The sequence below is a fragment of the Canis lupus genome, chromosome 7 (genome assembly GCF_003254725.2).
Source record: "Canis lupus dingo isolate Sandy chromosome 7, ASM325472v2, whole genome shotgun sequence".
NCBI classification, from domain to species: Eukaryota; Metazoa; Chordata; class Mammalia; order Carnivora; family Canidae; genus Canis; species Canis lupus.
The window spans coordinates 11,254,493-11,326,581 of NC_064249.1; positions in this window are offsets into that span (position 1 = coordinate 11,254,493).

Below are 72,089 nucleotides of genomic sequence, written 5' to 3' on the forward strand. Positions count from 1 at the left end.
CCAAACTTTTCAGGTGAGAGTACTTCTAAATTCCTGAAAGTCAATTGTTGGAGCGGCAGGCCTAGGGGAGTCAAGATTGCATATTCAATATCCTTGGAGATCAGATCCTTTCTTTCTTCTGGGGCCACTGATTTAATTTTTAAAAGGGGATGTATTATCCATTTTACAAGTATACTTTTAACATCGTCAAAGTTTTTTTGTCATTAATTTCTAACTTACTTGTATAATGATCAAGGCATTTGATCTGTATATCATTTAAAAAAATTTTTTTTAAAGATTTTTATTTATTTATTTGGAGAGACAGAGAACAAGTGGTAGGGAGGGTCAGGGGGCAGAAAGAGAGAAAGAGAAAGAGAAGCAGGGACCCCAGTGCCAGGATTGATTCTAGAATCTGGATATCATGACCTGAGCTGAAGGCAGATGCTTAACTGACTAAGTCACCCAGGCACCCCTGTATGATACCAATCCTTTGGTTTTTATTGAAACTTGCTTAGTAGCCTAGCATATGACAAGTTTTGTTAATGCTTTCTGTGTGCTTGAAAAGGATATATTCCATAAAATTGCCTGAAACATTCTTTATATGACTTTAGGTAAAGTTTGTTAATTATGTTGGTGAATCTTCTGTGTCATTATTAAGTTTTCTATCTGCTTGATTTACTAATTTGAAAGAAGTATATTATCATCTCTTGTGAGGATGGATTTGTCAATTTCTTCTTGAAAGTATATTAATTTTTGTTTTGTTTATTTCAAAGCTTATGTCAATAGAAGTTTGTAATTATCTGATTTTTCTGATGAGTTGTTCTTTTTATCATTAGAAAGTACCTTTCTCTATCTCTAATAATTCTTGAAATCTATTTCATATGGAATTAACATGGTGACACTGGATTTCTATTAGATACCATTTATCTAATATGTTTTTTCCATCCTTTCATTTATAATATTTATATGCTTTTAAGTTTTAGCTATGTCTTTTATATAGTATAAATAGCTGCCTTTTTAAAAATCACAGTAAGAAAATCTCTGTCTTTTACTGGGGAAGTTTATTTCATTCATAGTTATTGGAATCACAGGTATATTTAAATTTATTTCTCCAAAAGATTTAGTGCTTTCATTTGTTGTGATTTAAGCTTTTCTTCTTTTTTCTCATCATCCCTATTTTATTTTGAGTAGGTAAAAAATATATTTATTCTGTATTTTACTGATTTTAATATTGTTCATCCTATTTTTGTTCTTAAAGGCAACCCTGACATATAGCACACATATTTGACTTAGAATGTATCATCCAGGATTGTGTTGTATACTTCTAGGGAGTATCAATTACATTGTTTTCTGTATTGTTAAGTGGTAAGACCCTGAAGTCTACCTTCTTTCCAGAAATATAAGGAGCTTAAAACATTAAAAAAAAAAATTTTTAATTCATCATTTCTTCCTGTCTCCCAGATTGTTGTCTAACATTTTAATTATCCCTTGCTTTTATACCACAAATTAGCCATTTTAAAATTATCATTGATTTATACTGTTCTTTCTCTCTCTCTCTTTCTTTCTTTTTTAGATTTGATTTATTTATTCATGAGAGACACACAGAGAGAGGCAGAGATATAGGCAGAGGGAGAAGCAGGCTTCCTGTGGGGAGCCTGTCATGGGACTTGATCTTAGGACCCTGGGATCATGACCTGAGCTGAAGGCAGGCACTCAACCATGGAGCTACCAAAGTACCCCATACTGTCCTTTTTATTTATATTTACCCATAACTTTACCAGTTGTTTTGCTCACCATTTTTGCCTCGCATTTTAATTTTCCTTCTGGATTCAATTTTCTCCTTGAGGGGAAACACTTTAGTAGTTCTTGCATTGAGGGCTTGTTAACTTATACACCCTCAGTTTTTGATTGCCTGAAAAAGTCTTAGTTTACCTATATGTTACATATTTTCTCTTGTATGTATTGTATCAAGTGTAACAAAAAATTTTTTTAGCCATTGCTGTGCCTTGAATGATAGGTTAACTGGGTATAGAAATCTAGGTTCATAGGTATTGTTTTTCTTCAGCCCTTGGAAACTATTTGTGCTTGTTATTAATTTATTGCCTCTCAGCTTCAAATCTGCCCTTCTTTGTCATACACTGTGATATCAGACCTGAACTCTCTAGATTACATTTCTCTCTTGCCAGAGGGCTTCATGTTGGACTCTGCCAAGGGAGGGCGCCAGAGGGACATTACAAGGCTGGAAGAGGAAGAAGGAAAAAGGAAATTTTTTTCTTCTGTTCTGTTTTTTGGCTTAACATTGAACAAATCAAAGTATAAGGATCCTTGTTTATCTGTGGCACTCTCTAGCTAGTTTCTTTGTTACCATGTTGGAGAGTGGTTCTTAGATCTTATGGCTTATCAATGCCCAATTTCTTTGTTACCACATCAGTGGGCATCATATTCTTATGGCAACCATGTCCTCTTCTCAGAGGTCTGAATTTCAGCATTCTCAGGTCCTGTCCCCTGATATTTTAAGTTCTTTTCTTGTTCACTTTCCTCTCTTTTATAAGGGTGGCAGTTTTCCTGTGTGTATAGTTTCTATCTCTCACACCTTAGAGTTTGTTTTGGATTATCAGTTAATAATCCATTACATTAAGTTTTCCCTGTTTAAACTGCTGGTTTGGTTTCAGTCTCCTGATTGGACCCTGACTGATAAAATACTATTCTATTGTTTTCTGTTTTATATTGTTGCTATGCAAAACAATGTTCTCAGCAAAAAGGTTTGAATAGATACTTCATAAGAGAAGATATAAATCTGCCAATAAGCCTATGAAAAACTCTTCAACAATTATTAGTCATCAAAAAAAATGCAAGCTAAAATCACAATGAGATACCACTACACACCCACAGGAATGGCTAAAAATAAAAAGATTGACAATAGTAAATGTGACAAAAATGTGTAGCAACTTGTTGGGAATGTAAAATTATACAACCAATTTAGAGAAAAATCTGGTGGTGTCTTATAAGTGTACACCTCCTACCCTATGACCCCAGTTAGTCCACTCTAGGTATTTATCCAAGAGCTATACTGTTCACAAAAAGAGCTTTTCAAGAATTTTCATATTATTTTTTAAGTGACATGTTTCATCTATGGTTTTTTTCCTTTTTTTATGTTCTTTCCTTTTTTTATGTTCTGCACTTTCACTGCAATGTGTTTAGATACGAATTAATTTTTACTGCACTCAGAGTTAATAAGTTTACATCTTTTTTCATTTCTTGAAACTTCTCAACCCATATTTCATTGAATATTATCTTTTTTTCCCCTCTTTTTGCTGGAATTCCTGTTAGATTTGTATTTAAATTTCTTGTCCTATCATCCTCAGATCTTAGCCTCTCTTTTATATATCTTTGTCTCTCTCTGCTGCATTTGGGTGACCCTACCTTGCACCTTCAGGTATGTCATCCTGGTGTCCACTTTTCAGTTTACTCATTCTCTCTTTGGCTGCATCTATTATCCTGGTTACATACAGACTATGTTTTTCATTTCTAGAAATTCCATTTAGCTTTTTCTCAAAAATAATTATTTCATTGTGTTTTTTAAAAGATATTTTTATGTGGTTAAGCTTTTAAAACATATTTGTTTTTTAGCTTAATTCTGATAGTTTATTTCAAGTGGGTCTTCTCAGGGGTCAAAATCTGCTCTTTGCTATCTCTGCTGATTCCCACTCATTGTGGATTGCCTCCTTCATAAATTTGGATTGTGATTATGGTAATGGATATTTATCTGAGGGACTCTTCCAGCTTGAGGAAGTTTTGTCCCTCCAGAGAAATTTTCTTGTTTGTACAAGATGTACCAGAGTCATAGGCTCTAATCACTTTTTATATTAGTCATTCATATCGTGCATCTAGAGCAAAGTTGAACCCAAAACCCACATGAAGGCAAGCCTGTGCTCATGAATTATCAGAGGAGACTATTTCTTTTCTTTATCCAGAGCCTGGTTTAAGACAACTAAGCTTCTTGATCATCTTCCTGAGCCTGAGTATAGATTCTACTAAGATAGCACTTTGAGGCTTCTGGTTTTCTGTGGGGGAAAAGGAAAGAGAGGTGTTTGAATTCCACTTTCTTCATCATGTGGACTCAAGGCCTGTTCTCCTAACCACACAAGGATATTCATACCTAGGCCCTTGCATTACCAAATCTGGCCACCACCCCCCATAGGCAGCTAGGGCATCTGTTCAGGCTTTGCACTCTGGAGTTTAGTTCTCCTTTTATTTTGAGTCTCTGGGAATTTCCCTCATTTTCTTATAAACCTAGCTATTGCTTTTAAAAGAATGTTCATTATAATCTACTCAGCATTTTCTAGGTGTTTCATATTGGGAGGGTCTTTAAGTAATTTGATCTTCCATAATGCCAGAAATGAAAGCTGTGTTAGGCATTTCACATGGATTATTTTGTTAATTCTTCACAACAAACATCTATGTATTATTAGTTCAGGAAATCCAGGCATAGGGGAATTAGGCAGTTTCCCCAGGTCTTACAAGCTGGTTGATGTGGAAAAATTGGGATTCTCCCATTGTCTAAATAATTCTGGTATGCAAGCTTTAGTTCTCTTGTGTTCCAAGGGTAGAGAAACCTACCTTCTGCCCTTGGAACATTGTTTTTCCTGGACCAGCAGTGTTACTCAATTAGTATTGTAACAATCTCCCTTCTGGGTGTGCATTCACTATCTTCTCACTCAGCAACAAGGCCTGAAGAGTGTTCTTCGGACCATGAGAAGCAGGTGGCTTTTGGAATTCTCCCATTACTTGTCATGTCCAGCCTGTGGGTTGTCTTGAAGACTAGCATTTGAGGTCCTTTAGGGGGCACTCTTAAGTGACCCCCTGCTGCTTGACCAGAAGACTCAACCACAGGAGCATGAGACTTCTGTGTCTCCTATAGATTTTGGACTGTTTTATTTGAGTTACCTGCTCTTATTTGCAGACTTGAGAAGCGATGAGCTTTCTGTTTGTCTCTGAAACGGCCTTGCAGACAATTAGGGTGACCAGATGCCCTGGTTTACCGGGGATGTGGTCTTTCCTAGGATGTGGGACTTTCAGTTCCCAAACTGGGTGAGTCCTGGAAAAAACAAAATGTTAGTCACTCTGCAGACCATTCCAGGGGATCATTAACAAGATCAGTCCCAGTTCTTGGCCATGAGAGACCAGAGAGCATCTTCTGGTTTCCAGATTTCCCCAGAGATGAAAGGAAGGGGGTTTAATGGTGAGAAGAGGAGCACAGAGGACAGAAGATTCATTTCAAGGACATCTGGAATGAAGCAAAACATCAACAGGTATTTCACAGCTGTTTCTAGTTACATCCCAGCAAAAGATGGAGCAGCTTGGGGGTGGGGGCAGAAAGTAGGAGCGACAGTGCAAAGAACTGAGATTGACAGAGCATGGTTTTCTGATCCAGATATTTGGTTAGATTCTCAGTCTATATCATATGTTTTAGTCCTGACCAGAACTCTAAGAGGCAGACAATAGTATGCCCATTTTGAAGAGGAGGAAACTGAACCTCTGTACCTCTGCAAGCTTGAGCCCCTTGCCTAATATCATGTTTGTCAATAGTGCCGTTTGGATGCAAACCCAGGTGAGCTGGACCCCAAAGGCAGGCCTTCAAGTTGACCTTTGTGAGGGGATAAGGAAGAGTGCTCATTATCCCAAGCTGTGAGTCAAAAAAGGAGACACCAAAAAGAGGTGGGCTCTGCAAGCTGTCATAGTCTCACCAACAATCCCCACTGTTAGGAAAAACAGATGGTGACCACTGCTCCATCAGGCCTGGGAGATCCAGGGGCATGGACAGGAGAACATGGGGTGCCTCTACCTGTACCCTATCTCCCTCTTCCTTTTCTCCTCCCCGACATGCTGCTACCCACTGTCGGGTTCCATGGAGTGGTCAGGGATGCTGGGCTTGGAAATGAAGATTCTTTTCCACTCAGCTGTGCTGTTTATAGATCACTGTGCAAGCAGTCCCACCCTCTGGTGCCTGGTCTTTGCGCTTTGCTGTTGAGTGCCTTACTGCCTGGTCTGAGGTCATGAGCTTGGTCTATCATGCCCCCACTTGCTTATCTTCAGAAAAACAGCCTTCCTATTGCCTGTCGGCTGCATTGTAAAATGCTGTATCAATATTAACCATTATTAGGGCATCCTTCCCTAACAAACACATCCTAAGGATCCAGTGATCAGGGCTGCTTTTAAATGCCTCTTCTAATATTTACCTACCCTGCTTCCTTCTACACTCTTTGCCATGTTTTTCTGAAACAGCTGTGTAGAGAACAGAAGGCTCTTCTGTGCAAACTCATAAGTCACCTGCACTTATTTTGTGTATCTAGGGCTGTTATGCTCTGCAGCAAGCATTTAAAAAAAATAGGAGTGGATATTTGATATAATAGATTATTACATGTTCAGCATATAAATTACTAGGTCTTAGAAGCAAGAAATGAGTAATTTTGCTCTGAGGTAATATAACAGCTACTGTGGAGTCACTAAAATCAATTAAATAGATCATTTGTGGTCAGGGCAGAAGTGTGGAATTACTACCTGAATAGCATTCGGTAGCTGTTCCCTCATTTAATCATTCAACAACAGGTACTGAGAACCCAAGGTGAGTTTGGGACATTATCTAAGTGTTGGGCAAGACTACAAAGAAATACAAAACATATAGTCTCTAGGAAACCAAAGACTTTAGTCAATTCCTTTCCATAGCAAGTTAATGGAAGTCATTGCTCTGTTTGGTGGATATGAATAAGCAAGAGAAAAGTGGGCCTCTTAGAAAACAGCTGGACATGGAACCAGAAGCATGAGGGGTGACCTATATGGCTTTGTTTAGGATGGCATAGGGTGAATATGGATCAGACACGGAAGGTTCTGCCTCCAGAAGACCAGCTATAAGACAAGACATATTCAGAGCTGGGGGGTCTTGGTACCATGCCCAACTCAATCACTTCTTAGCTGAATGATTTGGGACAAGCTACTTTACCTCAATGCATTCCAGTTTTTTCATCTGCCAAAAGGGATAATCATACTATTTGCCTCAGAGTTATTATAAGAATTAAATGAGATCTCATATGTGAAATGCCTGGCACTCAAAGAAAAGTGTGGTCATGTGCTTTTAATACAGGCCCACATGAAAAGATGGGGTGCCATTCTCACCATGGGGATCATCCCACTCTGCCCAGAAGCCCAGAGCTGTGAAGGTCTAATCTTACCCTGGTTACTGACCTGTGTCACAGTTGAAAAAGAGACTCCAGTTTTCTCATGGCCCCCAAAGAAGAATCCAATTTTGTATGAGTCATGGAGAGTGCAGCATTCTCTGTCCAGGATATAAGACCATTTGCTACTGGATTCTCCTTGGGAAGAGAATTCATTTTTTGCTAGTAAGGAAATTTCATTTGCCTCTCTAATTGAAATAGGACCTCTGGGTCATGGGGTCAATATCATCTGGCCTATGAGTCATTCAGGGCAGTTGTCCACTTTATATCAAGTGAATTAAGAATCTATTGACCCAGGTCAAAGGATGTGGAGGGGTGTGAAATTATGTAATGAATCTGGGTGATCTAGCCCCACCCCTCTTCTGCTTCAGGGGGCATACCAACCTTCAACCCTGATGGCACCCACCCTTCCTTGTCACTGTAAAATCCATCTAACAAGAACGGGTGGGCCAAATTGGACTTCTTTTATTAGAGCACCAGTGAGTGAAAGATACTATAAAATAACTTATGTCAAAAACCAAAGTTAAAATAATGTCATACTCTGATAATTAATACTATCAGGCTTGACAGTGGAATATGCTAAAGAAGTCTTTAAATGCTTATGTTTCTTCCAATTATAGGTTTTGGGTCTAATAATTGCTTCACTGAATAGATGAATCGCCTCAATACTCTGCTTACTTTTGCCTGTAAAGATGTGACCTTTACAAACCAATATTCAGTAGAAATACTGCCCCCCCCCCTTTCCTGGTCTCAATCTGTAAAAGGGAGGACATTTTGAAGATTATTAAAGGGACTCATGAGCATGATTTCAATTAGACGACCAATTTCTATAGGATATTGTCTCAATGTAAGGAGTAGGGCTGGCCACTGAACGGGACTCAGAGACAGGGAAGGAAAGTGGTTGTGAGGACTATGAGGGCAATAGAAGGCAGAAAGGGCCTTGAGGAGTAGGGTCAGCACAAAGCATTTTTAATGTTTTGTCGGTGGCTGGACCTTGGCAGCAGCGAAGAGGGTTGAGGAGAGTCTTTTGGTTTCCAAGACATGGCAAAGACAGGGAAGGACAGAAGGAATTCAGGGCCCTCAGAGATGGCTGTTCTTGGGCTCTTTGAACTTAATTCATGTAGTTCCCTGAATGTTAGGAATCCTGTGTCCCTTTAGCTCATTTCTAACCAGCTTGTAGTTGCTGGCAACTTGTGTCTGTCTGATGCTTTTGAGCATCTCACTACTGGTACTTAGACTTGAGACAGAGCAGATCCACCCAGGGCACTGTTGAGACACAGAATCCAGGATGTCACCCAGGTCTTCCCCAAAACCTCAGGTTGGAGCCTGGGCATGTGTATATTGATAACCTCTGGGGTTGTGCTTCTCAAACCTTATGTGCATAGGTCCCCCGAGGAGCTTGTTAAATGCAGGCCTGGGGCAGGGCCTGAGAGTCTTGCATTTCCTACCAGCATCCAGGGGAGGCTGAAGCTCTTTGTGCTTGGAGACAGGTCTACCCTTAAACAAGCAGGGTTCTGGGTTTCTGAGTCTTGCCCAAAGTTGACAGTCATCACCCTGGTCTATATGGTGTCTTATTTAGGTGTCTGCAAATATGGATACAACCATCCAAAGGGGATAGAGTGGCTCAGAGCTGAGAGGCGGAGGAAACCAGGACGGGGCTGAGCTGTGGAGTTCAAACTAGCAGAGTTTTAAGGCAGAGGGACTGGCAGGCAGATCTGTGTGTTTCAGAGAGGCCTTGATGGCCAAGCTCTATAGAAGGCAGGCTGGAGGTGATTCCATCCCTGCCAGATCCCACACACAAGACCCTCAGAAGGACCCATAGATTAAATAAATGTGTTCTCAATGTAGGAGGAAACTCCAGGTTTAAAACTAATTTCCTTCTGTGGGGCTCTTCCTCCCTTCCCCAGTATTGACACACATAGACATTCTCAGAGGAAATAACTGGGTGCTTTGAAACAAACCCACATGAGGCAGGCACACACACATTTTGATAGAAAGATGGCCTTCCTGATTTTTTCTGGTTCCCAGACTGGGGAAATATTATTATGTTCCAGTTACATTGAAATGAAACACATTTTAAAGTTGTTTTTTTTTTCTTAATAATGGAAAAAACAGGTAATCTGAAGAAGTGAATGTAATTCCTTTAAACCATTTTAAAAATAAATGAATTTTTTTAAAATTTTAAATCAGGAAATAGTTTCATTGTTTGAGTTTAGATATAATTAAACCATTGATTTGGCCTCATTAGAAAGTGAGTGTTTATCAAAGGGACAGGGACACTGTGACAAGGATGTAGGTGAAAGGGGGGGGGACGACACAGACTTTGTCCAAATTCATTCCGTTAATTTCTTTATAAAAAGATAAAAATTAGGATTAGCGAGTGGCCTCAATAGGGAAGTGTAACAAATATCTTCTCGTTTTCCTAAGAGCCCACATCTTGGCAATATTGTGTTGCTTAGGAACTAACAAAACATGTCTGTGTGTGTGTGTGTGTGTGTGTGTGTGTCTTTTTTTTAATGGTCCCTTTGTGCCCTGATATTTTTCCAAGTTGGCAGCTGCGAGGAAAAACAATGTGATTTGGTTAGATGCAGCCTCCTTCTCTCAAGTCTGGAGCAGAATAGATAAGAACTTGTATGTCAGAATACAAGGTTTACTCAGCACCAGGCAAAAGCTTTTGATGTCGCCTGCCCAATCTGGCCTCACATCTTTGAAGTTCTATTACACATGCTAGGGTTCCGTCAATAAGAAACAGACCTTTCTTTCCCCTGCTAGTTAAAACATCTGCCTCCTGGAAACGCCCTGCATTAAAGCAGGTTACAATAGTCCCAGGGCTAATAGAGACCTGGGCTTTGCCACGTTAGTGACAAGAAGAGAAAGGTTTAGGGAATGGAAGGCATTTAAGAAAACCCTCAAGGATCAGGGGTGATGGTATTTTCTTACTCCGAGATTTCAGAGGAAAAGATTCAGCTTGGTTGGGTCTCTCATAAGCAGAGTGGCTGATCAAGGCAGACTTTCCGTGTGGCTCTTTATACAGAGCTGTATTCACGTTATAAGTCACATGTGATCTACACCCTTTATCTGGGGCATTAGCTGTTTTTACAGTGAATAGGAGCAGAGAAAACAGGCTCATTGGTTTGTAGTGTCACTCTTTGCAATGTCATTTAAACTGCTCAGCAAATGGCTTATTTGTCAGAGAATATTGCTTTTTCCTGGAACAAAACCCAGTTACTGATTGCTGAAACCTATGGATATCAGAAATGATATCATGATGTGCTTGCTGCTGCTGCTACAGAGTGGTGCCCTTTGAAGGGACAGAGAGGTGGGGGTAGAAGAGCCTTTGTTCCTGGAAATGAAAGCATCAAAACAATGGAGTATCTGAAGGACCTTACAGGCCAGGCTTCACGCCCCAAACTCTGGCTTGCAACAAAAGCCTTCAACTCAGAGAATCCAGTCCTGGAAATGTTGGAAGTGGGTGGAAGTCCAAGGAACATTGGTGAAGGGCAGGTAGGCAGACAAGCAGTTAAGACTGCAACCCAATGGCCAATGTCCCAATTGCAAGTCCTGATTCTATGGCTATAGACCTGCTGCATCAGCTGTTAGCGGATGTGGAGTGAAAGTCAAGAGGAAAAAACATGAGCCCATGCTTCAGAAAAATCTTTGCCAAAATGTTGAGCTCAATGTGCAAGTGGCAAGGACAGGGGCATGTGAGTGTGCTATGGGGCAACAACATTATTGGGCAGAAAAATTGTTTGCAGGCATCACTGACACCCCCTTTCTGTGCCTTTTCCTCTCTTGATAGCATCTTTTTTGTCTCTTAATCTTTACATTTTGTGCTCTCTTACTCTTTCGTTCCTATTTCCCTCCTTTTCCTCAAATGCTGACACAGGATTAAACTTACCCATTACAAGAATGAATGGCTTGAGATGCTCAATTAGTAACTTCTGCTTAGTGCATTTTCATTTTAAGGGAATACAGTGTTAAAGAAATGAATCTCTAATGGTGGAATTTTAGGAAATGGTGGCTGAATTTCTTTCCCCTGGACTTATACCATGGGAGAGCTCTACCAACCTTGCTAAGGAATGATAAACAGTCCTCAGTCACTTTGAAAAAATAATAGGGAAAAAAGTCACAAGAATTCTAGAATTCTTACTCTTGAAACATTTACAGGTAAACCAAGTCATGGTCCTGTTATGATATGGATGGTGGAAGGTCGATGGTGAGGAGGAGGCTGTGCAGGCTTAATCATATCTCCAAAGCTGATGTGAGTAGGTCCAATCTAAGTTTTAGGGATATGGTTAACAAGGAAGAAAGTCTGAGGCCCCCCCCCCCCATAGTGGTATGTAGGTCAACTACGTGTCGAGTCAGACAAACTGTGTGAGGGTGCTGGATGACAGACGGGAGAGGAAGATCCTGATCCCCAGGCTGGAGTTCGGGGCTTGCAAAACCAAGCCACCGTGAGAGGAACATGCTGATATTTGTGTCTGGAGAGAGCCACAGTGCATAGGCTGACTTTGAAGAGGCAGTGGGAAGGTGGAGACAGGGAAATTGTCTGAGAAAGATCCCAAAAAACAATCGGGTAAGGTGTTGAAAACAACTCTACACCTTGACTACCTGCTTGATCCCAGCTCTGCCATCCTATAGCTGTGTGACCCTGGGCAGATGATTTCATCTGAGCCACAGGGTCTTCTTCTATATGATGGGTTGATACTAGCATCTGTCTTTCAGTGGTCTGAGAAGGAGGAAGTTATATATATATTGAATATCTATTATCTATCTATCTATCTATCTATCTATCTATCTATCTATCTATCTATCTCTCATGTGAAGCGCCTGATCTGTGCCTGGCACACAGCATATACTGTCAGCGTTAATATTTATGGCTGGTATCCAAATGTGAGGAGGGGAAGTGCAGACCCTCCATGTCCACCAGGCGTGATGCTGGTGGAACAGTCCCATGAGACCACAAGTAGGTCTTCAGACCTACTGTGACCCCCTGGATCTGTTGAGGCAAGGCAGGCCCGCAGAAATGTGATGCAACCTGCATGCTTGTCAACAGACACCTTTACCTCATGTCATTCCTTGGGTAACCTGTTGAGGAATTTAGCACCAATCTCAATAAGAAGATGCCAATCTTCAAATCTCTCCTCACATTCCCATTTAGGGAAAACTAAGAAATGGGCTCAACGTGCAGTTAGACAAAGAGTGGTACAAGCTGCAGGATGGGCTTCCCAAGAGTGAAATGGGGATTTTTGGATCTCCATTCCTGGGTTGGAAAAGGACTGTCAGCACCTCTGGGAGGGGTGGGTGGGGTGAACTGGATCATCTCTTAACTCTGCCTGTGCCACTCTTCCCAAGGGAGGGCATGGTGAAAATATGGGCCCAGAGAGTAGTTTCTGTGCCCGAAGCCTTCACTTTCTGCTCACAGCGCCAGGGCACCAATGACTGAGGTCAGCTGTCACCCTCTGAAAGAGAAGTGGCCTCACGGTGTCCACTGCTGCTCTTCATGGCTCCTCCACCCCTCCTCCTGCTTCCACCAGCCCCACCCCACCTCTGCTGTCATTCAAGTGACATTTTAATGTTACTTTTTTCCTTAGTTGCCATTCAGAGTCTATCCACTAGCTCTTTCCTATATTGTTTTTGTTCACAAGATACAGCCTTTGATGGGGGGTGAAAAGTCAGGAAAAGGAGCCATTTATTTAAAGAGAGAAACAGGGGAAAGGTACTTTTCTTTTTATTTGAGAACTTTTAAGATCTAGTCTCTTAGTAACTTTCAAATATACAATATAGTGTTAACTATAGTCACTGGGCTACACCTTATATCTCCAGGACTTATTTATCTTATATAACTGGAGCTTTGTACCTTTTGGCCATCTTCACCCATTTTTCCCACCCTGCAACCCTCACCCCTGACAACTGCTGATTGTTCTCTGTATTGATGAGTTCATTTTTTTTAAGATTCCAGATATAAACAAAATCATAGGATATTTGTCTTTGTCTGCCTTGTTTCATCTAGCAGAGTGCCCTCAAGATCCATCCATGTTGTCACTAGTGGAAAGACTCTTCTTTTTTAGGGCTGAATAATATTCCATTATATATGTATATTTTAATCCATTCATCCATCAATGGACATTTAGGTTGTTTCCATATCTTGGCTGTTTTTTTTTTTTAAGATTTTATTTACTTATTTGAGAGAGAAAGAACATGCACAAGTTGGGGAGGGGGGTTGAGGGAGAAGGAGAAGCACACTCCCTACTGATCAGGGAACCTGATATGGGGTTCAATTCTAGGACCCTGAGAACATAACTCGAGCCAAAGGCAACCAACTGAGCCACCCAGGCACCTCAAGTCTTGGCTATTGTAAATAATGCTGCAGTGAACATGGGGGTCCAGATATTTTTTCCAATTTGTGTTTTCATGCCCTTCAGATAAATTCCCAGAAATGGAATTGCTGGATCATATGGTAGTCCTATTTTTAATTTTTTGAGGAAACTCCATGATGTTTTCCACAGTGGCTGCACCAATTTACATTCCCTCTAATAGTCTACAAGAGTTCCCTTTTCTCCACATCCTCACCAGCACTTGTTATTTCTTGTATTTTTTTTTATACTAGCCATTCTGACAGTAAGAGACACAGGGAGATATTTCATGGTTTTTGATCTGCATTTTGCTGATGATTGGTGATGCTGAGAATCTTTTCATGTACCTTGTTGGCCATACGTATGTTTTCTTTGGGAAAAATTCTGATAAAATCCTCAGCCCATTTTTAAATCAAGTTTTTTTCTTTTTTCTTTTCTTTTCTTTCTTTCTTTTTTGTTGGTATTGAGTTGTATGGGTTCTTTATATATTTTGGGCGTTAATACCTTGTCAAGTGGTTATTTACTGAAGCACTTTGTCATCATTATCCTAGCTGGGGAGAGCAGCTTGGAGAAAAACATGGGTGTGGGAGATCTGGATGGTATTTGCTGAATAAGAAGTAGTACTGTCTGGCTGGAATATAACTGACCAAGTACTTTAAACTGACCTCCCATTTGCTTGTGTTCCTGGTCATTCTTAGACACCACTTAATGATAGAAAATTTATCTGCTTTTCATAGGTAACTGTACTGAGTTACAGTAAGTCCCAGTATCTAGTCTGAGGTGACACAGCTACTACCTGCCCTGAGCTTCCCTCACTGCTTTACGTCTACTCAGTGGTTTGCATTGGGAAATGGTGGGAGTGAGTCTGGAAAACTAAACTGTGAAGGGATTAAGAAGAAACTTGAAAGATCAAGTCCTTTTATTCTGATAGCAATAGGGAGCCATCCATCAGAGGTTCTTGAGTAGGACAGGGATGTTGGCCAGACATCTGCTTTATTTTTTTAATATTTTATGTATTTATTTATTTACTTATTCATTTAGAGAGAGTGAGTGAGCTGGGGGCAGAGGGAGAGAGAGAAACTCAAGCAGATACCTCACTGAGCATGGAGCACAATCTCACAACCCTGAGATCATGAGCTGAGCTGAAATCAAGATCCAGAGGCTTAATTGACTGAGCCACCCAGACACCTGCTTTAGAAAGGGCAGTGAGAAATGGTTCGTGGAGAGCAGGGGAGCAGGGTGGAAATGAATGGTCATAAGCCCTGGGCAAGGTGGGCAGAGGGACATGGCAATGTGGGATTGAGGTTGGGGTGGGGGTGCTGAGCTGAAATGAACAGAGGAAGCCAGTTAACTGAGTGGTTAGGAGGCAGAGGACAGAAGGAGGGATGGTGTCAAGAGTCTCCATACCCTGCAGCCCAGAGTAGATCTGTCCACAGAAAGATGGCAATTTTTTAAAAAAAGATTTTATTTATTTATTTGAGAGCAAGAGAGAGCAGGAGAATATGAGCTGAGTGAGGAGCAGTAGGAGAAGCAGACACCCCGCTGAGCAGGGAGCGCCATGCTGGGCTCCATCCCAGGACCCTGAGATCATGACCTGAGTGCAAGGCAGATGCTCAGCAGACTGAGCCACCCAAGTGCCCCAAGATGGCAAACTGAAAGCCATGTCCTAAAGTGCTGGGGACTCCTTTCATGAAAGTTCTTGGTTTTTTCCATGGTTGAGTCTGCAGGGGGCACAAATGAGGGGGAAAACAAAAGAAAACCAGAAACAGGGGATCCCTAAGTGGCTCAGTGGTTTGGCACCTGCCTTCAGCCCAGGGTGTGATCCTGGGGTTCTGGGATCAAGGGTCGTGTTGGCCTCCCTGTGTGGAGCCTGCTTCTTCCTCTGCCTGTGTCTCTGCCTCTCTCTCTGTGTTTCTCATGAATAAATAAATAAAATTTAAAAAAAAGAAAAGAAAAAAGAAAACCAGAAACACAATATGTAGAGGCTGCCCTGGGCCAGAAATCAACTGTTTATAGGGGGATCAAATTTTCCAAGTGCAGTGGTGTTATGCCTAGGGACTGAAGCTCAGGCCTCTTGGCTTGGGTTCTTAGGTTGGGTTCTCTGAAGCAGCACTCAAGTGATTTATGGAGGGTGAGCTCTCAAGAGAGGTCGGTAAGGAGGTGAGGGAAACAGGATCAGGTGGACAAATAAGGTGTGCACAGGGGGCAGTTCTGCAGCCGGGCATCCCCTGTGTGGGCCCAGGGGGCCCTCTGGAGCCTGAACTCTACCTCGAGGAGGTGGTGCTGCCCAGAGCCAAGAGGGATGGGCTCTACCGCTGCAGGTCAGCCGCTGTTGGTCGGGATCTTCTGGAGGTGTGGGGAGTAGAAATGCCCAGGTGTCTCCAGGTAAGGCAGCTCCAGTCGGCCAAGGGCACCTCTCGCCAAGAGGGCAGATGTGAGACCCTCAAAGCTCATATTTGCTGCAAGTGGGGAAGCAAGCAGCTCCCAGTGTGTGTGTCCACCTCCCTCACATGAGCCTGGGGTCTGCTCAGTCTTCACTCCCAGCATCAACTGTTTGCATCCCCTGACCTTACCAGGCCTTTTCAGGCTCTGTGCTGTTCCACATGCTATGCCCTGTGCTCCGAAGGCCCTCGTTCCCTTGTCCTGGGTCATCATTTCAGACCAAGGTAGTGTCAGCTCCTCCGTGGACCCTTCTTTACTCCTCCCAAGCAAAAGCTGATTCTGACTTCTTCTGCCACATGCAGATGTGACCTCTGGCTATATCACAGCATGACAAGATATTGCTCTCATTTTTTTCTTGTGTATCTGTGATCTGAATACACTTTGGGCTCTTGGAATATAGGAAATGTATATATTTTTAAGATTCATTTTTGAACAGCCAATGGCTGTCCTCTGTGCCTGACAAATATTCTAAATATGTGCGAAATGAGAAGGTGTTGAATACATGAAGGAAGGTTCTGCAACCTGTAGGTACAGTTGAAAGGGGAGCAGACCCCGACTTCTGGCATAGAGTGCTACCTTCGTGCATGATTTTGGGTGAATAGCTTAGTTTTTCTGTGCTGTAACAAACTATTAGTAAACATGCGAGCCCCAGGACACTTCCAGCTAAACCCTGTTTTCCAGCAGCTTTAGGACCCTCCTGCCAAGCACAGACAAAACCCAAGCAAAAGATAGCCTCTCTCTACTATTTGCCAAAAGAACCTAAAATCCCCCCGACTGTATGTGATGTTGCTGCTAACCTACATCAGCCAGGATCACATTATTGATGAGGGGCACATCCTCAAAAACACCACAAACATTTAAAAATGAATATAAACATTTGAACTGTGACTCTTACCTATTAAAAGATGGCTATATGTAATCAAATGGGGCTCCTAGAGTTTTAAAGGAAGAATGGTTTTGGGGTGAGAGGCACAGTGGAAGATGGGAAATTCCTTTGGATTGGGATGAGGAGGAGGAAACAGGAAAATTAAGCACTTTGGCCAAGGTCACATAGCTAATAAATGATGGGAATTATCTGAACTTTAAAAAATATGTAAAAAATCAATTTTATCGAGTTATAATTTACATACAATAAAATGTACCCACTTGAAGTGTAGTTTGATGAGATTTTTAAAAATTCAGTAGGATTATATTGTTATGAGCTCTCCATGCAGTCTAGTAAATTGGTACTGTTTTAAACATCCATATACAAAGTAAATTTATGCTAATTTATAGTAGGAGCATTATTTTATTATTTTAAGTACTTGCAAATGTTAGTTGTGTTTTGGCATACTGTTGAACATGCCTTCATTTTTGTAAAGATGTTTTTTAATCCAGTTAGTTAACATACAGTGTAATATTAATTTCAGGTGTAAAATATAGTGACTCAGCACTTTCATACATCATCCAGTGCTCACCACCACAGATGTCCTCCTTAATCCCCATCACCTGTTTCACCCATCCCTCCACCCACCTCCCGTCTGGTAGCCACCAGTTTGTTGTCTATAGTTCAGAGACTATTTTTTGGTTTATCTCTTTTTCCCCTTCTATTTGTTTTGTTTCTTAAATGCCACATACAAGTGAAATTGTATGGTTTTTGCCTTTCTCCAGCTGACTTACTTCACTTAGCGTAGTTCTCTCTAGATCTATCCGTGTTGTTATTGCAAATGGCAAGATTTCATTCTTTTTTATGGCTGAATAATATTCCGTTGTAAATATATATGCCATCTTCATCCGTTCATTTATCGATGGACACTTGGGCTGCTTCCGTAATTTGGCTATATTGTAAGTAATGCTGTAGTAAACATAGGGGTGAATGTATCTTTTCAAATTAGTGTTTTCATAGTCTTTGAGCAAATACCCGGTAGTAGAATTACTGTTTTTTTGTTTGTTTGTTTGTTCTATTTTTTTTATTTTTGAGGAAACTCCATACTGTTTTTCAGAGTGGCTGTACCAGTTTGCATTCCCACCAACAGCGCTTCAGGGTTCTGGTTCTTTTTTCTCCACATCCTCACCAACACTTGTTGTTTCCTAAGTTGTTGATTTTAGCCAGTCTGACAGGTGTGAGGCCATATTTCAGTGTGGTTTTGGTGTGCATTTCCCTGATGAGGACTACTGAGTTTGATGAGCTTTAACAAATATACTTGCTTTGTAACACCTCCAAAATCAAGATGCAGAATCTTTTAATCACCTCCTAAAGTTCCCTCATGCCCCCTGTGTAGCCACTTCCCCTGCCCCTGGCCTAGGCATCTATTGATCTGCTTTCTGTCACTGTAGATTAGTTTTACTTTTTCTAGTATTTTATTGAAAAGGAATTATACAGTATGTAGTCCTCCACATCTGGTTTCTTTTTTCACTTGGCATATTGTTTTTGAGATTCACCTCCGTCGTATTTGTTGATTTGTTGATTTTTATTGCTGAGTCATGTTACACCATGTAGATGTTCCACATTTATTCATTCATTCACCAGGGGATGAGCTTTGGGCTGGTTCCAAATTTGAGCCTACTGTGAATAAAGCCACTCTGAACATTTGTGTGAACACATTTTCTTTTCTCTTGGGGAAATAATCCAGAGTAGAGCTGCTGGGTTGTATAGTAAGTATATGTTTAATTTTATAAGAAACTGTCCAACTGCTTTTCCAGGTGTTTGGGTCATTTTGTATTCTGAACAGCAGTGTGCATGTGTTCTGAGTTAAGGTTCACCTGATTATGAAGCTCAGGTCTTCTCTTTCATGTATACCACGTCTATTTTCAAATCCAGAATATGCATGTGAATCATCCAGGGACTCTATTAAAAATACAGATTCCAGGACCCATATGCTTAGAGTATCTAATTCAGTATCCTGGCGTAGAACTTGGGAATTTGCATTTTGGACAAGCACCCCAGAAGTTTGGGTGCTGGTGGTCCCTAGAACAGTCTTTGAGAAACCATGCTGGGTGGTTCACTGGATTTTCCAGAGAAAATCTCCCCAAACAGGGACATCTGGTATTCTAACAGGGAAATGGCTGCAGTTAACAAATGCCAACATCTGGCTTGTCCAGCTGTTTCTATATCACCATTATCTATGGATGCTCTAGATAAAGAGATAAATGACACTGAATGGTGGATAATTTCCAAATCTTTCTAAAGTGACTTTGAAATGTATGTTTATACTTATTTTTTCTAATATTATGCTCTAGGAATTCATGTCAAACAAATAAAGAGGCTACATTTGGAGGAGAGCAGTCAGGAACTGCTGGGAAACTGTGTAATTCCCCTTGCTGCTTAAGTCCTGCTGGACACCAACTATAGGCCTTGAAAAGATACATGGCTCTCAAATGTTATGTGCATAAGAATCTCCTGGGCATGTGTTAATATGCAGATTTTGGAAGAGCTCCCACCAGGAAACTGCATTTGATTAATATCCCAGTTACAGCTGCTGATGGCAGTGGGCCGTGAACCTCACTTTGAAAAACACTGAAATAGCCCAGTTTTTGAGTCTCTCTCCAGGGCAAGAAGAAATGGTCAACTGTCTGGATTCCTAGGAGTTATAGACAAATGAACAGAAGCTGAGTATATATATTTTTTATTTTGTAGTCTCCTCAGTTGGGTTATGATGCGATGGGTAAGAAATTGGTTTTTAGAATCAGATGTGAACTAGAGCTTCGACTACCACTTACTAGCTTTGTGATCCTGGGCTAGTTCTGTGGTACCCTAAGCTTCAGGTGCCTCATCTGTCAAATGGAAATAAAAATATCCACTTCATTTACCCTCCTTAGTTTTCAGTGTCTGTGAAGACTGATTGAGCTCCTTTCTGGAGCTTAGCATACAGTTAGCACTAAGTGGGTGTCAGAAGGAACAGCAGTACTGCCTGCTGTCATTCTTCTGGCCCATATTAGTCCAGGGCTATAAGCAGAGAATCTTCATCATACAGACTTTCCCTCTGCAGAGCCTGGGCCTTCAGAAACACACAGCGTTAGCTTTTCTCTGCTGTGCAAGGGACTGCATTTATTCCAAACCTTTCTCTTCTCCCAGGGGAATGAAAAGTACCCCCTCCTCCCAGCCCTCAGCCCTGTGGGCCTCAGTCCGTTTCCCCAGTGAGCCAGAGCTTATTGCCACTTGTCACTTCTTATCTGATCTCCAAATAACACAAAAGCAACTCCTGCCCAGTGAAGGTCTGATTGCAAGTGACCTTCAGACACCCGGGCGTGTGAATGTGTGAGAACAGCGCAGGCTGGTGCAAGGAATCTGTCTTCTCCCAGCTCGGCACTCCCTGGATGGAATCCTGCCCCTCTCTGGCCACTTCGGGGAGGCCTCCATAGCTGCATGAAAGTGCTTCCCCTCCTGAGGACTCAGCCCCAGGAAAGCGTCTGCAGGTGGAGGCAGGAGCATACTTTTCTGGGTCTCTCCACTCAAACCTGTGGCATAGCTCGACTTGACCTTTGCAGATGGTTCACTGTAATCAAGAGTGTATGTTCAGGTCAGGCTTCAGATTAGGGGCCAATGGCTGCGTTTTCTGGGGGTTTCCCAACCTCAGGTGGAGATGAGGCATGCTGAATTGACAGCAAAGGATCTCGCATCAGAATAAGACTATTTTTGTCTCTCTTGTTCCTCCCAGACACCAACCCTCAGGTTTCTTTCTTGCCCGTCCCATCCAGTCTCCCCAGGAGAACAATCTTCCTTTGGAATTCTTTGCTCCTGCTCTGAATGCATTCCTCTCGCCTCCCCTCCCCTTGCCATACACAGTGACCTTGGCATGTCTGCCAACACTCAACATCGTGAGGCTTTATAAACCTCATATCTCAGAAGGGGCTGACATTACATTACAAGAGGATCTGTAAACCTCCCCGGGATGACTGATGTCTTTTTTAAACAACAGACCAAGACTTCATTTAAATTAGTAACATGGAGATTAGAGGCGCTCTCTCAGCCCCTGGCTCGGCCACGCCGCGACGCTGGGAATATCAGTCACATGAAAGCTGTTAAGTTTGAGATGGAAATAAATCTGGGAGCCTGTAAAAACTGTCAGCAGGTCAGGGAAGTTTATGAACTCTTGCTGTATCTAATCATAAATCATCAGAATAAGCTAAAACTGAGAAGAAAAATGTCCTCTTTTGTAATCTAATGCTGTCTGTTAGGGCAATAAAACTCAAATGAAATGCATGCATTGCAATTTTTAGCTGATACTTTACATTATTAGCAAAGTGAAGGAAGAGACTCCAACTTAAAAGAGTGAGACAGATGAGGGGAAGGGCACCATCCTTCTAAGGCTCTGGCTCTCTCTCTGGCTCTGTGGCTCTTTCCTCTCTGCCACCTCCTTGGGGCTCAAAACAACAAGTTGTCAATGGTACAGATCCCAGGGACTTGGGTGCTAAGTGACAGTGTGAGAGTGTCCTGGTGATGGCCTTGAGAAGTCACACGGCCTGGTTCTCAGCTCCCAGCAGGGGGTTCCCACACTGGCCTTGTTCACCCAGTCAACATATTCCCACAGTTTCCAACCGTGGAGGGTGGAAGGTGTGTGCCAGCTTTCCTTGTTCCCAGCTGTCTGGACATTTACCTTCTATCCTTGAAGCCCTTTGAGGGTGACTCACTTCCAAGCTGAAGTTCTTGGGCACTTCTCAGTATCCCTGGAAACCTTCCACAATAATTCACCTATCCCATGTCTTTCTTCCATTTATTGTCTGTGATGTTTGATGTTAAGGATCACCTTTTGCCTTTATGTTTCCTGGGACCTTCCCAGGGATTATTAACAGTGCCCCAAGCAGACACAGAAGTTGTGTGAGGAACAGGCTTTTTTTTTTTTTTTAATTTATATCAACTACTTATTGAGTGCTAGTATTCAAAGGAAAATAAGTCAATGTTCTACAATAGGATGGAGGTAGGGAGGAAGGTGGGAAGCCCTGGGTTCCTGTTCTAAATATCAAGGATGGCATCCAGCTTACCATGGCCTCTTGTCGGTCTTCCTAAACACTGGGAAGACATGAAAGATGAGAGATGGAGCAGGATGAGAGGCACAGATATGCCTTCAAGGAGATGATGGGTTTTCAGGAGGTAGACAAAGAAACACTGTCATCCACGACTGCTGATAATTGCAAAAGAAATGGGCTAACCTAGTGTTTGGCCATTGTAGGCATTGGAGTAGTTGATAAATAAAAGAATAAATGAATAAAATGAGTTTAAGGTAAAGCAATCTAGACTCTGACTGGATTTACTGTAGAAATTCCTGATCTTTGAGATGTTCAAACATTGGAATAAGGGAGCCTGGGGAGCCTGAGAAAACTGTATCTCTGAAGATCATCCAAAAAATATTAAATATCTATTTGTGTGAGTTTTGATATCCTACTGCAAGAAAGCAAAAGTCGAGTGAGTTCGTCCCTGGAGGTCCTGTTAGGTGCTTCTTTCTACTTTCAACTCAACTAAATTATAGGGTGGGAAATTCTCTTCCAGGTAGGTGGCAGTGTCTCTCATATCCTGTGCCACAAAACAATATCTCCCTGGCCTTAGTCACTGGTGCTCTGTGATTCTCTTCCCCTCAGTGGAAATTGAGTAAAGGTCAGGTGCCTCTGCAAGAGGTACATATACATCAACTTGGTGTAGGGATCAGCATGGCAGTTGGTCATTTCCATTGGCTCCTAGGTTGGGGGACACAGATGAGACTTATAAAGAATGAGCTTCCAAGAGTAGGCTCCCAACCCAAAGATAAACAGAAGAGGAAGGAAATTCAGAGATGGGCAACTTTAAAAAAAAATTAAATCTATAAGGAGCACAGGGAAGCAGCTACTAGAAGAGCATCTCTAGTTTGGCCTCTTACGGTAGAGATGGGAGGTAGTGGGACATCTCAGCAGAAGCTTGATGCCTGCAGAAATCCCCTTCACCAGTGGATCTGTAGCCTTGAGTGAAAAACCCAGACCTGAGTCTTCTGGGGGCTTGTAGGAGGCCCAGGACCACTGAACTGTACATCTCTTACACTTGCTTAAATCTTAATCTTTCCTTTAGGCAACATGTACATTGGAAGAGAAAATTCAAAGAGATTTTGAATTTAAATTTGCCCTTATGGATATGTTACCACTTCCTATGAACTTCCACATATACATTTTTAGTTTAGCTTCTTGATGGTCCAAGGAAGAGGGTTGGTTGCTCAAAATCTATTCCCTTATTTTTAAAGTGGGAAAACAAAGAGCTTAAGAACAGCTAATAAGTGGCATAACCATGACTAAAACCCAGGTCTCTTTGCTTTCAGAGTTTACTATTACATTATTCTACCTGTTAGTCTTCTGAGATTCTGTTGGTCATAGAGGACCAGAGAATTTTTGTGAGCTAAAAAAAAAAAAAAAAAAAAAAGGAATTGGCTCTGCTACCCAGAGGCTGGAGGTTATCAGGTAATGGGCTAAAAGATGGCTAGTAAGATGGAACTCATGTATATTTTGTGGGTATGTTTTTGTCTCATCTTTGTGATAAGTGATGTGTATGTGTCTATGTCTGTGTGTGCACGTGTGTAGACCATCAATAATGGAGAGGAGTAGCATTACATAATGTAAATTTTTGTGTAAGATTCTGAAACTTCTAATACCCTCCTGACTTGGGAAAACCATTTGTTATACGTAGTACCCTCTGTTATATTTCCCAGGGGCAGAAAGAGAAGTTGATAGTTTACTTGTAAGGAATGTGAAGAGTAGGAGAGCTAATGATATCACAGCAATCCATTTATGCAGATGTGGGCATAAATCTTCTGCCAGTAGGTAGCATCCTATCATCAGAAAATCCTCTCTTTCAAGGAAAGGCTTCTATGATAAGCTTCATTTACCTTTAAAGAACGGGAGGAAGAAGAGGAGCATCCAGAGATGGAGGTGAAAGCTACCAGAGAGATAGGAGAAATGCAGCATTTGAGAATTAAGGGGCACTTAAAGAAGGAAAAGTCAACATGTCAAAAGTTGAATTTTCGGGGTTAAAGATCTGAGGAAGAAGATTAATGTGCAAGAAGTTTTTAGGGAGTGTTTTGGGAATCAGCACCAATAGAAGAGAAGGGGAAGAAGCAAGACTGGGTAGAGGGAGACACTGAGCCATATGTTCATTCTCAGCTGAGGTCACAGATGACATAAGAGTGGTCGGAAATTGGAATGACACTTTAAAGATATCCTGAGATGGGGTGAGGGGACTGAACCTTTATACCCCCACACCTATTATACATAGGATGTGGGCTGCTCTGGAAAGGGGATATGATCTTGGGCAAGAGGGTTCTTATCTCTTGAGGCTACTCCCATAGATGACATCTTAGGACCATCTGCTGGCCACACTCCTGACAGCTGGGTGTGGTCATGGTGGTGGTTAGTCATCCTGAAGGGGAATCTAGGCAGTGCATTACAGTGTACACTATAGTTCACCCCTTATGCCTCTCAGAACAACTTCATATATGCTCTGGGAACAGCTCTTCCAGGATTCAATGGGAACTGAATTTCTTCCTGAGGAAAGCTTAGAAGAGGATGAATTAGTAGGACAAACTAAAGCCCCCACCACTGCAGCTAGTCTCAGGACCATGACTGATATTCCTCCTCTCCCCTGTCCCTCTGTCTTAGATTCCCTTCACCATCAGCTAGTACTTCTGTCGGTGTTGTTGGCTTAGTGGGTGCCATAACCCAAACCCTTATTTCTGAGAGTCTGAGCCACTGGACTCTATGCCCTTTTCAGATGAGAGTTGCTATATTTATCCATTTATTGTCAATTCAGCAAGAGAGAACCAAGAGATGCCGGAGCAGCACTTGGGTGCCAAAAATACTCTTCTCTATTCCCATTCTGTAACAACAGCCCTACTTCCTCCCAAAAGTCAGTGTCTATTCCCCTTGCCAGGATGGTGACTCCTCTCCTTGACTGCTTGTCCTTGCACACAAGCCCTCAAAGTACCAGTTATTCATGCTCAGGCTTTTGTTATCTTTTCAAGGTCTCAATAGAACTTCCCAAGGGCCACCAAATTCCACTGTCCTTATAATTATGTCTCTTGCCATGTTTCTCAAATACTTTATATGTTCCCCCAGCTAGTACATCCCCCTCCACCAGTGCATCATCCCATTTCACCAGATAGGAAAGTCGTGACAATGGCCCTGTAACCCTAGGTAGAGGACTACCTGTGTTTGGCCCACCACCAGGGCTGGGTCCTTGTTACCAGATAGGTTGCAGGAGATCCAGTCAAAATTCTCACTTTTTACACCAGCAGCTACATTTGGGGTCCCTGGAGAGTAGAGTCAGATGAAGATTATGTGTAGGAGGTTCATTAGGGGATGCTTTTGGGAGTAATGTCTCTGAAAGGGAGGTTAATAAAACAAGGTTAGGCAGAGGGGGAAGTGGGGCTGTGCTGGAATTATAACTGAGGCCTCAGTGGACCCTAAGGGCAACTTCAAAGTGGGTGTGCCTCTGTAGAGATTTCCTGAGTTGGGGCAGTGAGATAGGACTTTATACTCTCTGTCAATCAGTCAGTGGATGTGAGCCACCCCAAGAAGGGGGCATGGCCTCATGCAAGGCAGCTCTATTCAGCTTAGGCAATCTGCAAAGGGGCTAAGGGTTGTCTGTAAGCAACACTCCCAGCAGTTTGGGGGTATCAGATTTACATTCTTGAAGGAGGTCCTGGGTGGTACATTTTACCACCCAGGGCATGACTGATTCCCAAGGTATGAAATGATCAAAGACAGTGAGGATTTCAGTAAAACATCATCGGATTTGGTACTCAAACCCCAATGACTTCTGAATTACTGAACTGAAGGGAGCACTATAAGAGAAATGTGAAAAAGAAAAAAAAGAAGAAATTATGGATTTTGGAATTGTTTTTGTCAAAGGTTCAGTTGCAATTGAATAAAAAATAAAAATCCAATTAAAGACATTTGAATTCAGAGTTGCAAAATGGTAGCTAAATGTATCTAGCAGTCTTATTTTGTGGTACAGTTTTAATAATTATAACATTTTATTTAAAATTTGAATGTCTAACTTTTCTTGTAAAATGAGAGATTCAGATTAAACTAGGCTAATAATTTTTTGCCTCTATGAAATGAAACAAGTACTATCCAATTGGCCACAGTCCCCACCCCTCCCTATTGTGCCTTACTCCTGTACTACTGCCAAATGTCTGTAGGGATTTGAATTTGTAACCACCCTTTTTGCTGCTTTGTGAATTATGATATAAATTTAGCCTTCCCTTAATATATCATTGGATTTTGCCAACTGCAGGAGTTACATGGGATTTTTATATTGATTCATAAATTGGAAGTATTAATGGAAGATTTCCATTTTGTTGGGCCTCCAGGTCCTGAAGTACAGTGATGAACAAAAGGGGAAAGTTGCCTGCTTACGTTATATTTTGTAGGCAGACATCAAGTGAGCCAATCAATTAATGATCAAACAGGTTGCTGTGAAAGACTCTAAGTCCAGGGGTTAAGAGTAGAGTCAGGCAAGGCCTCATGTATGACAAGAAGAAACCAACCAAGCAGTGAGGGAGATCTGGGGGTGTGGCCAAATGTGGCAAATGGAGGGTCCAGCAAGGGTACCAGCCCTAAGGTGGGCACGGACTCAGGGTGCTCAAGCAGCAAGAGGTAGGCCAGTGTGGCTGGACACAGTGAAAGGGGTGGTGATGGGAGTCAGGAGGAAGTAGGGCCTGCCCACAAGAGCTGTGAAGAGCTGGCTGAGAGATGTGTCTTTCATTTTAAGAAAAATGGCGAGACACTAGGAAGATTTTTGATGGGGAGTTATATGGTCTAATTTGTATTTTTTTGACAAGGTCATGCTGGCTACTGTGTGGACTTTCAAGAGGGCCCGGGAAGGAAGCAGGGAGATTAAATAGGAGGCTACTGCTATGGTCCAGGCAAGAGGAAAATGGCTGATAAAGTTAGAGGTACTTCCCTGGAAGGTTTTATAATCAGGTCAGAAAAGTAGCATACACACACAAACATACATCTACACAGAGCAAACACATAGACCAAATAGTTCAGATTGCATACACAGAACTTTGACCACAGCAGGTTGTAAGGAATGGTAATAAGTCCTTTGGGGACAGCTGTGGGGAAAGGCTTTCATAGAGGAGGTGAGCTGGGAGTTAAAGGACGTGAGGGCCCTGAAAGAGAGGAGGGGAAGGCATTCCAGGTAATAGGTCCAAAGTAGGAAGGAGCTAGTGCAGGGGAATGAAGAGATCCTGGCTGGGCCAGGGAGTGCTATAGGCCACGTGGGAGGTGGGAGGCATGAGGTCAGTGGAGAAGTCAGTGGGGGGCTTAGACCTACCTACACAATCCAATACAGTGGCTTCTAGCCTGCTGTGTCTATTGAGCCCTTGAGATGTGGCTAGTGCACCTGAGGAATGGAATTTTAAGTTCTTTAAATTTAAATCTAAAAGCTGAAGCAATGCAGATAATTTTTTTTCCACTTGACAAAACTTCACTGTTTTGGGTTACATATGACTTCCACTGTTGAAAAATAAGCATCCAAATTAAGATGAGGTGTATGTGTAACCTACAGACCAGATTTCAAAGACGTAGCACACAAAAAAGTAGAGTATCTCATTAATGATTTTATATCAATTACATGCTGAAATGATAATGGTTTTGATTTGTGGGTAAAGTGTATTAACATTAATTTCATTTTTTCCTTTGCTGTTTAAAATGTGATTACTAGAAAATGCAAGATGACACATGACTCTCATGTATTCTATTCTGATAGCACTGCTCTAGGTGAGGAGTTCCCATAATTTCTCATCTGATCATTTAGAGTTGACTTTAAGTCAAGGTCCTCAAGTAGTGATTGCTTACACCACCCTGATCTTTATAACAATAACAATCTATTAATTAATCACCTCCAACAATACTATTAGTCAGCATTTATACTGTGCTTACTTATATAGTGCTCTTCCAAGTATTCTCTGTATCTATATATAAAGATACATATACATTTACATTTATAGACTCATTCTGGCACAGATCCTTTGGTGTGGTTGGCCAAATAGAAGGATTGACTCATGGCAGGAAGGGCCATGTAGGGCCAAGGGTAGGGTGCTGGAAGGAGAGAAGTGTTAGTCCAGAAGTGAGTGGAGGATGGAGAAGAAGTCCAAGTGAAGCCATTCCTCTTGGAAATGTGGCCTGAGTTTAAATTTCATTGAAAAAAAAATTGGCTCTCTTGGCCTTGAGGATGAGGGGGTAGGGTGATATGTTAGAAACATCAAATAGAAGAAGGAAGAGAGCCATTCCAGAACAATACTTCTTTATTTCCCATCTTGAGCTGTGAAAAGAGAAATTTCCTGTTTATGAAAACACAGTTGGACTGCATTCTGGGGCTGCAATGACACCACCACCACCAGGTCCCAGTCTCTTCCTCCTCTTTGTCTTCACTTTCAGGGTAAAGCTCCATCGTGATCTGTATCACATACAGTGACACAAATGTGGCATGTGGCCTCACACACAGACCCCAACTCTGCCTGTGGGTCAGAGAATTTCTTTTGCTTTCCTGCTAAAATTTCCACCTCCAACCATTGTCCCCTGGATGGAGTGACCCGTTTTGGGTTAATGACCGTGACTTCCTCTTGCAACCTCCAAAACACAGTTAATACTTGCTCTCCATCTCCCATGGGGCAGCAGGGCAGAGGAAAAGGTGATGAAACAGCCTCTTGTCCATTTCTCCTCTTTGTTGTGGTGAGAGGACATTACAACTGCATTTCCTCTGCAAAGGGCAAGCAGGAGAAGGGAGCAGACGGGTACACAGGTGTCGCCTTCCTGACTAGGAATGGCCGGGACACAGACCATCAGCCCTCCACACTCTCCTCAGTTGCTTTCAGAAGCAAATTGCTTTCTCCTGCTAGCCCCCCAAGGTGTGCCTTACTCGGGACACCATGTAGTCAGCTGACTTTTTGATGGATGTGCCCAAAGCCTTTACCCAGGGAGTTACAATGAAGCCAAAGTTGAACAGAGTATATATCATATGATATTGAGCCATGGACAGTCTCCATATTCAACAATTTTAGATCTAACAAATGGCAATTTCATAGATTTTTTTTCCACCTAAGAATGTATGAAACTGTGTGCCTTAGCCTACTGGAAGCTTCCATATCTTGCAGTGATTCCTGAATGACATGGCAAAATGCCCAGTTCCCCAAGAATTTTATTATATTGAAGATTTTTTGTTTTGTTTAAAATACTAGAAACAAAGGCAGAAGTATAGAGAGAAAGGGACATGGGAAAATAATTGCAGGAGGTAAGTTAATTTTGATTGCCAGATGGTTTAAGACTGAGTTACCAAAATGGTTAAGAATTGGCAAAGATTGGCTTGATTAGAAGGATGAAGACATTATCACAAGATACACTGGAAAGCCTTGCCAATTCAGATAAGGTATGAAGAGGGAATGAAAAAGTTTAGGGCATCTTAGTAAAAAAGAATAAAGAATTCTCTGTTCCTCTTTGGTCACACTTTGAGATAACACCTCGGGGGCTGTCCCATGGGCTGATGGGACTCAGTCTGAGTGTGGCTTTTCTGCCTGGTGGCTCTATTTTGGCTCAAGTTTCTGGCCCCAGTAGTCCACTGAGAGGTGGTTGTCTTCACATCTTTATTATTTTTAAAAGATATTTATTTATTTATTTATTTATTTATTTATTTATTTATTTATTTATGAGAGGCAGAGCTAGAGAGAGAGCATGCACGTGCATGAGCAGGAGATAGGGGCAGAGATAGAAGCAGACCCCTTGCTGAGCAGGGAGCTTGATGCGGGGCTTGATCCAAGGACCCCGGGATCATGACCTGAGTCACAGGCAGAGGCTTAACCAACTGAGCCACCCAGAGGTACTCATCTTCCCATATTTATTTTACTTTTTAAAAAATATTTTATTTATTTATTTATGAGTGACACACAGAGAGAAGCAGAGACATAGGCAGAGGGAGAAGCAGCTCCCTCCCCTGCAGGGAGCCTGATGTGGGACTCGATTCCAGAACTCCGGGATCACACCCTGAGCTGAAGGCAGATGCTGAGTCACCCAGGTGTCCCTATCTTCCCATCTTTAAAGGGCTTTCTCCACCAGCCTTGTAAATGAGGTCCAGTTGGGGAAGGGACCAGAGTAAAGCTAGCCACTGAAGGAATTGGTTTTAGGTGGGCTTGGCTATGATAGAACAAAGGGTCAGCTTTTTCACTATGCACAATGTATATCAACAGGGGTCCCCTTTGTCAGGAAAGGGATGTTTGGGTAGGAATTTCATCATTCACGGTTCGATCTTCTAAATTACTTTGGCTAGTCATTGCTTAGATTGAAAATTGACAGCTGGTCCCAAAACCTTACTTCTGAAGAATTCAAATCCTTAAATTAACTTCCTTTCACTAGGCCGTAAGATTTTCATTCTCTTGTTCTTGCAATTATTTAGCAAATTTTTCTCAAATCTAGCACTAGTCTACGAGAGGAAGTCACAGTTTTTGCCCTTGTGAAGTCAAATATTGACATACATATTGGGTAAAACAATGAGAGAATTATCAAGGAAGATGATTACTTTAAGTGTTCGACACTGGTGTTCGACGCCCTGCCCTTGTCAGCCAGGGTAGCCACGTGGATAGATCACAGTAATGGGGGCTGGGCAGGGGCATTGCTCAAAGGGGAGCCAAAGTCAGGGTCAGGGTAGACAGTTCAAGACCAATGTACCGATTAGAGACTTCACAGACTGAGAGCCGAGGAGGATGGCATATCCGGACAAGGCAATGAAAGAAGCATATTGAGTCTTTGTTTCCTTTAACATATAGATGTTTCAATATTTTTTATAATTAAATATACTTTCCTTTGTGATTACTTCTATTGCTTTTAGGTTGAAAAAGTTACTTTCCATCCCTACAGTTAGAAAACAGATAAATATTCACGTATATTTTCCTGTAGTTAAGAAAGTATAAAACTGAAATTGGAATATCCAGGTAACACCCTTCCAGAGACTGGGAGAGAGGCAAGTCGGTGCTCAGATGCAAAGCAAGTGTAGATTCCTGGGTTGGGACCACATCAACCAGGACAAGGGTAAGTGAAGCAGAGCCAAGACCACAGCTGAGAGAGGGTAACTTTCAAGGACATCAAGAGAAAGATGGCTCAAAGCAGAGAGCTAGAAGACCCAGGAAGAGAGCTCATGGAAACCCAAGGAGGGGTTTGACAAAAGAGGGATAAAGTCCCACACCCAGTTTAGCAGGGCGATCCACTTAGGATGATGTAGGAAGGGGGACACGGAGGTCAAAGAGGCTCCAGGAGTGAGTTACCCAGAGGGTCAGCTGCTGTCTGGGACTGGCACTGGGTGACGGAGGCGGCTCTGATGTCTTTTCTGAAGGGTTTAGGTGCTCACTGGTGTCTTTCTCTGGGACCTCCTGATTACCGAGGAGCCCAGAGCTGCTCTGACTGAAGGACCACATTATTTTGTTATTAATTAGGGAAGACACTAATTAAACAGTGCAGGAAATAAACATTGTAAAGGACAGAGCTGGGACAAGGTTCAGGAGAACCTAACGGGGTGCATTCAAAAAGGCACTTGCAGGACCCTGAGGGTGAGCATCTCCTTCATGCCTACCCCACTAAGCACATAGATGGATGGACATGTAATGACTATAAGCCCAATTCCAAAAGGAAGATAGGCTTTAAGAAGTCACCTGTCAATTTCAGGGCTGTTAAAAATTTAAAAAGTCGCATAGACTGATAACTTGTCCCAAGACGCATAACAAAACAAAACTTCTAGAAACACAGTCTATGAAAATTCAGTTTTACCAGTGCCAGGAGAACATCCATGAGAGGAAGTGTATCTGTGCCTTCAGAAGTGGAGATATTGTTATGACCCATCACCTTCTGTGTTCCCTAGAAATGGATGGGAAGCCGGAGAAGGTGATGAGAAGTCACACGATACAACAGCACAATTGTGGAAAGTTACCTGCTAGCTTAAAGGACGCACAATCTCATGTTAATAAAGAGACTCTGCAAAGCCACTCAGCCCATACAAAAATTGAACTAGTTTTTAACTCACCTAATCAAGGTATTGAATTTTCTAGTGGTATACCTAAATTTTAATCCCAGCTCTGCTGCTGGCTATCTATGTGACCTTGGGAAAGTTACTTCCTCTCTTTGAGACCTCGGTTTTCCCAGCTATAAAATGGGTGGGTTGACTGAAATGATTGCCAACTGTCCCTATTCAACTTTAGCCATCCACAATGAACGAGGTTAAAAGAAGAGGAAAAATCAGAACTCTCCAGGAAAATACTAACTTTGAGATTTAGTATTTCAGTCCTTCAAAGCAGACTATATCTTACATTTACTATCTTGTGATATTTTAAGATTCTTGTGACTCTCCAAATTTTACGCGAACAAAACGCATGGGAATTTCACTCGCCCGGCGTGGTGTTTGGCATTGGGTATGAAGCTAGGATATGAGGGTAGCATGTTATTGTTTTGCACATTTATGACTGCTGGTTGCATTTGTTTTAAACAACTCTGTTCTATTTAGGGAGCTGGTGATCAATAAGGCAGATAATATTTTCATCATATTCCAAAAGACTAATGTTGTGAAGACAGCCTGTGGAGCGGGCTCTGTTTTCTTAGCAGCTTCATGATTTCCTGCAGACTGTCTCCTATCCAGGCTCTGTTCTTTGCTGGGTCTCTCCTCCGTTCCAAGTACCAGAAGAATCAGACCCAGTCATTTGTTAAAGCTAGAGAAACACACACACACACACACACACACACACACACACACGAAGTGTTACTTCTGGTAGAACTAGGGGGAAAAAAAATCATGGCAAGATTTTCTTTTTCCATATTTCCAAACAGTGGGGGGAAAATAATGGAATGTTTGCCTTGAATTTTGTGTTGCTTTGGCTGCAATAAAGAGATAGTTTCTTGAAGGCAAAAATCTGTCTTTTGTCTTATTATTGCCATCTTCAAACACAGGAAAATCTGTTCTAGCTGGCGTTTTTGCATTATTACTTTTTCCCTCAAATCTGTCGTCTGCATTGGTTGTGGGGTTTCTTGACTCACACGTGGATTTGAAGGGTATGGTAAAGAAAGTGGCTGTGACTCATGAAACAGAGCAGAACTTTCAGCTTCTTCTCCCCTCATTGCCTCTTCTTGACAGCGGAGTCTGGGGAAGAAGCCTAGAATGGGCTCAGATGCTGGGGATTCCAGCAGTGGGGATGCTCCCGTCTGTCTGGGGTAGAAGGCTCTTGACAGCCCGGACACCACAGGAGCACCTAGCAGTCTCCCCCATTCTTTTGATAGTCACTTTTGAAACAAACAGAGAGCCATGAGGTGTCATTATCATTTTGTTGATTCTCCTCTGGGAAAATAACTTGATTTTCTATTCAGGCCTATGGTAAAGGTTGGGGGCAGAAATAGAGTGTACTTGCACCCCTTTTCTTAAGCCCTGTCCCCCAGAACTCTCTTAGTATTTCCTTTCTCTTAGTATTTCCTTTCTTATTCCCAAAGTGATGAGGGTGGTGTCTGTTTTGGGAGATGTCAAAATAAGAGCATTCTCTCTCCATCTGAACCTTAAGATCATTGGGAACCGACCCTCTATCCCCACCGCTCCCACTTTTCCCCATTAATAAGAGACTCACCAGAATTTTGACTTGAAATTTTTATACATCAAAAATTAGCAATCCTAGTGGGTACCTTTTTAATCAGATTATTTGATAAGATAGTCTCAAACATAATAGCCGATTCGTACTACTTAGGAATATTTGTCAAGGGAATGGATGAATAAGTAGTAGGACATTACATGGCCCCAAATACTGATTTTGTGGGAAGATTCGTGGGCTCCCCAGGCTGCAGGGTGGACAGGGCATTGTGACTCACGTGTGAGGCACTCCAGGTGAAGCAATGCTTTGCAAGCTGGAAAGAAATCATAAGGCAGGAACAAAGAACCAGAGAAGACAGATGCGTCCCGATCCCTCATGATCCCTCACACCCTGGCATGTGGCCAGATTCAGGGTTTTCAGAAACAGGTAAGAAATTCCACAAAATGAGTTGATTTTATTTTTCCAAAACAAAAGTCTGGCTCAGTCCAAATGAGTTAGATTTGAGGCAGCGGTTCATATTTATTTTTATTTGACTGGAATATGTTTGTTTAAAAAACAAGTCCTTAAGATACATGAAAAGGTCTCAGATGGTCAAGGATTAAGAAGATAGCCAGAGGTCCCAGGACCTTGACTCCCCTTGACTTAGGAGCCAGGATCGAGGAGCAAGCGCCCTCCAGGTGCAGGGTTTTCTGAGACTGTGCTCCTCACAAGCCTAGCCTGGGCTCGGATGTTAGGACAGGGCTCTGGGCTGGCAGCACTTGGTACCCTGGTCAGGCAGTGACTCAGAATGCTGGATGAGTGGGAATAGAGAGGCTGGTTTAGAAGACAGCCAAAATCTGACAGGTTGCAGTTTGAAGAAAGGGACTGGTGTTGGGGGTCTTCTGGGAAGGAGGCGCATGGGGAGGAGGGATGGGACAAAGACTCTGGCCTATTGGCCAATATCTATTGGGTCAGATATTGATATGATTCAATATCTCATGGTGCTCCCTGACAGTGGAGCTCCTTGGCTAGGACGTTTAATGGTTTCTCAGAACACAGTGGGTTCTTTGGAAGTATTCTCAGAACTCCATGCCTCCAAATTGGATTCTGTCCTTTCTCTATGGCTCTTTGGTTGTTGAAATGGTTAGATACTTTTTGTGCTCTATTTTCTTCCTGTGGGGCTAGAGAACAATTCTTCTCCTCCCACATAAAACTTTAATCTTCACCCACTCGTCATTCATTCATCCATCCTTCAGTTTCGATGAGAGGATATTTCGTGGCCTTTTTTGAGGTTTCTTAGGATCTCTGAGAGAAGAGGTTATGTTAGACTTGATTTTTCAATTAATATTCTGAGGCTCTCTACTTCCTAGGTCATGACCAGAGGCTCAAATCAAAATTAGGGTCACTGGAAAGCAGAGAGACCTGTTTATGTCTTAGCTAGAGATATTAGATGCTGAGCAAAAATGACAAATATTTTTCTCTAGCTGGGAACAGATATAACACCTGGCCATGAGCAGAAGCCAAGGAAAGGGGGCTCATGGAAAGAGGTAGCAGCAGAGGGATTGCCAGATTGTTGGTTTTCTTACTTTTTATCCTTCCTAATTCTAAAGCTGGCCTTGGTGTTGAATCAAACATCTGGTAGCCCCACCTCGTACCTTCTAATTATTGACATTCCATGTTTGTGTGGAGAACCAATCCATTTGGGGACAATCAGCTTCTCCAATGGCTTTGGTCTGCACTGGGAAAGGTCATTGCCCCAGGCAGCTTCTGCTTTTGTTTTATTTTCATTAAAGAAATCAAGGTGATAGTTTTGGTTTTTCACCGTGGAAAATTTGGGAAGTACAGAGAGGTAGGAAAGAGAAATTAACGACACTCTGCCCATTTAGAACTCATTTGGCTATATCTCCTTCTGGTCATTATTCCATTTCTTCTCTCCTGCCTGCTGTTTCCAACTGTATACACCTTGTAGGCATTTTGTTTTACAAATTAGGCGGCAACTGAATGTCCCAACTTCATATATTTGATTTTTTCCCCCCTATCCTCCGTGGTCTTATAGAACATGTTTGTTTTGTTTTGTTTTGTTTTGTTTTTTCATACTGCACAGTATTCCAAAGTGTAGTTTTACCATGATTTATTTAATGATCCCCAACTTTGGACGTTAAAGCTGTTTCTGATTTTCTCCTGTTATAACTAGACCACTTCCTGTCCACTGGTCCTTCTCAGCTCTGGGGCCTGTTTTTGTAACTGGGCTCCTACTTTGTTCTTTGTCATTGAACCTCCACCCTGTGCCCCATTTCTGGGAACTGTGTCCCTGCTCGGTTTCCTGCTCAGAACCTCAGTTCCTTCCAGGGACTAGAGTCCTGTCTCTGAAATCCAGTCTCTCCCTGGCTGGCTCTCTGTCACCTGCTGCCAGACCTGCCGTGCGGGCTGCTGACACCGCCCTTCTTGCCCGCTACCTGACACTGCTGGGGCAACTGTCTGCCTGGTCCCACCCCGGCAGACTTGTCAAATCTTTAGGTCTTGATTTTCCCTGCTTGGGTGTGATCCCAGGCCTTGGATGCCTGGGAATAGAAAGGAAGATGTTGGGCAGAGGCTTGGGGAAAGGGAGGGATGTGTAAGAGTGTGAGTGGTGCGCATGTGTGAAACAGGGGCTGGGTGGTCAGGGTGGCTCATCTTGGGGGAGCAGGAAGCTGGCACATTCGAGATAATTTACAGTTCCCTGACTCACCGTGTTCTTTCTCACATCTGAGCCTTGGATATTTTGTTAACTTGACCTGGAAAATTCTTTCCCTTCCCTTCAGCCCAACTAGAAGACCCTCATCTTTGGGACACTTCAGTGGCTCAGAGGTTGAGCATCTCCCAGAATCCCAGGATCGAGTCCCACATCGGGCTTCCTGCATAGAGCCTGCTTCTCTCTTTGCCTGTGTCTCTGCCTCTCTCTCTCTCTCTCTCTCTCTCTCTCTCTGTGTGTGTGTGTCTCTCATGAATAAATAAGTAAAATCTTTAAAAAAAATGCTTATCCTATGGGTTGCAGTTCAGATCAGAGATTTTCTTTTATTTTTGAAAGATTTTATGTATTTATTCATGAAAGACAGAGAGAGGCAGAGACACAGGCAGAGGGAGAAACAGGTTCCCTGCGGGGAGCCTGATGTGGGACTTGATCCCAGGATCCCGTAATCACCACCTGAGCCAAAGGCAGATGCTCAACCACTGAGCCAACCAGGTGCCCCTCAGATCATAGATTTTTTTTTTTTACGATTTTATTTATTTATTGAGAGACAGAGAGAGAGACAGAGAGAGAGAGAGGCAAAGACACAGGCAGAGGGAGAAGCAGGCTCCATGTAGGGAGTCTGACATGGGACTCGATCCTGTGTCTCTAGGATCAGGCCCTGGGCTGAAGGCAGTGTTAAACCGCTGAGCCACCCAGGCTGCCCTCAAATTTTCTCTCACTCGGTGTTCTTAGCGTCTCTAATTTTTCATGGAGCTTCCAGGCGCAGAGCAACCCGAACAGCTACTTGATTAAGTAGTTAGGTCTGAACAATGCAGTGTTTAAGCCTTAAGAAGTTAGTAGCCATTTAAAGAAAAACTCTCACAAATTGAAGGAAGTATAGTATTTAAAATTCATTCTTAAGTACCGTGGTTACCCACTCTCGGGATGCATGAGCTGTGGGAGACACTGTTCACTTGCTTAAGCTTTACAATCAGATAAGACAATACATTGAATTTTACCCAGTACCTGTTTTTTTTTTTAACACAGCGACACTAGAAAATCCCGCTCTGTATATACATCATGGAAAGGAATGCCCTGTGATTGAATGTGGATGCATATCCCACCCTGAGTCAGTAGTTCATGCTCTATCTGATGGGTGCTGAATACTGCTGTGACCCCTCAGGCTTCAAATATCCCATGGAGCCCCCTTGAGTTTGTCATGATGGTCTGGACTTCCTCGGGCCCTCCAGCCGGCGGTGTCTGTTTGCCTGTCCCTTCCCCATTACCTTCGTCGTGACCCCCCACACACGAAGATGGGGAACATACCTGTCTTGCCTCTAGACCACAGTGCTTGGCACAACTGAGGCGCCCAATAAGTCAACTTTGGTGAAGTGGAGGAACAGAGTCCACCAGGGTCTCCTGCCTGGTCTTTATGAGGCAAGGTTGGAGGATTTGGAAGCAAAGTAGCTGAAGTGCTGGGTGTTTGGTGAGATCAAGGACGGCCCTCCCAATTCGAGAGGCTCTGGTGGATGCTGAGGGGAAATAATCAAGGTTACAATGGAGGACGTATGCAAGGGATACGGCGCCAGGTGCTAAGAAGGATGCTGCTGATTACAGAATGAGGTTGAGGGAGTGCGAACCACGATAAGAAAAGCTCAAGGAGAGGATGAAAAGCAGATTGCATAAGGGGTCAAGACAGATAATGAGAAATGCTTCCCGTACATAAGGAATGTCCGCTCGGGGAGGACAGTGGCGGCAGCCCCTCCAAGACACAGCAAAAGCAATTTATTGACAGACACAGTTTCTGAAAATTAAATGGATCTTCGCCTTGGTAGGCTCACAAAAGAAGGGCAGAGGACAGATCCCACAATGACACAAATTTCCCAAGGGATGGAGAAGAAATATCGTGGAAGGTATGGAGGGTGAGTGGAGAGGAGAAAAAAAAAACACAACAACCCCTTATTTCCCTAGCATGGCTCTGACCTTCTGGGGCTGGCAAACGGTCCAAATGGGACACCAATTGAGGAAACCAATCTCTTATCGCTGGCCTTGCTGGCCTCAGAGCTGCCAAGTGTTTGGTGCCCACATCGGTCCTCAGGGACTCATTTTGTCACATTCTGTTCCTGGGTCCGAGGTGAGCGGCTCCAAACGGGCTTCCTTGCCAAGTCAGGGCAGCGAGAAAGCTGCACTTTTGAAGTCGGTAATAGTGTCTTCCTCGGCTGATTTCTATAAGGTATTGTTTTCCGGCAAAGGAGGAATAAGGGAAATACTTGAACAATAACGCTCTGAGGGAGTGTGTACAGGGAAATCATTATCTCTTATTGTGCCAATAAGTTTCAAGGCAACAAGCCAAGCTGTTCCTACTCCGAAGGAGCCCCGGCTGCTGCGCTGAGGGTGGCAATCTGAACCAAGGAGGGGGGCCTCCCCGGGACGCCCCGAACTGTCAGAGGCATATTTGACACCAACTGTGTCTCTCATTGTGATGCGATGGTTTCCAACTCTGTACTTCTAGGAGAGGAAAGAAATCCTCACAAGGAGAATAAAGCAGAGGAGCTGATGTTACCGAGGCCTTATTCTGTGCCAGGCATCGTCATAAACACTTTGTGTATAATCTCATTTAAAGCTCACTAAACCCCAATACGGGGTGGGGGGGCTGGAATTACCTCCGACTGCAGACGAGGAGACAGAGTGGGAATTGTCCCCAGGCCAGCTCGTTTGCAAAGCTTAGCTTTTCGCCAGGAAGTGATGCTGAGACCATCCAGCGGGTCCAGTTAGTCTTCCTGAACTCGTGTGATGCGCCCGGCGGGGTTTTCAGCCTTGAAGAGGCCATGTGAAGCGGCCATGTGAAGAAGAGTCAGATGTCCTGTCCCCTGTATGCCGAGCTGGAAAGAAATACAATTTCAGTTAAACTCTGGGGGTGTGGCAATATTATTACAAATTGGAAAAACCGATCAGATGTTAGAAAAAAAGGGATATAAGTGCATAGAACTACATAGTCTTAGAGGAAGAAAAGATGTGGAGATTTAGTATAATCCCCTCCCCTTTAAAAAAAAATTAAGGGCCATGTGGTTGTCACATAGGTGACATAGAGACCTGTCTCCTGTGGTCTGTATTCCAGTGTTTGCAATGAACTTCTGAACTAGTTTGTTACTCTCCACCTGCCTGCCTAGTGCTAGAGAAGGAGGGACCAGCCAAGTCTTCTCCCCACCACCCTTAGCCAAGGCCCTGTGCGTGATAGGGAAAGATGACAAGCAGGAGGAAGCCCACACCAGGGGACAGTGTTTACAGTGGCAGTCTGTCACTTGGAAGAGTTTTAAGAATAATACAATAGCAATAACAAATAGTTTCTTGGAGATCCTTAGGTGGCTTAGCAGTTTGGCGTCTGCCTTCAGCCCAGGACATGATCCTGGAGTCTCGGGATCGAGTCCCACATCGGGCTCCCTGTGTGGAGCCTGCTTCTCCCTTTGCCTGTGTCTCTGCCTCTCTCTCTCTCTCTCTCTCTGTGTGTGTCTCTCATGAATAAATAAATTAAAAAAACAAAAAAACAAATAGTTTCTTCTCTCAACTTGTAGAAATGTTGGTTTCGTGTCAAGGGTTGGCAGTTCAAGGCAGTTTCTCATTTGCATCCACATGCTTTATGTCTAGTTTGAGTAAGAGATGTCTAGACTCATCTGGCTTTCCTTCCAGTTTGTGTTTTCTGATGCTTAGGGAAGGTTTTCTCAATCCTTCCATCCTCTGGTCTTGTGGGCTCTGCTGAAAGGAGGTAATTTTGACCAGGATCCCAGAAATCTTGCTTCCCACTGCTATCCCCAAATGTCTTCTACATTCCGAAGTCTTGTGCCAGACATGCTGCCTTTGGGGATTCCTCTCTGGGCTGAGTTTGTCATCTCCCTGTTAAAAATGAGACTTTTAGAAGGGTAAGTGTTTGTGTGACTTAAATGAGCAGATCTTTTCACAGGAAGTGAGACATAATGAAAGTCCCTGCAGCATGGAGAATGGCCAGGGGGAGGTGATGAGAGTGTGTGGAGGCCTAGGGTGAATGCAGCGAGGTCCTCACAGCTCACAGAGGCCAGAACCCCTCAGGAAAAAGGCAGTGGATTCCCTTGGCTTTTGTAAGAGCATCCGTACTACTTCCCTCTAGAAGACATCCTCCTGGTAGCCCAGTGAAGAGTTAGCATGAGGCCTCCAGGGCTGCTCCAGGGCTGCTCCAGGAGCCCAAACGTCAGAAGGTACCGAAGGGAAATAACAGTTGGAAATCAGTATTCCACAGTGGCGACAGGTCGGAGGGTCCACTTGTGGATTACGTCAAAGGCCACCAGGGTATGGCTTCCTCATGGAAACACAAACCTGGACAAAGGCACAGACATGTTTAGACTTCTAAACATGTTTTTTCCTGATTATAAATGTAATCTCTAATCATTGTAGAAAAAAGCCAAAAATATTTTTAAAGATTTAATCAAACATATGCACAGCTAATATCTTCATGGTTTTCTATTATAATATATATATATATATATATATATATATAGCAGAAAGCATATATGGTAAAATAAAAAATATGTCTATAAGATATTATATATTGTAATAAATGCAATACATATAATACATATTTATTGTATAAATACAATAAATATATTGTAATAAAATATATTATATAGATTATATGTAGATTATTATATAATAATCTCATATTTATATTTTTAAATTTATATTATACTATATTATATAATCTTGTACCTTGCTTTTCAATTAATATTGCATTGAGAATTTTTTTATGCTTTTTTATTCATGTAAAATTATTTCACTAATATAATTTTAAAATGTTTATACATATGATATGGGTATAACAAAATTCATTTGACTATTTAGGTTATCTTCATTTCTAGGTGCACAAATATTTGTCAACATTTCTAATCTTGTTTTTTAAGATTAGATTCATAGGCCTGGAAATATTAAAACAGAGAACAGCAGTTTGTTAGTATATGGTAAACAAAAAATACGAACATGGGGAGAGATTAAAAGTTATAGGGAGAAAGGAAGGAAAAGAAGAGGAAGAGGAATGGAGAGAGAGAGAGAGAGAGAGAATAAAATCCTTAATTCTATCCAAAGCAGGCCCATCTCTAACATTTTTGTGGGCTCTGACAAGATTATAAACGAGAGCCCACATACCATATATCTAAATATTTAGAAGTCATAAATCCCGCTATTTAATTAAATATGTTGTATCCTTATTGTTGTGACAATCTGAAAGTTTGGGTTCACATTTAGAGTTCAGTCGGAGAAGGACAAACATTATATGTTCTCATTCATTTGGGGAATATAAATAATAGTGAAAGGGAATATAAGGGAAGGGAGAAGAAATGTGTGAGAAATATCAGAAAGGGAGACAGAACGTAAAGACTGCTAACTCTGGGAAATGAACTAGGGGTGGTAGAAGGGGAGGAGGGCGGGGGGTGGGAGTGAATGGATGACGGGCACTGGGGGTTATTCTGTATGTTAGTAAATTGAACACCAATAAAAAATAAAAAAAAAATAAATGTGACTAATTTAGAATTAAATGTGTGACACATTTAGAGTTCTAAATGGGAATCCTTGAAATACCAGAGTGTGGTAGCAAGAGGAGAGATGACCTCAGGCCCTGGGCACCTCCTTTCTTGTCTCAGCCATGACTCCAGCCTTCATCTTGAGGGCCCATGTACACATTTGTGGACACTGCAGTCCCAAGTGCAAGTGCCACGCACACCCCTGCAAACAGCTTCCTCCTGACCACCTCCTTGGGTCCTGGGCATGCGCACCAGCCATATAATCCGCCCTCAGGGAAAGGGAACGAGGAAGAAGCTCTTGGGGTCCTAAAATGGGAATTCCAGCGTCCTGCATCCTAGAAGGAGGATAGGCCAGGGCTTCAGGTGGGTTCATCTCTTGGGCCTTGGGAGTCCTTGCCCCATAGAGGGAGGTTGGAGAAGGGCCAGAGTGAACCCTTTAGATGATGGGGCTCTAGGAAGGCCCAAGCCTACGGGTGGTATAGCTCTGAAAAAAAAAAAAAAAAAAACAGAAATAAAAGTTGGGAATTCATCCTTTTAGATACTTTTCCACACCTACACCCACAGATAGGATTATTCTGGGTGAGCTATTTTATAATCATCTTTAAACACCAGAGATGTTGTGAACCTATTTCCAGGTTACTACATGTCCGTACACGAACACCTTTATTAAGATATTGTGAAGTGTCTTCCAGTTTTGCCGGCAGTACCTTGTTTTAAAACCATACCCTGTTCAAGGTGGAACATTTTAATGTTTGTTTCATTGTTGATGTATTAAGCAAAAGATAACATTTACTGTTGATTCATAGTCAGATTGAATGTGTCTCCATACATTCATGAACTGGCTTACTTTCTCTTAGATGCGTTGTCCCTTCACGTCCTTGGACTGTTTTACTGATAGGCATCATACAAGTGTTTCAGAGCCTGAAGTTGGGAGAAATGAGGTGTGTGTGGTGGGGGTGCTTGTGATGGATGAGGTGCTGAGGATGCCCCATCCCCACTGCTGGTCGCAAACTATTGCTTTGCCCTTGAGCGCTGAGACACCGAGAGTCCCCAGAGGGCCACCAGGGGAACTAGGCGTCTGTGCAGGAGCTGGGAGGATGTGGGGCGGAAGCACCTACTGTCAGCGATACGAGATCTGCCTCCACAGAGGAAATGCTGTCGACTTGTTTCCTGACCCCGGCCATCTTAGAGTTTCCTATATAATGATTCAGTCCTTCTCCCTCAGGAAAATATAATTTGGCTTGTGACCTTGAAGTTTATTTGGATCAGGGGAGGTGAATATGGTTTGGGACACACACCCCAACCCCCTCTCCCCATCCCGGATTGCAGGAAAACAATACATGACATTTGTCGGCTGACCAACACGTGCAAACAGTTCAGGTAGGAAAACGTCATTCCCTGAGGGTTAACTTGCTTCAGACAGATTTGTTTGTGCAAGGACTCAACACATCAGGTCAGCTGGAGTCACCTGCATTAGCCAGTGGGAGAAACTTGGCCCCTTTCCTGTTTGGGGCCCATCTGCCATGTTCATTGACACAAGTGACATCCCAGGGTCTGAAGCATGTCCTATGAATTCTTCTTGGGTTGCCTGTTGGGGTTGACACCAGAAATGCTCATGTAATGTTTTGTATTGCTTTATGTATGAAATTTCCCTGACAATAGTAAATAAAGGTTCCTTGGGACCTGATCTCTGTCTCCTTGATTCTTATTCAGCTCTGTTGGTGGTGGGGCCAGAGGGGATGCTCCTTCCCTGCCTTGTTTTCTTTCATTCCATGAAGGTTTCATTTGTTTAACACCCCTGGCCTTTCTCTCGGCCTCCTCATTCACTTCTTTCCAGAAGAGGAGGAATGGCCCATCTACCTGGTCAACCTCAGAATTCCTTCTTCCTTCTAGCTGGGTCTAGCTGCCCACATGAAGGGTAGGTTTTGCTCTGCCTTCATGTGGGTCTAGCTGCCCACATGAAGGGTAGGTTTTGCTCTGCCCCTCCATTCTCTGGGCTTTATAGGACAGGCTCCCCATGTGTGCCCATTGGGGCAGAGGTGGCGGAGGAATAAACTCAAAACTGGAAAATTATCCAGCCAACTCCATAGGACCTGCAACTCACACCTTAATGGAATATTTACTAATGAGTATTTATCAGAATGCTTTTTCTCCATGAAATGATAATAAGGGTTATTAAGGAAAGTAAAGGGGTTTGTAGTCATGTGAAATAGAGAAGAACCATGTTAAACAAGGTTAAACTGGTTTACATCCTGCAGGACTTCTTAGAGCGTTAAATGTACTCATGTGCATTTTGGATCTTGTGGGTATGCTGGGGGACAATGGTATGGGACAGCATATAGCCCTTGAGACAAAGTTGCTCCCCTGGCTAAAACTTGTGTGCCTAATTTCTGTCTTAAAGTCTTTGGGGTTTCTCAGAAACCATAGTGAAAGGCAAGGATTTGTAATTGTAGCCATCAAGCCGGAGTCTCACCACAATGGGAAAATGCCATTACCAGCATAGATATGAAATCTGTGGAGGGAAGCAGGTCCATGGCATTCACAGAACAAGCTCTTTCCTGGAAAAAATCTGAGCAATACAGGGGCTGGGAGATGAGGCAACATTCCTGTGATGAATTTCTGCCAAGGCCAGATGGATGGACCAGACCACAGATAGATGCAGAGGAGGAGGGAAGACTCACCTCTCCCTTCAAGATGCTTTAAGCTGAGTGAGAAAATCCCTAAATCTGTGGTTCTCCAGGTGTGGGCCCTGGGCCAGAAGCATCAACATCCCCTAAGAGCTTGTAGGACATACACATTCCCAGGCTCACCCCAGACCTACTGAATCAGACACTCCAGAGCTGGGGCCCAATGATGTGGTTTAACCAGCCTCCAGAGTATTCTAATACATGTGAGGGTTTTAGGACCCTTTGCTTTGTATAATACCCAGGTCTGCATTCTGATTCAGTAAGAGCCTCACATCCCACATTTTTACAATCAGTTACTCTGGTCGCTATTAGTGTCAAGATGAATGGTATAAATGGAAGGGCCTCAGAAATTGGGGAAATGATGTGGCCCAGTGGGAAGGGCTGAGGATCATCCAGAAATTCATCTTGTTTTCCTCATCTGCAAAGGGACTAAATGCTGCCCTGAGTGGCTTCTAGTACTATATAAACACTAACTGAGACATATAACTAAAGTTGCTACAGAGATGTAAGGTGTTTCACATGTGCAAAGACTAGTATTAAGTCAACGTTCTTTGAATCTGGCTTTGGCAATAACTACAGTCTCAGTAAAAATCCAAAGTTGCTTTGGATTCAGGCATCACTTTTACACTGAGACTTTACCTTCAAATAACCACTTGGGTTTTAGGGAGGATATTGGGAGATCTTTCCCTTCAACATAACATTATGAAGTCTGTTTGCTTTGGCAAAGGAAGGTGTAAAGGTGTACAATATTTTTATCAAATTATTCTTGATGTAATCTTAGCTTCTCCTTTAGAGAACAAGAAAAAAACTATATTTTCCACTCTTTAATACCATTTTTCATACCGAGCCTTCTGCAATGAGAATTGAGGAAATCAACACACCTTTCCCCTGGGATGGTGACTGTCATCACTCTTGCATTTTCTGCAATTGCCTAGATTGCCTGTGTCATCAGCAATTATAACTCATTCTCTCCCAACCCACTCTCTTCAACCACCCAAGAAGGCATTTGTTGGGTAGACTTCATCAAGATGTCAGCACATTTTCACTCAGCTAGTCATTATTATGAATGGCGGAAATCTGCAAAATTGCCTTTATGAGTTAGAGGACTTGGTGGCCCCTGGATGGAATAACTTTTGAGATAATTCTCTCCATCCCCAACTGCACCACCCAGCATCACTGTGCTGGGCTCTCCACCCCACGACTACTCCTCCTGCAGGCTCATCTTTGTTACTTCTTATTGTCCACTATGAAAAGTTAGTGCAGTCATGACCTACCTCCTTGAGGGGGTTGGACTTTGGGCTACAGTAAGCTTAGAGTGACAGGCAGGGTCAGAGTACGAGTCTTGGAGCAGGGTTCAGGTTCTTGTTAAGACAAATTGGGACAAAAAAATGGGAAAAGTCCAGAAAGGGAAAGAAAGTAGTGAGCTTTAGACTCCTGCCACTTGTCAACTTCATGAAAGACTATCTCTGGCTTTATTTATTTATTTATTTAGATTTTACTTATTTATTCACAAGACACACACACACACACACACTCAGAGGCAGAAACATAGGCAGAGAGAGAAGCAAGCTCCATGCAGGGAGCCCAATATGGGACTCGATACCAGGACTCCAGGATCACTCCTTGGGCCAAAGGCAGGCACTCAACCACTGAGCCACTCAGGTGTCCCTATCTCTGGCTTTAGAACCCATATGACAATTGGTTGCAGCCCATGTTACAGGAAAAAAAAAATGTGTCTATTGGGCTTCCTCTTGCTTTCATATAGATTCTCTGATGGTGATTCTAAAGGCAGGGAAGATCTACTTGTAAACAAAAGTTTTAGAGATAACTCTAAGCTTGTGACATGTAAAGCTACAGTGCCTCAATGTCTCTGGACAAAGCACAAGAAGGCCAGGTGCCAGACAATGGATGCCCACCTCACTTGCCCAGGTGGGATTGCTCTCACCCAGCAAAGCCATCCCTAAGGCCAGTGTGGTTGGCTTACTTGTGAAAGCTGGTTCATATAGGAGCCAGTTGAGCTTGATAATCCTTTGTGTTTCACCAGATAAAGAGGCATTTTTCACAGCTGCTGGGTATAAATGTCCAAGGCAGGAGGGAATTGGCTGTTTCTAGGGCTGAGTGGAGGAAAGATCTTTGTATCTTAGGTCAAAGATCAGTGAGGGTCTCTCTAATCCTCATTCTTTCTGGACATGTGTCTGTTCCTAGCCAAGCTCACCAAGTCACAGAATCATTGATTGGTCTGGCCATGTTTGCCCACATTTCACTATAATAGCTGAAGATCTGCCTCCTGGGGAAGTGAAATGGCTCACCCAAAGTCACAGAGCAAAATATGTCAGTCCCAGGAATAAAATCTGGTCTCCTGATCCCCATTCTAGTTCTTTCAGGAATTACATGGATGTGTGGATACCCAGAGTGGGAAAGACTCTCTCATGCCCAAGGGGGTATCTTTTGAGAGTCCATTGTACCAGTTTGGCCTTTCCAGAGGGTGATCCATGGAGGGCTAATAACTCAGCTAAGAAAATTTAGGCATTTAGGGGCAAGTTAACAGCACATAACCTAATTGTGAGAACCATACCTTAGATAGCAATGCTCCTCTATTGTGAATCTTCTTTCTGGCTTTTGGTCAAAGTAGAACTCTGGGGGTCTCTTTGTTAGTGGAAATTAATGTCTCCCTCCACCATATTACCAGATGTTTTGGATGTCTTATTCTACTGCCAGCTGTGCTTCAGCACTATTCTCAGTTTGCATTCTTGGAGGGCAGAGATCACTTCTTAATCATTTCTTGGTTAATAGAGGTTTCCTTTTGGTTGGTGGTGAAGGGAGAGGGCTGGAGGAAGCATCCCACATGCCCCCAGAAACTTCACCACATGGGACCCAGGGTTAGGGGCAAGACTTGGATCATTCAGCCTGAGGAACAAGGGCTTACAAACCTTTGGGATTGTGACCCACAGGAGGAAATGCATTTTATACTGTGTGTGTGTGTGTGTGTGTGTGTGCGTGCACGCGCGCGGACATTTAAAAAATCTAGTGAAACAATACCATTCCAATGTGTGATGCACTAATATGTTCTATTCCATTCTATTTCGTTAAAACAATTGTTAGTCATGACCTGGTAAATTGAGTCTTTGTTCCGCTGATGGGCTGCGACCCCACGATCTGAAAACCACTGCCTCGGAGAACACACCTTCCTGTCCCTCTGAAACAGCATGGGGGCGTGGGAGGCTGGGGGTAGGGGAGCTGGAGCTTTATGTAGCCCAGGCGGGCTGCTCTGGGGGGCTCTGGAGCCAGGAGCACATGGAAGGAACAGTACTGGGGCTCTCGCATTGGCCAATGTCCTCATTCTGTGGATAAACAGAAGACACGAGCCTTCAGTGCCTGCAATCTGCTACCTTTCAAGAGCTTTCCAACTCAGCCTGAGAGAGGAAGGAAGGAAGGCTTGATTATAAAGAAGCAAGCAACCTCCTCTGCCCAGAACGCCTCTAGCACTCACAGGCTGGATGTGGCCAAGGCTTACTTTCACCATCAGGATGCCCGTTAAGAGCAAGACATCTTGTGGAAAGGCCAGGAAGAAGGGACAAATGATTTGGTGGCACTCAGCCCCCAGGCAGTTCTCCTCCCTTACTGGTGCCTCCCTCCATCCCCGCATGCTCCACAGAACGTGCCATCTGGGGGCCTTGATGCAGGAGATGGCTGGGATTCTGGGAGGCGGCTGAGCTGCTGCTAAGACAGAATGTGTCCCTGAGAGAATGTACACCGAGTCCAGGGGAGCCATCCAGCCTGCCTCCCTTTGAGCCTGGCTCTGCCAATCTCCATGGGGACTGTGGAGAGAGAGAGCCACTCTCTGCAAGGGGTAACTTGGAAGGGGGAGCAGAATGCCACCTCAAAGACTGTTCTGGGCTAGGGAGAGGTCACATGATTAAGAAAAGTTAGTTGGTTAGTTGACCAACTCTAGTCCCACACCCCAAGTGAACAAAGTGCCCCTTGGGTCAGGTGTTTAAAGGAATCCTGTTACATTATATGTCCTCCCCACTGCCCCACTGCAGGGGGTAAGAGTTTGGTAAGGACAGGATTGGAAAAGCAAAGGGCAAGCATGGTCCCAGCTTCTAAGGAGCTTACAATCCAATCAGAAAAAGGATATTAAAAACAGAAAGCTATTTATGCACAGGACATGAGACAAAGTAAGCAAATGCTAAGTGGGGCAGAATGTATATGCTGCAGGAGTTCAGGAAAGGGAAGGTGTGTGGTGTGTGGGGGCTGAGCAGCCAGGCGGTTCTCATAGAGGCCTGGGTGGGAAGGATGAGGGAAGGAAGCAATCCTAGGGGTGGGGCCACAGGGGAAAGGTCTAGGGGTGGGGAGAAAGGAGACTATGGTGTTGGGTGGCAGTGCAGACACACGGGAAGGAGGCCAGGGGGTCACATTGGAGGATGAAACAGTCTCTGCACACCCTTGATGTTTGGCTAATAAATGTCCTGGGGGAATTTAAAATCTAGATTCTTAATCCTTTGGTGGCATACATGACACATGCAGTGGGCAGACATACCATGAGGTGGGTACCAGAGCAGAAAATGGGTACCTGTAGTAAGGCAGCCACTGTAGGATACCTGATGGGACTGGGCTAAACTTCCAGGGCTTGAGGCCACTGAGAGTCTGAATCCCAGGAGGACAGATCTGTGAGTGGCTGCAGGGCATGATGAGTAGGCATGGTTCTGGAAACAGACAGGCCTGCATGCATACCCTTGCTCTGCCAACTTTGCACCATGAGATGCTGGCAACATCTGTGGGCCTCAGTGTTCTTGTTGGCAATAAGGGAGGCAGCACAGTAGTCCATCTGGGTCATCCATCAAATATAGATGCGATGGGTCTGGCACATACTTAAGCCCTTGCTTTGGTCTGAATGTTTGTGATCCCCTCCCCTCCACTGCCAAATTCATATGCTGAAATCCTAATGTGATGGTGTTTGAAGGTGGGGCCTTTGGGAGGTGGTTAGGTCATGAGGGTGAGGCCCTCATGAATGGGATTAGTGCCCATATAAAAGTGGCCCCCCAGATCTCCCCTGCTCCTTCCACCATGTGAGGACACAGTAAGAATTCAGTCTTTCTGCAATCCACAAGTAGTATCTCACCCAAACTAGACCATGTCAGCAACTTATATTGGACTTCCAGCTTCCAGAACTGTGAGAAGTAAATTTCTGCTGTTTATATGCCACTGTGTGTGGTATTTTGTTTTAGCAACCCAATGGACTAAGACAGCCCTCAATAGAGATACTTATTACTACTACTATTATTATTATTATTATTATTATTATTATTACTATTACTCCATTGCTCTTTCTTTAGGTTGGCCCCCTACTTCTTAATGCAGAATGACAGGCTCCTGCAAAGTTCACCCTACTTCCAGGGGTCATCCAGACATGTGTCACAGGAGCTCACCACATGGTGGCTGCCAGGCACTATTGCCCTTCTGTGGTGGTGAGGGGGGTGTGTCACCACATCTAATGAGAATGACAATGGTAATTTGCTGGATATCCTTAACAGGTACCACCCATGAGGCCCCCTAAAATAAACTGAATCTGTGCCAATTGAATGTATGGAACTGATAGCAAACAATAGGAGGGGAAAGGGCAAGGCATCGACCTGGATATAGAGATGGAAGGAAGAACACCAATCTGATCTCATTTTGTTTAATTTAAAAAATACCTTAAATGCCTTCTCTGTGCTTAGCATTGTGCTACTGCTATGTGCTATTGTACTGGGAAAAGAGCCACTCAATAATTGATTCCAATAATGAAATACTGGAAGTTTATTAGAAGTTAAAAAAACATAAATACTATATGTTAGATGATCCATGAAAGGAAGGTTTTGTTTTTAAGGGGAATGTTGAGTAGAGAAACTCATGTGCTCTTGTGAGAGATAAAAGCATGTCCCTGCAATTCCCTTACTGCAAGCGCTGGGCGATACCTGCTTTGCCTTCACTTCCAAGGAACCTGTTGAGTGGCTGATGATGAGTGCTGACCACTTGGTTCACTGGAACAAAGACATTCCAGTGCCCAAAAGTCTGGGATGGAAGCACAGAGATGCTCTACAGAATGAGGTTTCTCTTACTGCGCTAGCTCCTGTCTCCATCAAAGAGGTTTTGACAGAGGGGTCTTCTGAGAATGAAAAATGAGAGAGGTGCTGGAAATTAGGGAATTGCTCTCTGCAGCCTTGTTTCTTTGGAGGATTGGTTCTTCCTCATGATTTATTTTTTCACTTTGAAATATTTCATTCATTCTTCCCACAATTCATTCATGGCATTTCATCAACATGCCACAATGACAAACTGGGCCAACTTAATTTTTTTCCTTTAGCACTAAAAAAAGTTCCCCCAATTCAGTCACATTAGGTTACTTTCTGTTCTAAAAAGGTTGTTCTTTATTTGAAATGGATTTTTAAAACAATACACTGAAGGATGAGGGAGGAGTGATGCTCTATAATGATCTCACTGTAACTTCTAGTTGGTTAGCAGTATGAATAATAATATCAAAACAATGTGGCTGGTCATATCTACAGCTCCTTTGAGAACACTGGATAAGATCATGTGCATGGAAGCACTTTGATGAGTCTGTAGTGCTCAGAATGGGATTTTCTGGGAGCAATATGGGAAGAGCCCAGGGTCAGGAGTCAGACACCTGGGTTCAAATCCTGAGTTCATTATATACTGGCCCTGTGAGCTTTAGCAAGTTATTTGTCCCTGTTAGTTGGAGGTTATGCATATCGAGGAGTGTTTGAGAGATGGTGGACTCAGCTAATGGTAACCACTATTATTATGTAAAAGCAAGGCATTACTATAATCATTATAATGATTCTTTTTCTTATATTCAGCCTTAGTGTGAGTCATATGGCCTCTCTGCAACCTTCTTAAAGATATTTCATTCAGGTTAATGTCAAAATGAGATTGTGTTCCAGGACTCCCCATGTTAGTGAGAGGTGAGGCCAAGGAGTGCAAAGGATCAAGAGGCAATTCCTCAAGGTGAAACCTTGACAGAGAAGAATACCTAAAGTGGTGAACACTGTTTTTTTCTCTAATTGAAAACCCTTAGGTGAGTTCATTCTAGTTCATAAAAGTTCATCTCACTTACTCCATACTAGGTATTGGGAATGCAAAGAATAAACCTCAACAGGCACCTGAGCCGAGGATCACGTTATCACAGGATAATGTGGGGAGTGCAGGGATAGAGATGCTTGTGGCTTATGGGTAGAATAGAGTGGGCCATACGAATCCATAATAGGATGCTCTTGGCCACTAGTAACAGAAAGCTTGACTACAAATAGCTTAAACAATAAAGACATGTGTTATCTTCCATGAAAAGTAGCCCTAATGGAAGAGAGCCCAGAACTGGTTAGTGACTGGGTGCAGACCCAGGTTCTTCTCCTCTTCCCCCCATTGCTCTGGTCACTCAGGCTGCTGTTGAGATGCCCTCTTGATCACAAGATGGCTGCAGTAGCAGCAGACACCGTGTATCAACAGATGAACACACAGGGACACATAGGAGTCTATTTCTTCCACATGCGTCTCTTTTTAAGAACGAAGAATGCTTTCTGAAAAGTGCCTATTTCACCACCACGGACTTCTCCTAACATTGTCTAACCAAGTCACCTGGGCACCTGTGAAGAATCGCAGTAAGGAGAAGGAGAGCAGCACCAAAAATGACATTTAGACCTGTCAAAATGTACCAAGTCATGGGGGAAGGGAGAGGAAGAGGGAAGAGGCCTTGAAATAAAACCGGTTTTGTCAGCACTAAACAAAAGTTGGTCTTGGGGCAACTGGGTGGCTCAATCAGTTACATGTTCCACTCTTGATTTCAGTTTAAGTCACAATCTCAGGGTCCTGAGATCAAGACCTGTCAGGCCCTGTCAAGCTCCGTGCTGGGCATGGAGTCTGCTTGGGATTCCCTCTCTCTTCTTTCCATCAGCCTCTCCTCCCCATACCCTCCTCCTCACACGCTCTCTCTCTCCCTCAAAAACCAAACCAAAACAAAGCAAAGCAAAACACAACAAACACAAGTTGGTCTTTAGCTAGGCAGCCAAAAGTGTCTTCAGCAGCATCTAATAGTCTTAAGATGAGCAAATGGGAATCAGAGGGGCTTTTTTGGAGGAGGTAATTCCTACCAAGCTGAGACTGAAGCTTTGCTACTCCATGTGAAGACTATGAAAAAGCAGCATGGGCATTCCCTGGGGCTTGTTAGCAATGCAGAATTTAGAGTCTGTCCAGACCTACTGAATCAGAATCTGCCTTTTTATGAAATGCCCAGGTGAACAGTATATGCAGAGAGGTTTGAGAAGCCCCAATCTAAAGCATGAATAGGAGGTGGCCGAGTAAAAGTGTATGAATATGGAATAGGGCTAGGAAATGGGAGAGGTAACCTCATGAATGAGGGTAGTAGAGGAAAAGTGATCATATATATTTGGTTGACTGCCAGGAACTCAGGGCTGTGTATTTTTAGAGAGAGCTTCCAGTATTTTAAAATAGAAAATTTGATCTACCCAATGTTGCCTGAAGATGTCCCTGAAGAATCTGTAAGAGCTTGCAGGCTGTGTTGTGGAAGCTGTCCTCATCTATATTGGTTGCTCTGTATTGTGCTGTGAAGGTTGTTCTATTTTTGTGTGGCTGCTAAGCAAACTACATTAACTCTTAGAAAATTGAAACAACAACCATTTGACTATATTTCCTAATTTTATGGGTTGGAAATGTGGGCAGGGTTCTGCTGGGCGATTCTTCTGCTTCACGTTGTGTCAGTGTGATGGTATTCAGGTGGTGGTTGGGTCGGTCTTCAGAGTCCAAGATCGCTAGACTCACATGCTTGGTGCCTTGGCGGGGTGCCTGGAAGACTCAGCACACCCCTCTTCCTCTCCTTGTCATCTCATTGCCTCTTCGTGTGGCTTCTCCAGGGAGGTCACTGGCTAGAGACAAAGGTGGAACTACTGATTCTTGTAAAGATTAGGCCTTGAGCTGGCAAATTTCACTTCTGCTCTATGCTGTTAGCTAAGGTCATAACAGACCAGCCCAGAATCAAGGGGAAGGGGAATAAGATTCCACATTTTATTTTATTTTATTTTATTTTATTTTATTTCATTTCATTTCATTTTCACTTTTTATTTTATTTAAAAAATTTTTTTAATATTTTATTTCATTTATTTATGAGAGACACACAGAGAGAGGAAGCAACATAGACAGAGGGAGAAATAGGCTCCTCACATGGAGCCCGATGCAGGACTTGATCCCAGGACTCCAGGATCATGCCATGAGTAGAAGGCAGATGCTCAACTGCTGAGACACCCAGGTGTCCCAGATCTCACATTTTCATGGGAAGAATATCAAAGAATTTACAACAATTTTTGATCCACCAGACGCTAATTCATTTATTCCCCCAATCACCCTGACATAGTTATTATTAGTTTACAGGTAAGGAAATGGAGGTAGAGTGTGAGTAGCTTGCTCAAGGTCAATGCTCAGTAAGGGAAAGTGTCAAGATTAGAACTCAGTCACTGTGGCTTCAGCAACCATATTTAACCACTGTACCATTACTGCTTCTCCTAAGGAAGACCACATGCACCAAGAATTAGAAAGAATATGTTGCTGTATTTTTAAACCACAAGGAAAGCTATAGCTTCTTTTCTCTGAAGAACCATTTGGCTCTCTCGTTGGCTAACTCATTCTCCATGACACACTTGTTGAATAGCCCACTTACACTTTTAATACCCTGGTTTGGGCCCCACATTTTTAAAACGCTTTTGATCTCTTCTTTCTGTGTCCTGTAACCCTAGCTTGGGTGTGGAGGATCCAGCAGCAGATTAAATGCATTTCAAATAATGAGAAGACAAAACCCTGCCTTTGCTGCCCCCACTACTCCCCTGGATTGGTGACGGATTATTTACTGTGTTTGCCTTGACTTGAGCTATTTAATTTTTCCAAAACAGATGCAGCCGATTGATTAATGGCATTCCCCACTAAAAGTCAGAAATGTCAGCGAGACTCTTAGAAGCCAGTGTCACTCTGGACGAGGACAATAGATACGGCTGAGAAACAGGGACCTGTGCCAAGTATTCTTGAGGCTAGGAGGTCATGTGCCACTTTCCTGCTAAGAGAGAGAGATATATATATAAGGGCAAGGGAAACAGGAGTTTGGGGGGTTGGGGATGGCTGGGCATGTGCTAATAATAGGATGGATCACATGACGCCTAAGTCACCTCGAAAGAGGCTTAGTTGGTGGTGAATTAAAGTGCTCGGAATTAAGGACATTTCTTCAAATATCCCCTGATGTGTAAAAATAGACCCAAGGAAATAACATGTGTGATGAAGAGAGGATGGCGAGGTTAGGCTGACCTCCCTTCAGAGGGCTTTTGTGATTTGCTAAGCAGGACTGGCTACATAATTTGTGGGGCGCAATGCAAAATGCAAATGCCAAGCCACTTGTTTAAAAATTTCTCATTTAGAAATTCAAGATAATGACAACACACAAGTGTGGGGGGGCCTTCTGAGTGCAGAGGCCCTGGAGCCACGATACAGGTCTTTGCCCATGAAGCCAGCTCTGTTACTAGAAGCCGGCACCCGATTTCTCTAGAGCGGAGCAGCAGTGAGTGGATCTGACAGTGATTTGCGGGGTGGCCCCAGGCAAAACTGCACAGGACAGGTTTGTTTAGGAGCTGGCTTCAACTCTGTGGACCTTCCTCTGCTCCTCCTCCCTCAGTCCCCCAGAGATCTCTGGCTCCCTCCCCTGCTCCATCCCTGCCCCTCAGGAAACCCTGCAGGAAAGGATCCAAAAGGTTCCAGACATTGAGGTATAAATGACTGGTAATATTTGGAGTGCTCCCCGTTATGTGTTTGCATTTTTCTAGACGTTTAAGCCTCAAGCAAAGCCATGATGGAATTTCAGGTATTATCTGATTCATGGGAAAATTAAAATTTTTTTTTTTAGGCTGGGAGGTTTGCCCAGAGCCCTTGAGATCACACTGTGAGAGGCATCCACTTACTCTGGCAGCCATGGAGGCTTGTGGCTCTCTGCTGTCAGGAGAATTTATCCTGGAGGGTGTGAGTGGCAGCCTCTTCTTTTGCGAATGGTACTGGATGGACTCTTTTCGCCTGTCCCTAGGCTGGACAGTGGGACGTGCTGAAACACCATCCATGGGAGATGTCTATAGACTGAATTTCATTTTGCTTGTACATCTGTAGGCTGTCTTTCCCCCATCCCCGCCCTGAACCCTCCATGCCCACTCAGCTCTTTCAGAGGACACCACTCATGACTCAGCAGGCCTACACTGTCCTTTCTTTGACACCCTCTGGATACTGGAGACAGCCCCCACCCCCGGCCCCATTGGTTGCACATGTCTCAGGACGTTCGCTCCTCTAACCTCCAATAAGCACTCAATTCAAGGTGGGGGGTGGGGTGTCTTCCTGTGAGAAGGGTTGGATGCCATCTGGACATCCCAAACCGGGCTTTGCTCTCTTTCTCTTGGGCCTGCTGTGGATTGCCTGTCCTCTTCCCCTGCTTAGTGTCAAAGGAAACACCTTCTATAACCACAAACCACCAGGACCTCCCTCATTTCTCAGATGAACTTGGCTTCTAGGAAGTGGTTGTGGCCCACAAAGCCACGGCATGAGCCCGGGAGAAAGTCATTTTAGTCACAGAAGGCCAGAGAGAAGCTCGGCCTCCGTGTAGGAGGTTAATAATAGAGCCCATCCTAGAGGCTGTCCGGGAAAGCCTTTGGAATTCGCTGTCTTCAGATATGCCTCAGATGGAGCCATTCAGAAGCACTTTATTCTCTAGGCCTTTCTCTGTGGCAACCTGGCTCTAGAAGGAAGATGATTGCAGTCCTGGTTTTGAAACCTCGGATGCTAGGACTGTTTTAGGGTTTGAAGCCAAAACACATCGAGCAAATGAAAACCTCTGACTCACCAGGAATCTTCCCTCTTCGTTTTCAAACACATCAAAAGACGTGTCAACAGCATTGACGGAAGGTCTAGTCTGTGAAGAAGTATGGACAGGGCTCTGTGGGGAAATTTGCGGAACCTGTATTAATAGCTCATTCATCCATCTTTATCTAGCCATTTAATTCAATTTAGTGAATCAAACCAAATCAGAAATACCCACTGAGCTTTACTAGCCACAAACCCTGCCTTCCAGGGATGCCGGAAATATAGAGGTAGTAATGTATAAAAAGCCACTTGTAAAAGCCTCCCATGTAATGGAGGTGGTGGCAAAGGCAAAGACACAGAGAGGTTCAGCCAGGGGAACTATGATAAATACAACAAGAGAAGCTGCCCAGAAGTGAGCCAGAGATCCAGAGAAGGGACCTGTCACACTGAGTTGGAGGAATGATAAAATGCTGTTTCTTATTAGCAACTCCTGACTGGACACATTATATATTCAATAAGTATATGTTGGCAACTGAAATAAGGTGGGCATGGATACAGGCCTGGGAAGGCTGGTGTGAGAATTCATAATCAAAGGGAAGGTGGGGTGAAGCCACTGTCCATGGTCGTTTCCACTAGCAGCAAGTCTGGGGAGTCTAGGCGGGCAGCAAGCTGTTGTGCTTATTCATCCATCCTCATTCCTTCCATCTTAGTCATCCACCCACGACGTCATGCTGGCAGCGAGGGGCAGCCCGGGGTGTGTGTGTGGGGGGGTGTGTGTGGCAATTGTCATTGCATAGGCCATGAGTAGGAGCTAGAAAGTATTTGCAAAGTAGGAAACAATATCACAGGCCGGGCCAGCAGAATGGAGGAACGATGTTTGATGACAGATCGGGAAGGAGTCAGAGGCAGAGCCCAAAACCTGGGTCAGGGGCCAGAGACGGGGTGAGCAAATAAGGTGACTACATATAGACACCCCAGACGTGGTCACTGAGTCTCTGTGACTCGACTCTAGTTGGGCATTTAGGCCTGGCACTAAGTCTACATTAAGCACTTGCTGTATACTCAGCCTTGTGCCAGGTGAGAAAAAGATCCCAGAGAAATACATGAAATGGTCCTTGTCCTGACAGCGTATACTATCCAGCTGAGCAAAGCCAGAAACATGGTCAAGTACAGCGGAGTAGGAGAACGACTGCGAGAGTGTACGCGTCAAGTGTGAATGAGTCGTGGGAACTGGAAGAGGTTAATTGCGGGGCAAACGCACTTCATAAATACTAACGGGGTGCCTGGTTTCTCTAGGCAGTCACAAGAAGCATGCTGGAGGAGTTGGGTTTTGAACAAGACTCTCAAGACTGCCCAGTGAGATATGGTCAGGCTGGGGACCTCTGCCTCAGCCACCTGCCGCCCTTGGTACAGGTGTGTTCTGGGCCAGCGGTGCTCTGGAGCTGGCTCACCCAGGCTTGGCATAAGATGATTTTGTGTATCTCTTCTCAACTCACTTTCACATGACATCACGTAGGTAGCTTGAAATCGACCTGGACAGGACTGTTTACACCACAGACATCGGCAAATATTTCTTGTAGGGACTCCCTGTCGACCCCAACCCCGCCTGGATTTCTCATGTATCCACACGCTTTGTCCCTGACCCATTTTCCCCTGTCAGGGAAGGAAAGAATTAAATCACTGCTTCCAGGAGGAGACTTATCAGTCTGGATCTAATCAAGATTGTATTTTTATTTAAATTTCAATAAATAGTTCAAGAGTTCATTTCAAAAAAAAAAAAAAAAAACAAAAACCAAAAAAAAAAAAAAAACAAAAAACAGGCACTTTTCAGTACCTATGACCTAGTGGGCATTGTGCTGGTACCAGGAACCCAAAGAGGAGTATGATACCATGGTAAGGACAAGGGACACGCAAATCAGGGCAAGGGACACACGCCTTTGAAGGAAGTACCTCTAGGATGCTAGAGGAACCCAGGACAGGACCTGAGGGGGCAGAGAATCAGGAAGGGCTTTCCTGAGAAAGTACCAGTTGTCCTGATTTCCTGAAAGAGAATCCCAGGCAGGGAAGACATGCCAGCAAAAACAAAGGGATGCTTGAGGGCTTTTTGCTTTGTGCACTGTCATTTGTAAGGCTGGAACATAAGAGGAGCCACAGGGGGATGCTGGGCAGGTAGTCAGGGGCTCCTGATAGCAGTAAGAGCATTTGAATGCTGTCCTAAAGGTGAAGATGGGCCAGGGAGCAGGGTGCAGGGAGGCTGCAGGGGCCAGTAGAGTCGGTAGCTAACTGTGCCAGGTCTGTTTCTTACTTATTCTTACTTGACTTCTGTGAAACCCTTTCACAGCTTCTCACTAGAATTTCTGGGGCTGGGAGAGAAGTAGGGGTTCCCCTGCTTACTGCAGGCATAGGGCAGATCCCGTTCTTCCAAGACTTCTCCAGCCTGGCCTGACATCTCAGATCCACAGTAACTGAGCTTCTAGTTCTTGGGACCACCTGCTCCTTTGGTGATAGTAGAGTTCTCACTTGTCCACTGCCTTCTTTCTTTCTTTTTTTTTTTTTTAGAGGGTTTTCCTTGTTTTTTTTTTTTTTTAAGTATTTTTTTGACACACAAGTAATACATTAGCACATTTTCAGTGTAAAAAAAGAAAAAAAACTTAAAATATGGTTAAGTGCTCCCTATCTCATTTTTTAAAAAAATGTATTTATTTATTAGAAGTAGGAGAGAGCAAGGGGGAGTGGGAAAGGGACAGTGAGAATCCCAAGCAGACTCCCACCTGAGCCAGACACAGGGCTTGATCCCTGGATCCTGAGCAGAAATCAAGAGTTGGACACTCAACCAACTAAGCCACCCAGGCACCCCGTTCCCTATCCCATTTTAATTCTCAGAAGTACTGCTCTTAATTTGTTGTATCTTATAGACTCTTTACTACGCTATTATATGCATGTGCATTTATGAAATTTGTATATAAATATATATAAATGGTAACATGCTGTATGCATTGATTTGCAAGTTGCTTTTTTTTCACTTAAAAATGTCCTTTAATGTAGCTCTTTTCATGACACTACAAATAGGTTTGTCTCATTCTTTGAAGTCGTGTATTATATTCCAGAGTACAGGTAGACATTCTTGGTCATCCTTCTACCAAGGGATGTTTTGGTTGTCCTCAATTTTTACAAATAATGCCAGAACAAAGATACCCATATAAACCTCCCTGGGTATTTATATGAGCGCTTTTATATACAATAATTATGACTATTGGGCCATAAATGATAAATATTTAATATTCAAATAGGTAAATTATCTTTTTAACTGACTTACCAATTTATCTCTCACCAGTAGTCATTTCTCTGAATCTCTTACCTAGATAAAGGCTATTATCAAATGTGCTGATTTTTGCTATTTTGATGGATATCAGATCTCACTGCTTTCCTTTCCTTTCTAAAAACAATGTTAATTCTGAAAATACAGATCATTGCCTTCTGAAATTCTATGTTTAAAATTATCAGACAGTGAGATAGGCTTTTTTCTTTTGGTGTACAGTTTTATGAATTTCAACACCTGCACAATGAAGACAACCTCTTCCCATCCCTAACACCTGTCTGCCACTGATCCATTTTCTATCTCTAATGTTGTCTTTCTGAGAGTACCATATAAATGGATTACAGAGTTTGTCATCTTTGAAGTTTGGCCTCTTTTACTTAACAGAATGCTTTTGAAATTCACGAGAGTTGTTGCATAATGTCAATAAATTTTTCCTTATTATTGCTAAGTAGTATTCCACTTAATGGTTGTACCAGGTTCTGTTTAGCCATTCACTGAATGGAGGACATGTGGGGTGTTTCTAGTGTTGGGCAATTATGAATACAGCTACTCTAGACATTTGTGCACAAGAGGTTATGTCAATATATATTTTCATTTCTCTGGAGCAAATACCCAGAGACGGGGACTTCTGGGTCAAATGGTAAATGTATGTTAAACTCAAAGAAACTGTTGAACTATTTTCCAGAGTCGCTGTACCATTTTGCATTCCCACCACCAGTGTATGAGAGTTTTACTTGCTCTACTTCCTCATCAGCCTGCACTTGATAATGCCAGTTTTTTTTTTTTTAATTTTAGCTGTTCTGATAGGTGTGTAGGGATATTTCACTGTGGTTTTAACTTTCATTTTCCTAATAGCTAATGATGTTGAGCATCTTTTATTTACCATCCTTATATCCTCTTTGGTTATGTGTCCAAATCTTTTGCTCACTTTTTAACTGGATTCTTTGTCTTCTTATTGTAGAGTTTTGAGAATTATTTTTATGTATTATGGATACAGGTCTTTTGTTGGAATTGTGATTTGGAAATATTTTCTCTGAGTTGCAGTTCATTTCATTTTCAAAGAAAAGTTTTTAATTTTGATAGGCTTCAAGCTATACGTTTTTCTTTTATGGATTATACTTTTGGTGTCAAATCTTAGAACTCTGCATAATCCAGGTCATTGTGACTTCCTCCTATGGTTTTTTTCTAAAAGTCTTGTATTTTACATTTAGATCTATGATTTCTTTTCAGTTAATTTTTGTATAGAGGTATAAGGCAAAGTTTATTGTTTTGCATATAAATGGCCAATTGTTTCATAATCATTTTTTTAAAAAAGACTCTCTTTTCTTCATTGAATGACTTTGCATGTCTATTAAATGCACATTTTTATGGGTCTAATTTTGGACTCTATTATGTTCTATTTATCTGTTTGTCTACCTTTTCATCAATACCATGCTGTTTTGAGTCCTGTATCTTAATAGTAAGTTTGAACATCATGTAGCTAGATTCCTCTAGACTTCTTATTTTCAAAGTTGCTTGTGGATATTCAGAGTCCTTTGCATTTCTGTATGAGTTTAGAATCTTCTCATTAATATATACAAAAAGGCCTGCTGAGATTTTGGCACTAAAGCTATCCATAGATTTAGGGAGAATTGATCTTTTAATTATGCTGAGTCTTTTGTTCCATGAACATGATATGTCTCCATTTATTTAGGTCTTCTAATTTCTTTAATCATCATTTCATAGCTCATAGGATACAGATTCTGTTTATGTTTTGTAATATTTATGCCCTTGTAATAAGTATTTCATTTTTTAGCTATTACAAATGGTATAGTTTTTATAATTTTAATTTCCAATTATACATTGCTAGTATACAGAGATACAATATACTTCTGTGTTGACACTGTATCCTGCAGCTTTGCTAAGTGCATGTTATTCTAGAAGATTTTTAGTAGAGCTGTGGGATTTTCTACATAGATGATCATATCATGTGTGAATAGGGACAATTTTATTTCTTCCTTTAAAATTTATATTCCTTTAATTTTGTTTTCTTGCATTATTACACTGGCTAAGGCTTCCAGTGTTATGTTGAATAAGAATTTTGGGAATAGATATCCTAGTCCTCTTTCTGATCCTAGGGGGAAAGCATCTCAGGGAAAAATCTTTTACTGTTAAGTATACTGTTAGCCAAGTATTGTTGGTTTTTTGTTTTGTTTTGTTTTTTTGTTTTTTTTAGTAGATGCTCCTTGTCATGTTGAAAAAATTCTCCTCTTCCTAATTTGCTAAGAGTGTTTATCATAATGGATGTTATTTTGCCATATGCTTTTCTGCATCTCTTGATAAGATCACAGGGTTTTTCCTCTTTTAGATGATTAGTATGGTAAATCATATTATTGGTGTCTGAATATTGAATCAGCTTTGAATTCCTGAAATAAATCTCAGTTAATCATGGTGAGTTTTTCTTTTTATATATTGCTATATTTCATTTGTTAAAATTTTGTTGAGGATTTTGTTTTCCTCTATGGTCATGAAAAATATTACTCTGTAGTTTTCTTTTTTCTGTACTGTATTTTTGTGGCTTGGTAGCAGTAAAGTGTTGGCCTTATAAAATGAGTTTGAAATTACTCCCCTTCTGTTTTCTGAAAGAAGTGCTACTTTAAATGTTTAGTAGAATTTTACAGAGGCTACTATTTGGACCTGGAGATTATTTTGGGGGAAGGTTTTGACTACACATTTAGTTTATTTAATAGTTGTAGAATTATGGGGTGTCTAGGTGGCTCAGCTGGTTAAGTGTCTGACTCTTAATTTCAGCTCATGATCTCAAAGTGGTGAGATTAAGCCTTGAGTGGGGACTCTGGGCATGGAGGCTGCTTGAGATTCTCTCTCTCCCTCTGCACCCCCCCACCTCTAAAAAAATGGTTGTAGAATTATTCAAGTTATCTACTTCGCTTAGGATGAGTTTTAGTAGTTTTTGGTTTATAAAGAAACGGTCAATTGAATCTAAGTTGTCAGATTGCTGTCCATAGAGTTGCTTGGAATATTTTTTGTTCTTACTATCCTTGCAATGTCTGTGGCTTTTGCAGTGGTCCTGCCTCTTTCATTCTTGATATTGGTAATTTGTGTCTTCTTTCTTATTTATCAGTTTTGTTAGAGACTTATTAAGTTTATTGATTTTTTTCTCTAAAAACCAGCTTTTAATTTTAATGATTTTTCTCATATTTCTTCAATTTCATTGATTTCTGTATTTATCTTTATTATTTACTTTCTTCTGCTTGATTTGTGTTTATTTTGCTCTTCTTTTTCTAGTTTCCTAAGCTAGAGGCTTAGATTATTCAATACTCTTTTCTCTTTCTAGTATCGGCATTTTAGTGCTACAAATTTCCCTACAAGTGCTGCTTTAGCTGTGTCCCACATATTTTCCTATGTTGCATTTTCTTCTTTTATGCAGTTTAATTGAAACTTTCTCTTTGACCCTTTTTTTAAGATTTTGTTTATTTATTTAAGGGGGGGCAGAGAGAGAGAGTACAAGCAGGGGGGTAGAAGGAGAAGTAGGCTCCCCAGCCAGCCCTGTGATCATGACCTGAGCCAAAGGCAGATGCTTAACTGGCTGAGACACCCAGGCACCCTGACTCATGGATTATTTTTAAGTGTTTTAAATTTCCAAGTGTTTGGAGACTTTCCTGTTAAATTTCTATTACTGATTTCTAGTATAATTTCATTATGGCCAGAAAATACACTTTACATTATTTCAATTATTTTAAATTTGCTCATGCATATTTTATGATGCTGGATAATCCATTTCACTTAGAAAAAAAATGTTTTTTTCCTGCTATTTTTGGTTAATAATGAGGTCCAGCTGGTTGATAATGTCAATCATTTCTTCTATATTCTTGCTGATTTTTTTCTATTAGATCCACTACTGAGAGAGGAGTATTGAAGTGTGCAAGTATAATTATGAGTTTATCTTATTCCTTTATTTCTTCTGTCAGCTTTTGTTTCATGAATTTTGAAAGTCTGTTGTTAGGTGTACACATTTGGGATTATCATGCCTTTTTGGTTAATTGACACTTTTCACAATATGTAATACCTCTCCTTATGTTGAGGAACTTTGATATTAATATAACCATTTGATATTAATAACCTTGATATCCATATAACCATTTGTGGCAAGCAGGGTCTATAATGGCCCCCCAATGAAGTTCACTTTCTGGTATTCATGCCTTTATGCAATTCCCTCCTCTTGAGTGGAGGCTCAATATACCTTGATATTACCATGATATTCATATAGCCATTTGTGGCAAGCAGGGTCTATAATGGCCCCCCAATGAAATTCACTTTCTGGTATTCATGCCTTTATGTAATTCCCTCCTCTAGGGTGGAGGCTGACCCTTAGTTTCTTGCTCCCAACCAATAGAGCATAGCAAAGGCAATGGGATGTAATATTCATGATTAGATTGCAAAAGATTGTGACTTTAGTCTTGCTAGCAGAGTGTCTCTCTTGCTTTCTGGCATTGATTAAGCAAGTTGCTGTGTTGGAGAGGTTTTATTACACACAATTGAGATGTCCTTGAGGCAACAGTCTGTAAGGAATTGAGGCCATCAGTTCAGCCACCATCAAAGATTTGTATCCTGACAACAACTATGTTAGTAAGGACTTGAGAGAAATAGAACCAATAGACTATAAAAAGATATATAGGAGGAGAATTATTATAATAACTGGCTCATGCAGTTTGAATATGATTTACCTGGGTGTGGATTTCTTTAGGTTGACCCTGTTTGGGATACATTTATCTTCTTACAACTTTAGGTTTCTGTCTTTTGCCAAAGTTGAGAGGTTTCCAGCCATTATCGCTTCAGGTATTTTTTTCAAAACTCCCCCTTTTCTTATCCTCTTCTAGAAGTCTGATGACACGCATAGTAGACTTTTTGTTGCGGTCCCACAGGTCTCTGCAGCTCTGTTGTTGTTTTTCAATCTCTTTTCTTTCTGTTGTTCACAATGAATATTTCTATTGATCTATCTTCAAGCTCACTGACTCCTCTGTCATCTCCAATCAGTCCAGGATTTAGTTGCATTCAATGAAAGTGAAAGTATGGTTTGTGCTTTGCTTCATTTTACCTGGAACTGGCTTCCTGACTGTTGTCTGAATATACATTTCTCTGGTTATTTATGAGTTTGAATGTCTTTTCAGATTATTTCATATCTCATATTTTCTTCTGTGAATAATATTAATATCTTATGGTCATTTTAATTCCTGGAGTTATTTTTTCTTATTAATTGTAGGAGTATTTTTTGTCATGAATAGTAAAACTTTGATGATTTTCTATGTGACTAATAGTTTTTATCATGGAGGTCTCCACCCTCCTTTTTAGTTTTAAATTTTTCATAGCCAATGTTTTTTACTATAATCAAGAATTTAAATTTGATAAATTAGTCAAATTTATCAACATTTTCCTTTGAATTCTTCTTTTGATAACTTTATTTTTAGGATGGCCTTTTTAACTCTAGGGTCATGATTATATTTACCTATCATCTGTAATACTCATAAGTGTGCTTTCTTATATTTAGATCTTTTATTCATTAGAATAAATTTTTCTGAGTGTTATATGTTAGGAATGTAGTGTAATGTTTTTTCCCCAAATATGTTGCCATTTTTTTCCAACACTATTTATTATACATTGCTTTATTTGCTGATTTTATCAATCACTAAGTTCCCATATACACACTGCTTTGTTTTAGAATTATATTCAGTTCCACTGACCATTTATTCTTTCAGAAATTTATTCTTTCAGAAATATTACATTATTTTAACAAATACGGTTTTATAATATGGTTTAATAAATAATAGATCAATGACTTCCCTGACAAATTTTTCTTTCTCAAAATTGTCCTTATGGGACACCTGGGTGGCTCAGTGGTTGAGCATCTGCCTTTGACTCAGGGTGTGATCCTGGAGTACCGGGATCGAGTCTCACATCGGGTTCCCTGCAAGCAGCCTGCTTCTCCCTCTGCCTCTGCCTGTGCCTGTGTCTCTGCCTCTCTCTCCCTCTCTGTCTCTCATGAATAAATAAATAAAATCTTAAAAAAATTGTTCTTACTGTTTCTGGCATTTACATTTTTTCATGTGAATTTTAGAATAAAAATGTTTTGGAGATATTGATTAGAAGCACATTAAATCTATAGGTTAATTTGGGTGAAATTGCTATGTATATTGTATTTGGGTCTTCTTATTCATGAGTATGGTATATACCTTCATTTATTCAAATCTCCTTTTATGTTCTCTTAGAATGCTTTATAGTCTTTTTGTCCTATGGAGATTTTGTGTATATTTTATGAAATATATTCCCAGATGTAGTATGCTTTATTGATATTTTGAAGGGTGTTATTTCTATTTTTATATTATGCTTGGTTATTGTAGGTATATGTAAATGTTGATTTTTTTGTGTTTGTTTTGTATCCAGGGTTTTACTAAATTCAGCTATTTGTTCTATTAGTTTGTCAATTAAATCTTCTAGATTTGGGGGAATATGTGATCATATTTTTCATAAACAATGACTTTTTATTTTTTTATTCAATCTTTCTCTCTTTCCCTCTTCGTTGTGTGTGTGTGTGCATTTTGTGTTAACTAGGAATATCAGTATAATATTAAATTTAGAGCAGAAAGAACAATTTTATCTTATTCCAATTTTACTAGGAATTCTTTTTAACATTTCACCATTTAATGTTTCATTTTAATGTAATATAATGCTTGCTATAGATTTACAATAGATAGCATTCATTAAGGTCAGGAGGGTTTTTATTTATGTTGGGTCACATTTTTTTAAAAAAAATCACAAATGGATATTGAATTTTTTGGATATTGAATTTTATCAAATGATTGTTCAGCATTTATTCAGATTGCATAAACCTATTAGTAATTTTCTCCATCTTTGTTCTCCTAGGATCACTCTACTGTATAATGATTTTTTTATACACACAAAGACTCAATTTGTTAATAAATTATTTAGAAGTTTTGCATCTATATTTATAAATGAAATTTCATTTATAAAAACATAAATGAAATTTTTCTTGTAGTGTTTCTATCTAGTACTAATATCAGAATTTCCATCACTACAGGAGATAAATATTATCAGTTTCTTACATATACATCTGGAGATATTTTAAGCATATACATGCAAATGCACACACACATATAATTCTATCTTTTCTGTTTTTATAAACAAATGTATATACGTATACATTTGCCAATGAGATGTGAAAAAAGTCATTAGGTATAGCTTCTAAGAAAGCAATTTAAAAGAGAAATGGGTGTAGACTCAACCTAGCCACTGCCTTCTTTCTTTCTTTCTTTCTTTCTTTCTTTCTTTCTTTCTTTCTTTCTTTCTTTCTTCTTTCTTTCTTTCTTTCTTTCTTTCTTTCTTTCTTTCTTTCTTTCTTCTTCTTTCTTTTTTCTTTCGTCTTTCTGTCTTTTTTCCCCCTTTTCCTCTCTGGAGTAGAGCAAACACAAAGCTGATGGCAATGAGTGCATGCTCCAAGATGACTGAACAGAAAGAAAAGAGGATTATGGGGTGTGGCAGAGAGGACATGTGAAGCACAGGGGACCTCACAGATACCAAATAAGTGACTGGTCACAGAAAGTTAAAATAAGAAGTAACCATAAATGTCAGCTAGTCCAGTGCCTCCCTTTTACAGATGAGAGCACTGAGAGTTAGAAAAGTGAAGTGGCTTGCTGAAGCTATCACTAAAACTGCCAACATTCACTGCCCTGTCCCCTGTCCCAAGCCCTAAAATTAGAGGGGTAGTTTTTAGAAAGGTCTTGCCAAGCTGGGAATATGCGGGTCCAGAAAAAAACAGGAGAGTGCCAGTATAAGCAATTATAAATATATCTTTTCAGAGGAAAATAATCCAACCTCTATTTGTCAAATGATGAACTTATCCAATGAGGTCCATTCAACAGTGCAAGACCTAAGCAACATAAGAAAAACATGTCCTTCAGCAGGCCTGGATGGCTCAGCGGTTGAATGTCTCTGCCTTCAGCTCAGGGCATGATCCCAAGGTCCCGGGATTGAGTCCCACATCGGGCTCCCTGCATGGAGCCTGCTTCTCCCTCTGCCTGTGTCTCTGCCTCGCTCTTTCTCCCTCTCCCTCTGTGTCTGTCATGAATAAATAAATAAAATATTTTAAAAAAGAGAAATATGTCCTTCACCTTCTCCCACAGTCCATACTCTTCATATTCTTTGCCAGATAACTATATATATATATATATATCTGTATATATACATACATATACACACACACATATATATGGAAATAAATAAATTCTGGGCATCAAGAAGAAGATTGGAAATAAATGAAAAAAATCCATTATTCCATTTAGTAAATTTATAGGACTTAGATTAGAAATGCATCTTAAGGAAAATCTAGAGAAAGTAAATAATATTCATATGGTGCATTTGCCTATAAGCCCTTGTTCAAGGTGTAAATATCTTATTTAGTCTTGAGAACAACTCTGTGTCCATATTATGTGGATGGGGAAACTGAGGCTTGTACCACATTAATTGCTAAAGATCAGAGACCGTGTATTATCATAATTAAGTGGTAGAAACCCAAATCAGTTCAGGTAGGACAAAGAATGTAGTAGTTAGGCTAACAAAACTTCAGGGAGGTGGAGAGGCAGCTGGTTTCCAGGACAAGTGGAAGCTGCTTTGGAGGCCTCCTTGCCCCTTCTGAAGGTCAGCCTCATTTCTCAGACCAGCTTTCTCTCTCCATCAGGACTCAGGGCAACCAATTGCTCAGGCTTTACATCTCATGGCCTTACTTTCAGGGAGGAGCTCAAGCCATCTTTTTTTAATGGCACTGTGATCGGCAGCTTCCATTACAACTATATGGTTTGAATGGGCCAAGGAGCAGCTCCCTAATAGAAGAGAGTGGATGTGAGCACAGAAGAAGAGAAAATGTGAGAATCAGAAATTCCACTTTAGTCAACATTCATTCTCAACAGTATTCTATTCCAAATTTCTGCTCTTAACTAGCATAACTCACAATGAATAATAACTAAATTGACTAAGGTTAATGAGAAAATGAGAGGTGGATTTCAGCTTTGACTGCATATTAGAATTCTCCAGCCCCATCTTCCACTAATCAGAATTTCTGAGGCTGAGGATGGAATACCAGGTTTTAGTTCTTACAGAGAATTAAGAACCTTGGAGGCAGCTCATCAACTTGAATGTGCACTTGAAATTATCCGAGGAACCTACTAAAATGGAGATTCTGATCCTGTAAGTCTGAGGTTGAACCATAGAGTTGGCATTTCTAATGAAATACCAGGTGATGCCCATGTTGCTGTTGCACGGACCATGCTCTGAGTAGCAGGGCTGCAGAGGGGCTTGCTTGTGAAGGAAATTTTAGAAGAAATAAAACAAACTGAACTTTTACATAGTGAGTCATAAGCCAGGAAGATACTTGGGCCCAACACATTAGCGTCCATCCTACTGGTTGCTGCAGAGACATCCACAGTCCTCTCTGCTCTCTGGTAGACACTCTATACCTGTCATTCTCCATCCTTCACATCCCAGCTGTGAGGCCACTTCAGGTCCCTTAGCTCTTTCTCTTTGTCCTAAATTCCTCTCAGTGACAAGGGAAAATATCTGTATCTAAATCCCAAATCTTATGTTAGGAGTAGATATAAGGTATAAAGTTTAGATGCTAAGAACCTTTTTTTTGTTTGCTTTTGCTTTTGTTTTGCTTTATTTTTTTTTCTATACACCTTTGCTCTGCATGGCAAGGTGTATTTTGGAAGCAAGTAGAGGCTAACTAGCTAAACAAAAGCCATTAGAGGTGAAAAATCCATTGGTAAATGGTATTTCACAAAATTATTCTGACACACAGGGATAATAATAGTAGTTACTTTTAGGCCTGTTGAGAGAATTCAATGAGAGAGTGTGTTTAAAGGTGCCTGGACCAAAGAGAGGGTCCTCAAAATGTATCCAGTATTACTATCATTAGCTATTGTCCCTGGGGTGGTAGCCCCACCTCTGTGTCATCCGCTTGCCTGGGGTAAGATTTGTAGCTCACCCAGATTATGTATTAATAGTGACAATGAAGTGGTAGAGGCAGAGGGAGGGGTAGGGAGTCATGGGTTCATGGCAATAGCTCCGTTTTCTTAAAGGCTTCGGTGCAAAGCCTCTGATACAATTTGTTAGCCCACCCAACCCTGCAAATCGGAAATTGGGTTTATATTTGATCAATTTGGCTGGGCCACTGAAGCTTCATGTGTCAACAGCAGCACCGACTTATCGTCATAAAGCGCTCAGATGCCTGACCCGCTGCTCCAGCCTCTGGTTCACACCTCCCACAATCTCGAACTGGAAAGAAATTCACTCACCCTTCCAGGTGTCATTTCTGGGTCTGAGACTGTCATAGACAACTCAGTCAATCTTTGGAAGCAGTGGCTCCAGTAGCTTCAGAGAGAAATGCAGCAGCATCTGAAGCTGGAGTTTTGAAAAAAATCCCTTTGTTTCTCCTATGGCTGCTTTTAGCTTGTGAGGTCTATCTTCTAACGGGAAATTCTGAATATTGTAAAGCAACCCTGTTTCACAATTTGTAGTAAATGCTAAAGAGGTGTAGCACCATGAAGTGGGTGTCGATGCCTTAATTAGTTTGGATAGATCTACTTAGTTGTAAGAACCCAGGCACCAGGGCTACTGTGGTGACAAAAGGAATAAATTCTCCAATTATCAAAGTGAGAGGCATGTGGAATTTTCTGCCTGGTGTTAGGGATTGGACTAGGGAAGTGAAGGTAGTAGAAATAGTCTACAATCAGGAGAAGATGTGGAAGATGGTAGAAAGCTGGAAGCTGGGGAGCAGGCCAGGGAGAAAAGCTTTGTGAAGAGGAATGGCTGTTGACTTTTCCAGATAGTGATCCCAAACATGTACATTTTAGCTGGTTCCTGTTCTGTGTGCTCCCAGCCCCCTGACTATTTGTCTGGATCTGATATCAAGTGTTGTCTTGGAGAGAAGAAGAGTTGCCCTCCGTACTTGAGACTGTCGGGCAGGTGGCACAGCAGAGAGAACCACTGTGGGAGGCAAGGTGTGGAGGGCACACAACCCTTCCCCCAAGCAAGAGGAAGGAGGGAGAGGTGGAAAACAGAGCCCACCCCCTGCGCTGCCCTAAACTCTCCCAGGAATCACCACGGGCCATGGCGGAAGCACCGAACCCCCATCGGTACATGGGACAGAGCCTTCAACTAGTTCGTCTGCTTATAAAACATGAGTCAGAATAATATGTTCATATTCATCATATTTCTGAATCACACTTTGAATCTGAGAGCTGCTGTGGAAGCTCTGTGCAGGAGCTAGCAAGTGAGCCCAACTGCCTGCCCACATTCTGTGTCCCACGCGGCTTCGTTGTTCTCTACTTGGTTGGTCATGTTTTATTTTTAACACTATCCCAAACTGGGAGGATTAGAAAAGTTTGGGGAAAGTAGCCCTCTGGAATATACAGAGGCTGCTGATTTCATTTCCAGAATTTGGTCTCACTCCATCAAAAGAGATTGCTTTCCCTTACTTACAGGGTCCTGGAAAAGCGTCAACAAGTGAAGTTGTGTCACTGTTAATAGGTACAGATATCAATAAAAGCTCACAGGAGGAATGACCCACACATTCCTGAGTTGGAATTCTCCATTTCTATAAAAAGAGTTTTTTTTTAAAGATTTTATTTATTTATTCAGGAGAGACACACAGACAGAGGGAGAGACACAGGCAGAGGGAGAAGCAGGCTCCATGTGGGGATCCCGATACGGGACTCGATCCCAAGACCCCGGGATCACGACCTGAACTGAAGGCAGATGCTCAACTGCTAGGCCACCCAAGTGTCCTTATAAATAAAGTTTTGAGAGAAAATTAATGAACGTTTAAATTATTATTATTACACAAATAATAGGAGTGATTCAGCTACTTGTTTTCAGCAGAGGGCATATAGGGAAGAATGAGACCCAAGTGGTAGTTGTTATTCTACCAATAACTGATTACTTTTGACAGCACCCCTTATCCTTGCTGAGCTGTGTCCTCTGCAAAAAGAGAGATTGTTCTAAATCATCTCTCAGGTGCCTTCCAACTTCAACTGTCTGTGATTTAAGAAAGTTGTAGCAGAAACCCAAGTTTGGGTAATCCATTAACTCGAACTTTCCCAAACTTCCTTTGTTGGCAGCCTCCTTCTCGTGCCTTAGTGATTTTGTTCATGGTGTCCCAAAGCCAAAATAAATACCCAAAAGTTCCATGTGCTAAATGGTTACGTCCAAACAGTAAGTGTTTACGTCCTGATAATTTAGTAGCCATTTGGAAAAATAATACACACCAACTGAATTGAAATGAATTGAAACTATTTCATTCCTACATAATCACACTTACTCATAGGTGCTTATGC